We start from the raw sequence: 71,668 nt of genomic DNA, 5'->3' as shown, positions 1-71,668 counted from the left end.
ATTTTTACCACATGACGTTTCACATGGATAAAATATTTTATCTTGACAAAAAATAAATAAATTAATAATATTAATTAAAAGATAAAGACTAAAGTATTTTTATCCGAAAGAAAAATTATTTTTTTAAAAAGGAAATTATTTTTAAAAATAAAATAAAATTTATTTCACCCACTCCACCACCTCCCCCCTCCCCCCCCATACAATCCCCGTCATTTTATTTTTTAAAATTTATTTTATAATATTTTCAAAAAAAATCATATTTCATCCCCTCCCCCGCTCCTTCCTAATTTTTTTTAAAAAAATATTTTATATTTTATTTTATTATTATTCTTTTTGGGAGTGTGGGGAGAGGGGTAGTAATACTTTAATCTTTCATTTTAACTTCTAATAATTTATTTACTTTTTATCATGGTAAAATGTTTTGTCCATGTGGAATGTGATGTAATAAAAAAATTTAAGTGAAAGAGAGAGTGTAATACATATACTATGATGAGAGTGGAATAAAAGAGAAACTTGTGTTTCTCAAACTCATAAGTGATAGTTTAGGTATGAAACTCACACTCTCAATAATTTAAGTATGAAACTCAAAAAAATAAAATAATTTAGGTATATTTTTGACACTTATCTCATTTATTTTTATTATTTTGATTTAATAGGTTATGTATAGTAACAATAAAGAAAAAATATATTTTTTGTTGATAAGTAAATAAATTATAAGAAAACAAATTTAAAAAAAGTTAGAACTTGGTTATAGTTAGGGGCTATATTTCATTAATTCATTCTTTTAACTCATTTTGACCCGCAACTCATTTCAACCCAAATAATCTTTTATAGATTGATAATACGTTCTTTTATTAACTCGTCTTATTTTGACCGCTAATTCAGTCCAATCTGTCGTCATAGTTACGTTGGATATTATGATGATGAACTTAAATAGTGAATTAACTCTTTAATTCCTCGAGCATTTCCCAAGAGGATTATTAGTACTGTAATCTTCATGCTAAATTGTATTCCTTTCGTTTTTTTTTAATTATCAAATTTTGATTTAACAAACCAACTAAGAAAACAATGATCGATACAGTGAGTGTACCATTTTACCCTTATTAATTAATAGAGTTTTAAATATATTTATTCACTATATTTTTCAAAGACATTAACTCAATGTTAATAAAGTAAGGATATAATAGAAAGAAAAAAATTATTCTTTCTTGATTTGTTAAAATTGACAAATAAAAAATAAAATAAAATTAAAAAATATTTAACAGATATAAAAAATGGAGGGAGTATATTATATGTATTATATTCTCTCTAGTTATCAAATCTAGGTAAAGTAATTAGAAATTGACATCGAATCTTCGTTACTGCTCAACAGATTGAACCAACTGCCACATCAAAATAATACAGGACTACTTATTTTTATCAACATCAAAGACCTAAGTACTTATTTTTATCAACATCAAAGACCTTATTTTTATCAACATCTAAGACACATTGACTAGCATACAGGAGCTAGTATATGTCATGAATATTTCTAAGTACTGATATAAATTAATATATATTACTCCCTCCGTCCCATTTTATTTTCATGTTACATTTTTCAAAAGTCAATTTTATTAATTTTTAAAGTTAAATTATATTATTTTAACTCAATATTATAAAATAAAAAATTAGATATTCAAAAACTATACGAAAAGTACTATAAGTTAAATTTTTTTCATATCAATATGATAAAAAAATATATCTTAAAATGTTAGTCAAAGTTCATATAGTTTGACTCTCAAAAAGGAAACCATGACAACTAAAATGGGACGGAGGGAGTATCTCGTTGATATTATTTCAACTCATGAAAACACAAAAATAATATAACACTTTTGTTCTTCTTGCCAAATGGGTTGATGTTTAATTACATATTATATAGATAGATATATTGATGAATATGATATCTATATATGAAAGTGAAAAAATAACAATTAAAGTATATTGAGAAGTTGTATATATATCAGAAAATACAAAGAGCACAATATGCATGTTGCATTGTCGGATTTTTTTGGCTGTAGCTTTAGGTTCCATGAATGGCTACTTTAAAGTTTATAAACCATGATACTATTTATGATGATCTTTATGAATTACTTCTTCAAAGAGACCGTGACTAAATTCAGTGTATATGTCGAAAATGGATTGGATCAAAATCATATATGCAAAGTCGAATTTAGAATTTTATTAATTTATCATATACGATTAACCATTGGGCTTTACTACAAAAAAACAATAAAAAGTGAAAATGATTAAAATTATATTTGAATAAGAATTTCAAGATTTAGAAACCGTCTAGTTTATAATGGAACTCCGTTAATAGCAAAGCAAATAAGTATGAGATAATCGCATGTCAACCGTAAATTATGAATGAACATTACTGAAAGGTCCAACAGGGGCAAAATTACTCAATTTCAATTTGTTGTGTACGTGCATGCCCACAATTTGGATTCCTTTCCAATATAAAAAAAAAACGCATTGTTTACTTCAATAATCTAAATAAAATCGAATTCCCACAAGATTTTTTTCTTCTCTTTTTCCCTATTGGGGACATCCCCACCCTATAGGAATTTGCGAATAAAAAACTAAGCACCGAATATAAGAAGAAAAAAAAACATTTTCTTTATAATTTAATGGAGAAATTCTCCATTCATGATTTAAAGAGATGGAAAAAGAATAATTGTCGCACAAATGAAGAATAAATAGCATAATTGGGTGGAAATGTGCAACAATGTCAGCGTCGCCAGAGATTTTTAAAAATCCATACGTTATATCAAAAAAATATTGCTTTTGTTTGTTATGTAAATTATGTGGCAATAATCAACAAGTAGCAGATTCTGATTTAGCTTCTGCCCTATCCAGTCAAATATATTTGGTTCCAGTCGTGTGGAATTAGTCATTGATATTTGTAGCGTGGTAGTTTGTGTACGTTATCATATTTCTTAAAAATGCGATCATTTTCTGAACCAAACATGAACGCAAGATGCTTAGTACATTGAACTACTTTTTAAATCATTTTTCCTAAAAATAAGAAAACTTGAAACCAATCTCCACCCCACATATTTAATGCTATTTATAAGTACATATTATATATATTATTCTTTATATTGTTTCAAAATATTATGTAAAATGCGAACGTGTTCACGAAATTAAGTAAAAACAAAATTAAAAGAATAAGATGAATAGTTTATTGGTCAAGGAATTAATTTTTGGATCTCCATCTTTTAAGAGATACCTTTAAATCAAAATAAAGAGCATATAATCTTTTCTTGATAGGTCTGCAGAATCATAATGTATTGATATTAGCATGTTGTGTTTTTTTCTTTTTATAATTATATGATATTCAAGATTTACCGACTCAACTAATTCAGATTCATATATCGTATAAGATTATATTAAAGGAAGAAGCGCTCCCTACCAAGAGTTTCTCCTTTTCATAATTTGAATTTAAAATTTCTAATTAAATATTGACGAAGGATCTCATCCATCTTATTATAACCTTGGTGGTTCAGAATGTTGTAATACATCATATATGGATATCATATTTACAATGACTTATACAGTCGACCTATGGAGATTAGGGTGGGGATCCTTTTACAATTAGAGAAAATAAAAAAAATATGCTAGTTTAGCATATATATATATATCAAGAACCTCAAATGGAAATTCCTCCATCCCCCCTTATTTTGGGATGGGGGTGGGGGTAGGGGGTGGTTCTCTTATTTATCAACTTGTGTATAAATTTGCTTATTTTAGGAAGCTTCTAGGAATTAGATCAAACCGAATGAAGATAAAATGAATGAAGCCATTAAATGTTGATGTTGATATTAAAACATATATGGGATTCCTTATATCAATTTGGGACCCTTAATTCATTGAGAATGTCTAAAAACAAATTTGGTCATTTTCTTTGTTAACTCTAAGGACAGTTGACTCATTGACCAATTTGATATTTCTAAAGTGGTCTGATTTGATGAACTGAAAGTGTTGAGTTACTTCTTGGTTGATTCGTTGTGATTTTGACCCTTATTCTCAAAATTTTATGTGCTATAGCTTGAGAACAAGTCCTCGTTGCTAATTTCTCGATGGATGTTGTTTTCACTTGTCAAACTAATTTATACCTTTGGTAGTCACTAAATGTGCATTTGGAAGTTTTAACAAATGCTTTATATCAGATATTTAATCAACTCTCAACTCAACCTAAGTCCCTGTGACTTGTACTCGCTCCTCCCTATGTATTCAATATTCATCATAATTAAATCATTTTTACCTAAGCGTCTTCCTTTAAATAGCTTAATATTGAAAGCGCTCTTCTCTCTTTTTCTCCTTCATGAGGATATTGAATTTTACGAAACTCATTTAGATGGAGCTTCTCAAAAGCATAAAAATATGTTGTTGTTTTCAAATTCCAACTTTACTATATCGATAATTTGTCATAAGCCTTTTTTGTTTTTTATCTTCCTTATTTCCATCCATTAGTAAAACAATTAAATGTCGATGATGCAGCAATTATGTCATTGGAATTCTTGATATTATATTTTGATATTGTTATTGCTCAATTTTGCATCCATGTTAACACCCAACTGGGCTTTCGGCACCAAGTCAATTGGACTATTCAGTGACTATGGATCTTATTGACAAAGCTTAAAATAGATTGTCCCAATACCTATTTATCTGTTCCAACTTTGTATTGGTCCAGCACTTCTCATTTACTCACTGTTTATGGGCTCCTTGTACATTTACAACTAAAGATGTATCCAAAAAATTGGGTTATATCAAGCTCCTTTTGGAGTACAAGTAACATTTATGTTAAAGGCAGCCTCTTTTCGTATGAGCTAATCATGGTCTAGGGCTTTAAAGATGACCTGCAATGCTGCTTCTTTTTTTTTGACTTCAATTAATTACTCAATCATTTGTACACAAGCTACAAATTAAACAAAATTAGAATTTGCATTTGTTGGGTTCATTGTTGGCTATAAATATTTGATTTCTCCTCAGATATTCAATACAATCTTTTTTAAGTTTTCTATTCTATTTTTAAAAACTCAACTGTGATTTACAGTAACAACTGAATTTGAAATTCAGCAGAATTTGAGGTACCATTTTTTCTAAGAACATACTGTGCTCAATTTTCATTCTTTCATCTTGTTTTTACTATTATTATTTCTTTACTGGTGCTTATTGTTCATGTATTATTGAATACAAATTTAAGCAAACCTACCAGATTACAATGAACAATCTGTAAGTTTTTGCTCTTGGCGCTTAACTAGTGTAACTAATGAACAATCTTTAGCTTGTGTAGCAACCAAGTTGGAATAGAAGGCTTAGTTAGTATACGTGCTCGAGTCTCGACCATAGAGATTCACAAAACAAATTTATTGAACAACAATCTTTTTTAGTCTTCTAGGTACAACAATTTCATATGTTTTGCTTAAACTTGTTCTTTTTCTTTGAATAGAAAAAAAAGTCAAATCCATTTGCTCACTTTGATAAGAAAAATCTTTAACACAAGAATCCATGACTTTCTCTCTCAGTAAATGTTGAGAATTTCAAGAATGGATCTATTGCAGAGGGGACAACAACCTCGGTTTAACCAAAGCTCTCTTGAACACACCCTACAATATGTGTGTCCACATGGTATGAATGCTGCCCCTTTTTTCCTTCCCATGCACACGCAACACACCGTATCATTCCCCACCCCTAATTCCTCCTTCTCATCCCACCCGTTCGTTTCCTCTAACAATCGCATCAACGACATCCTATAAGGCGTACCCGGCCCATCTTCATTGGATCTCAACGGGCTTGTATTTGGGCCTGGACTTGAATTCCCTTGATCATCTGTATCTTGACCCGATCTGAAGTTACGCTCCGCCAGTAACGCCGCCGCTAAGTTCATCCCGGAACCCGTCGGAATATGACCCAAGCACAACAAATTAGCTGACTCTGTTTCCTGCTGTGAATCGCGGCCTACTTCCGCCGCCTCCGGCGGGGGTTGTAGCGATTCCTCGCCGCCGTCGTCGTCGTCCATCACACTTAACGAAGCTGGTCTGAGACACAAGGTGGTCCCACAACATGCAATGGATCCAGTGAATCCTAGCCGTTCAGTTAAACTCTTTCTTCGTCTTACGACGCGATCATTACCGTCCATTCTCTCTCTAAGCAATTCCGCCATTGTTCTTGCTTCTATCCCTCTCTTTCTCCTAATTTCCTGCAATCCAAAACCCAATATTTGGCCTATTTCACTCATTTTTCCAGAAAATAAAAACACCCCAAAAATTGAATAGAAAAAAAAACACGTATAAACTTGTACAAAACTCTCACTAGCTAGCTAAAGATGATGAACAAAAAAGGATGCATGAACACACAAATATAATGCACTTATATATAAGCAGAGGTGTATTTTGGGGCGGGTTTTATGAGTCCAACTGAATTTATTGTGTTTTGCTCAAACTATGTACACGTATACCAAAGATCAAACATTATAAGCTCTCTAAATTGACTATTTGCTTATTACAAGTAGCTAGTATATAGGTGAAAGAGGAGGAGGCAGGAATTAGATGAAGGTGGTAGAATAAATGAAATGAAATCACGTGATGAGTAAGATGAAGAATTGTGAAAGCAATAAGGGCACCAACGTACCACATGAATGTATGCAACATCACCTTTGTTATTGATGAGTACAATTCATGTCACAAGTGATGAAATTGACTTATCAAAAACTGTAGTAGCTAGCTCGATCGGCTCCTATTAAAGAAGAAAGCAGTCAGTCGCCTTGTGGGTATTAATAAAGTCATTAATGAAATTTAGGCATCAATATATAGTAGTAGTACATATATAATACATTGTATACATATATTAAATTAAGGTTTTTAATTATTCGTTTGCGAAAGAAGCTTTTGAAGAAACAAACAAATGAAACGACAATTAAGAAGGAGAAGAACACTTAGAAAAAAGGAATCATTTGGGAGTGGTGGGGCTTAATGTAGATCAACTTCATTTCTTGGTGGTTTAGATTAGATTATCTTATTCTACATTAAAAAAATTTACGTCTTCTTGTATTGTTTTGGAATCGTCGCCGGCCATAACTAAGTCAACATCTCTATATTGATAATTGAATAGGGTTTTCCAAGTGGCATTGCGCTAGGTTTTACGATTATTTTTGGGGATCTTAATGTTTAAGTTTACTTGTCTACTATTTCAAAAATAAATTTTTAATTTTATTTATCGCTTTTCAATATCATAAAAAAGAACATATTTTTTTTCCATTCTTAACCTTAACATTAATTGCTTTATTCTTCAATTCATTTTCAAACCTAATGGTACTAAACATTAATTAATAGGGATGGTGTGATAACACAACAATAACTCAACTATTTAAAATAAGTAAGTATTTTTTTGGTTAAATAAGCAAGTATTTTTGGCTTCTCAAAAAGTTTGATCAATTCGGTTATTATCTAGCAAGTGTATATTCAATGTGCATATACATTGTATACTAGCTAAAATTAATTTTTTTTTAAAAAGGTAGTGATTAAAATTATTTTTATTTATGATTTTTGTTGGACTATTGTGTAATAAATAAAAATCCATTTATTAGTGCAATGATATAATCTCTAGTTTTAGGGTTGTTTAACCACACAAAAGATAGATAAGCAGAAGTTGCACTAATTAAAATGAAATGGATACACGGAAATCCTGGAATTTTTGTGTTAATAAATTATATATGCAGTAAAATTAATTTATCCATAAATTTTTTGTACTTGATGCCATAGCTCTCAGCTTAATTTTCAATGAGTACAAGTACTTTGAATTGCTCCGTAACATATTGTTGGTCAATCTGACAAACCTAATACGGATTAGGTAATATTTTTAGAGGATTAAAATAATCTATGAGAATAATTGAAGTTCTTAAGGACACAACAAACCTAACCAGAATTGGAATTATAATAAATAAACTTTATTTTTTCCTAATTTCTCTGTCACTCTGAACTTTAGGTAATGCAGTTCCTATCGTCACACCTCGTTATAATTACAATCGTTCGGTATAACAATATTTTATTATAATAATCTAACTTTCTCAAAATTATTTTTTTCATGTTATTTAATTTTTTATTTTTCTATAATAACATTTTAGTTATAACAACAATAAAATTCATTATAGCGGTACGCACTTTTATAAAATTACTTATTTATAACAGTCATATTCAAATATCGTGTAATAATATTCTGTAAGAAATATATTATGTATAAAAAATATATTAAAATATTTTATGATAATCATGAGTAATGTCTTGCATGTATGAAATTTCAAGTTTGAATATTTTTTTAAAAAATATATATATTTAAATGGTATTTATCAATTATGTTCATAACTTCACGTAAAAAGATTGTTGATGTTTGTCTTTTTTGCATTCATACTCTTTCTATTTTTTTATTAAACTGTTAACAAATGCATTTTTTTCTTCTTGCGATACAAAAGCTTCAACTGATTTTTTTGCGTACTTTTGTTTATAACTCTTAAATTAGATCTAAATGTCAAAAGAAAGTATACATATATAACAACACTTTGTTATAGCAATTAGCAAGCATGATTTTTTCAAATAAATGTTGTCACTATAACAACGTGTGACTAAATTTAAAGAGTCAAAGGTTTATCGCGATTCTTCCTATGCTTTTCTAATATTTTTAAATGCTTGTTTCAAAAAATTAAAAATTATATATATATATATATATATATATATATATATATATAAATTTAACTTCCCTCTCCTCCTTCTCATCCTCCAACTCATACCAAAAATTAGATAATTTGACCCTGAAGCAGGAGCAGAGCTACAACCTAGTAAGATGGTCAGGCGAACACCCTTCACCGGAAAATTAGAATAAAATATTTTTTATTACGTGGATACATAAGTAAATGAACACTCTTAGAACAACAAAGGTTGCTAGTCTGATGGTAATCGTGCTCACTTAAGTCTTTCAATATTTAAAAATAAAAATTAAAGCTTACTTTCCACTATTATCCTTTAGATTATTTTTAAACTAATTTTTTTTTAGAAAATGTAAATAGTTCAACAATTTTCTTCAACTTTAAAATATTCACTAAAAATCACTATAATTCACTCAATATGAACTAGAGGAAGTGTATTCAACTAGTAGCTAAAATTGTTTTTTTTGACTTTTTTCCGTTAGTTTTGATTTATACCATTGATAGTTTTATAATTTATGTTTTCGTATGATTTTTTTTTTGAAACAAAGTTTTCATATAATTTAGTTAAATGATATGTAATTTAATTTTAAATTTGGATGCACCCATGCATCAGTAAAAAAAAAAAATTGTGCACCCACTTTGCGAGAAAAAATATTATTTTCTCTTTTAAAGTTTGAACACTCTTGACAAAAAATTTGGCTACGCTACTGCATTGAAGCTCCTAATTGTCTCACATAAAGTGGGGGATGGAGATTATCCTATCAATTTTGTTTGGCTTGACATTAAGATAATGGTATATTGTGATTCCTTTTCCTTGTGACAGTCAATAAATAATAATATCCGAGTGGTAATTTCTTTGTATAATAATAAAATTCAACCCCAGTTGATAAAAATCATAGTTCTTGTTAGGGGTGTTCATAGTTCGGTTTGGGTCGGTTATTGATTAAAACCATAACTAAACCAATTTAATCGGTTATTAAATGTCTAAAACCATAACCAAACCAAGTAAAATAATAACCACGGGTTTGGTTATTGTCGGTTTGGTTCGGTTATTCAGTTTATAACTAGCCGAGACAATTCAAATATTCTCTCTCTACATTCTTCAAATTCTTACGAAACTTTTTTTTCCTCACGGCCCACAGAGGTTCGAAACAGAAAAGGAAACAACTTAAACATTTAAAAGAAAAAAGAAAAAAACTTAAAATCAATTTAAAATTTGAAAAATTTCTTACAATCCTTCTCAAAATTTGACAATCTTGTACTTAGGGTTGAGGAGTTGAGGCTGCTCTTGAGCATTCACTGTTAGTCTATAACTGTGAGTCTATGACTTTGTGAGAAACCAACGTGAGAGGAACAGAAATGTAAAAGGAAAACAGATACTAGGGTTTTAAAGTTTTAACTTTTACCTTATGTTGCTGTCTGTTGCTTAAGTGCTTAATGCTTGTTAGGAATTTAGAATTTAGAAATGGGCTTGAGAGTTGGGCTAATGGGCTTGGATTGTTGGACTTGGACTGCTGTTTAGTGTTTATTAGAATTTATAATTGGGCTTGAGAGTTGGGCTTGGATTGTTGGGCCTTAAAAATAAGTAGATTAATATTAAATTAATAATTAAAAGGTATAAAATATCTTTAATTATTTATGAAAAACTAATATTATACATATAAATAATTATAAATTTTATGTATATAATTATCGGTTTGGTTCGGTTGTTTATTCGGTTATTTTTTCCTATAACCATAACCAAACCAAATATTATCGGTTATTCAAATTTAAAACCAAACCAAACCAAATCTCAGACAGGTTATCTGTTTACACACGGAGAGACTGCTATATCATGGCGATCTACAAAATAGTCAATTGTTGCTACTTCTTCAAATCATGCTGAAATAATAGTAATTCATGAAGCAGGTAGAGAATATGTATGGTTGAGATCAATGATACAGTTCATCAAAGAAAGATGTGGCCTGAAAAGTGGTGTCAAAGTACCCACAGTTATATTCGAAGATAATACCGCGTGCATAGCTCAATTGAAAGGTGGCTTCCAACAAGTTCGTTCAAGTGATAATCTTGCAGATTTATTCACAAAGGCATTACCAACCTCAACTTTTGAAAAACTAAGATATAAGGTTGGAATGCGTCGTCTCCAAAATATCAAATGAAGTTTTCATCAGGGGAGTAAAATACGCGTTGCACTTTTTTTCCCTTAACCAAGGTTTTGTCCCACTGGATTTTCCTGGTAAGGTTTTTAATGAGGCAACATTCAATACGTATTATCAGATATGTGTATTTTTTTTTCCTTCGCTAGTTTTTTTTTCACTGGGTTTTATTAGGAAGATTTTTAACAAGACACAATATCTATGGATATTCCGAATAACTATGTATCTTATTTCTTGTAAAGTGTTTTTATAGCGGCACATTACATATGGACATCCAAGGGGGAGTGTTAAGTGGAATGTAAGTGGAATGTCCACAAAATTATTTAAATAAAGTGGGGCCCACTGAAAGTGGGCAGCCCACTAATTTTCTCCTATATATATATGCCATATTGGCATGAAGAATATAAGGTAATAAGAAAAAGAAAACAAAACAAATACAGATTACATTTCCTTCTCGTTCTCTTTTTCTTCATCTGTTTTCCTTCATTTTCTCTTACTTTCTCCACTTTATTTTGTTAAAAATATAATATTTCATAACAAAAATCATCTTTTATGACTTTTGATTTATAAGTGAACAACCAATTATACAAAGAGGCCGTAAGAAGCCTATATCGAAGGCATGAAAATAGGGATAAAAGTCGGCCCATCAATGGCCCTTTAGGTGCCTCACTGTCACAACTGACCATCAGCTCTAAGCCCATTCCAATTGTACAGTGGACACCATAGTGGAGTCTTTTAAATGTCTTTAATTTATTTTAAAGACATTGGAACCTCTTTTAACATACTCACTCAGTCTCATATTACTTGTCATGTATATTAAAAATAGTTATCTCAAAATAGTTATTAATTTAAATAATCAAGACAGAATTAATTATATTTTTTTAATTTTATCCTTAGGATTAATTATTATAGAATTAAAAGACACATAAATAGATAAAGATCAAAGAATTAATAAGAGATATATTAGTCAAATAACACTTCTGAATAATGTTTTCTTTGTTATGTCGAAAAATGGGCGTGGTTTAAAATTAATTTTATCTTTATAAGAAAAAATCAATTTTAGTAAAAAGAGTCGCCACTTAATTTTTTAAAGAAATTAAGAAAACTTAATTTAAAAGACCTTAACAGATTTAAGTCTTAAAAATTCAGAGAAAAAGGTACGAGGTTCATATTACTATTTTAAGAAGGTTTTAGCACTTAAAATAGCCGCTAACATGCGGTTGTCCAACGATTTGAAAATTATTTGACTAACTTTGGGAAAATGTATTTTAACAATAATTAAAGTATTAAACAATTTTGAGAAAAATATAAATTTTAAAATATTTAAGATAGTTTATAAGAATGTTTGACTTAGTAAAATGATTAAATAAAGGAAAAATGATGAAAACAAAAATGGTATCTCTTTAGGGGATTTAATTAAGTTAAATTAAACAATTAATATTAGAACTAACACAGGATAAATAAATATTATCAATTAATTAAATAATAGCAAAAGGCAAACGAAATAATAAATAAACTACCCCAAATAATATACAAACAAAAGTATTTAAAATAGTGTAGAAATATTTATGTACTCATGTTCTTCGGATCAGCGCCGGGTTATTAATCGGAAGACAAAAATATAGTATTTTGTCGTTTTTTGCTCGGGTCGATCTCCATCATTTCCGAAGGGCCTATCTACCCCTACCCCTCTTAGATTTATTTGTTAATTCAATCCTAAAGTGATCTAAAAGAAATATTAAAAACTAGCGTCCCAACTTAATATCCAAGAGGCATTGGACGTACTATTAGGACAGGTGTTAGACTAAAGAAAATATAAGTTTCTTAATTAGACACATCGTCAAACAAAAACAAATAAGACGTCACTTAGCACATACAATCTCAAATAAGCCTCTATATTAATTAACTAGCATGCTTCAAAACACAGATAAATAGTGAGGGTTAAAGCAAGTATTAAGCGTGTGTGTGAACGCCAAGCCAAAAGGTCATAGAAACAAAGTTTAATTAATTAAACATATAAGAGCAATCTTAATTATAGCCTAGTTGGGATAAGAGAAAGACATTGTTGACCATTTTAATTTATTAATTAAAGATCTTAATGAAATTATAGAAACAAGATTTATACTTTATTACATGCTGAAAATTTATAAAATATACTGTAGGCATGATTCATAAATGAAATGATATGCTGAAAATTTATTAAGGTATATATGAATTTAATATAAAATAGTATGACAAGATAATTACTAAATCCTACAGATATGATTTCCACTCATGAACTTAAAAGGTTGGAAATTATTAAATAAATACTATATTCATGATTTCTATGTAACATAATATGCATAAAATTAATTAAAATTGCAGGCGTGGTGTCAAAAATATAATAATGTAATAAATATATATTATAATCCTATAGACGTGATTTTTAACTATAACATTATGGAAAGAAACACTCATAAAGGCCCATAGACATGATATCGACTTAATTTGCATGCTAAAAATAAATTGACAAGGGTCTATAATATTTAAGCATTTGACATAATGAGAAATATTTATAGAATCCTATAGGCACGATTTCTAAATAGAATAATTGGATCAAGACTTGTTAGATTTTGTAGGCATGGTTTTCTACATTAAAATAACATCATAAAAACATTCATTATTACCGGATAACATGCTAAAAATATTAAATGGAGTCTTTGAATATGATATCAAATATTTGACTTGCTTGGGTTTATATAGTTTCTATAGGCATGATAAAAGTAATATTTTATCGTTAAAATGGACATGTAGCTATGCAAGTTTACATGATGAAAATTAATCAATAGACACCTACAGATATGATATCTAAAAAGACAAGTTATAATACAAATTTAATTCTTGAATAAGCATTTTATAACATTATGACAATTTAAAAGTGACAAAGACAAATGCAATTTATTAAATCTACAATACGAAGGGGTTCCAAGAAGTCAAAATTAGATACATACAAACATATTGAAATGACTACGGATATTTAAAAACCCAAATTTAAATACTTTGACACGCATGTTGATGGTTAATTAATTAGCCTAACATGCTTAAGATGAGATAGATAAACAACTATTTTATCAACAAATCTAACAAGTAGATACGGATAGTAAAACATGTAGCACATAAACCCTCCCCCTCTTAAATAGTTCCCCCAAGTAATTTCATTATGTAATATATACAAATTATTACATTTTTAGACAAAAGTAAATAAATAAATAAAAATAATATGAATAGACAAAGATGTAAAATGTAGTAGCTTCTCCGACCCAAGCAAATTCTTCTCGTCTCAAACTTGGAAGTTCCAATCCTGCTAAACTATGAAGAAGATACAAAGTAGTATACGAATAACAAGGACACATCGTAATGATAATTATATCTCAACAAGACAAACAAACAAGGTAAAACAATAAACCAAACATATAAAGAAAGTTGTAACTAACCTAGGTACTTTGGTTAGAGGAATAAGTAAATAGGAATCTGAAAACCCAATGTTAAATACTAGAAGTGATGTTAAAGTATGCAAGAAACTCACTCCTTTTTTTTTCGTTTGAGATTTTTCTATCAAATAAAAATATTTTCTTTCTTTCTTAGCTTTCTCCTTACTCCGGTCTGTCTTCTGTGTGTGTAATCTCTGTCTTTATATAGATGGGTAAAAGACCATCCCCCTCAAGAGAGACAACTGGCCAAATCCCTTTAATTTAAAATTTTCCACTAAGTTAGACAAAAACAAACCACTTTTCAAGATTTGTCTCTAAAATCTTTTAAAAGATGCTTTAAAAAAGTTAAAAAGGACTAACCTCTTTTTTTAAAAGATGCTTTAAAAAAGTTAAAAAGAATAACTTTATTTAAAGTAGTGGGTACTACTTTATCTCAAATCATGAAGGGACAAAACTAATTATGATAAAATACAAAAAATGATCATAGCTAGGGCTGTACAGGATTAACCGATAAACCGCACCAAACCGACAAACCGAACCAAACCGGAAAAAAAAACCCGACTAGTGGTTTGGTTTGACTTGGTTTGGTGTTTGAAAAAAAAATCCGACCATTATAGGGTTGGTTTGGTTTTAACTAAAAAAAGTCAAACCGAACCCAAACCGACCCGATTATAGATATACTACTTTTAAATTATGTTATACATAAAAATATTTATTAAAATGTAATTTATAAATATTTTTTAAAATTTTTTCATAATTTTTGTTTTCTTTCTTACATTTAGATTTGGACTTGAGTAGCTCATCTAAATAATATACAAAAAAACTTATCTTATAAAGTTATATTATAAAGTTAAAACTTCAAACAGTGTTGTGCCTCCATCTTATATGTTGATATTTTGTAATAGAACTCTTTTTAAGAAGCACTGCTCTGTGTTTTTTATTAGATACTATGAGAAACCCAAAAAAATCCGAAAAAACCCAAAAAACCCGAGAAAACCCAAAAAACCCAAAAATTTTTTGAATCTTGGGTTTGTCAAATCATTTGAAGTAAACAATCAATCCAATATTTGTTTTGAAAACAAAAATCTGTAAATAGAGTCTAACATGAAATACAAAATATAATCAAACCAACATATATACAACAATCATATGAAACTTAGATTTGCAAGAAACATAACATATATATCTACATACAAATATAATGAAGTAAAATTTAAATGCAACCATACCAACATATATACAACAATAATATGAAATTTAGATTTGCAAGAAACATAATATATATATAAATCTATATACGTATATAATGAAATAGAAGTAAAATGAAATCATACCAAGACGGATCTATGAAGATCCGTTTTCGATTTATCGTCTCGTTCGTTTAGCAACGACCCTCGAAGAGATCGTCGTTACTGGTTAGAGGCTGCCGCTGTACGCCGTCGTCGGAGGAGCTGCTGGTTCGCAGCTTACCATTGATGGTTGCTGCTGTCCGCCATCGCTGGTGGCGTCAATGGTTTGCTGCTGCTGTCCGCCATCGTTGGTGGTGTCGCTGCAGCTGGTGGTCGCTGGAGCTTGCTGTCACTGGTTGGAGTTGCTGTTGTTCGCGTGCTGTAGCTACTGGACAGCATCGTCAGCTGCTTGGAGATCGCTGTCGCAGCTGCTGTTTGTCATCAATGGCTGCTGCGAGTGAGGGAGACGGTGGGGCTGCTCGTGTTGTTGAAGGTTGCTGCTGTTTGCAGCTGTGCGTCGTCGACGTTTTTGTTCGACGACGAAGATAGGAAGAGAGAAGGAGAGAAAATAGAGAGAGAAAGAGGGACAGCGTGAGAGAGAGGGACAGCGTGAGACATGAGGGAGAGGCGGTGGCTATGTCTTCTTCTCCTCTTTGGAGAAGATGACCAAAAAGAGGCAAAACCAAAAGAAAAGAAAAAAAAAATTGGTTTAGGTTAGGGTTTGGGTGTTTTGATAGTGTAGTTATAATCCTAGCCGTTCATTAATTGAGATGAGCGGTTTGGATTAAATCTCGATATTTGATAAAGATGAGATGGATGGTTGTGATTTAAGATTTAAAAATGGTTATATAGTATAAATTAAAATTAAAATAGATTGAATAAAATGACTATGTTTTAAATCAAATGGAGAAAAATTGAATAAATTGCTAATTAATTAATAATCATAATATATAGATTGAATAAGTAAAAACATAAATTTATTCAAGTAGCCGTATTTATATATAAAGCAGCTACTTATGTATACGCTACGCAGATGTGTATATATATATATATATATATATATATATATATATATATATATGACGCTCGTATGTATATAATACATACTAAAATATAGTTAACTAAATATATAATAAATTTAATTAAGTAATAAATTTATATGCACATGTATACAAGACGTATTAAAATAGATATATAATATATGCATGTTAATATGAATACGTAAATTATAAAATAAACTTAGCTAAGAAATATTTTTTTATGTAAACAAAATATACACATATATACTAAACAGATACGTAAGAATATTTAAATGTATTAAAATAATAAGAATAATAGTAGTAATATTAATAAATAGCAAAATATTATAAATTATGAATATCAAAATATACGATCTATTTATTAAACTAAATGTAAACTTATTTAATTAATAAAGAAATAATTTTGAAAAATGCCTATTTTTTTTAGATAGCAATTCGAAAAGTAGTTATGGATGGTCAAAATTGGGTGTCAACATTCTTAAGAATTATCATGACAACTCAAATAGGACGGAGAGAGTATTTTCGATCTAGCAAGTTATAAATGGAAATTCTCACGGCCAACTTTGTTATTTCACATGTGTTGCAGGGTTCTTTCTAGTTGGAGGCAAAAATATTTATTATCTGCATCCAGCGGTGTTTGTGATAATTAATAAATATAAGATATGTGTTTTATTATCAGCTTAATCATATTATTAAGTGATTCATATATTCTCACTTATATGGCAGTAATTTTTAAGATTAAATTATTTGATTTGATAAAAATATTAAATGCGGTAATTTTTAACACGATGAAATTAAATTTACGCCTTCTTTTTTTAAGAGGGGCTTGAACTTGTAATGTTGTGTGATAAAATGATCGTTTCAGCTAGTGCACTCAAATGAGTTTTGATTTTGAGTGTGCATAATTAAATATATTACATTTTCTTAGTGTCTATTTGATTTAATTTATTTTATAAGCTAAAAAAAAGTTGAGGCAATTTTTTTTTGGCTTATAAGCTGTTTTAAATAAGTTAAGCCGAACAAATTCAATTATTTTTTTAAATTTATTTTAAACACAAAATGACTTTAAGTTAGTCAGACTATTTATATACATATATATATATATATATATATATAAATATTGGGTGGATGCGTACCCTCGCGATTTCATGTAGGTCGCCTCTGAGTAAAACATGCAGGAGAGAAGAAGTTTGATTTTTCCATCGGTCAATCATAATTTAAAGTTATTTAGAATAAATAGTAATTTGTTGTAAAATAAGACTAAATTAATAATTTAATAATGAAAGAGGGAGTAAATAGGAGAACAGAAGAGGAAACAAAGCAGGAAAATTGCAGTGTATCTATATTTTTGTGCGTCTGTGTGTGTACATTTTGTTGCCAAAGTTGGCAATATATAGGCAGAAATGGTGAGCAAATTGCCAAGAAAAGGTGGGCAATTTTCCCAAGTGGACATCCACATCCACTGCTGTAAGTGGACATCCATATATACTTGCATAATACTCTTCCTTGGATGTCCACGTAAAAAAAAACTTTACAAGAAATAATATACATAGCTATTGTAAATATCCATAAATATTGTGTCTACATATCTGGTAATACGCATTGATTGCTGTCTCATTAAAAACCTTACCAGGAAAACCCAGTGGGACTAAACCTTGGTTAAGGAAAAAAGAGTGCAGCGCGTATTTTACTCCCCCTGATGAAAGCTTCATTTGATATTTTGGAGACGACGCATTCCAACTTTATATCTTAATTTCTCAAAAGTTGATGTTGGTAATGCCTTTATAAATAAATCTGCAAGATTATCACTTGAACGAACTTGTTGTACATCAATATCACCATTCTTCTGAAGATCATGTGTGAAGAATAATTTTGGTGAAATATGTTTCGTTCTGTCTCCTTTTATGAAGCCACCTTTCAATTGAGCTATGCACGCGGCATTGTCTTCGAATATAATTGTGGGTATTTTAACATTATTTTTCAGGCCACATCTTTCTTTGATGAATTATATCATCGATCTCTACCACACACATTTTCTACTTGCTTCATGAATTACTATTATTTAAGCATGATTTGAAGAAGTAGCAACAATTGACTATTTTATAGATCGCCATGATATAGCAGTCTTTCCGTGTGTAAACAGATAACCTGTCTGAGATCGAGTTTTATGTGGGTCTGATAAATAACCTGCATCTGCATAACCAATAAGGTCTGCGCAACCTTTGTTAGTATAAAACAAACCCATATCAATAGTACCCTTCAGGTATCGCAAAATATGTTTGATATCGTTCCAATGCCTTCGCGTTGGGGATGAACTATACCTTGCTAGCAAATTAACAGAAAATGTTATATCAGGTATAGTTGCGTTAGCAAGATACATAAGTGCGCCAATAGCACTGGATATGGTACTTCAGGACCAAGAATTTCTTCATCCTCTTCTGGAGGTCGAAATTGATTTTTTTCCACTTCAAGTGATCGAACAACCATTGAAGTACTTAATGGATGTGCTTTGTCCATGTAAAATCTTTTTAAGATTTTTTTCATGTAGGCAGATTGATGAACAAAAACTCCGTCAGCTAAATGTTTAATTTGCAAACCTAGACAAAGTTTTGTCTTTCCAAGGTCTTTCATTTCAAATTCTTTCTTTAGATATTCAATTGCCTTTTGTACCTCTTCAGGGGTTCCAATGAGATTTATGTCATCAACATAAACGGCGAGTATAACAAACTCTGATTCCGTTTTCTTAATAAAAACACATGGATAAATAACATCATTAATATAGCCTTTATTTATTAAGTACTCACTTAGGCGATTATACCACATGCGCCCTGATTGTTTCAGACCATATAATGATTTTTGCAATTTTATTAAGTATACTTCCCGAGACTTTTTACATGCTTGAGGCAATTTTAATCCTTCTGGGATTTTTATGTAAATTTCATTATCAAGTGAACCATAAAGGTAAGCTGTAACTACATCCATTAGATGTATATTAAGATTTTTATGTACAGCTAGACTAATGAGATATCGAAATGTTATTCCATCCATAACGGGTGAATATGTTTCTTCATAGTTGACTTTGGGTCTTTGAGAGAATCCTTGTGCAACAAGACATGCCTTGTATCTTACAATTTCATTTTTCTCATTTCGTTTTCGCACAAAAACCCATTTGTAACCAATTGGTTTTACACCTTTGGGGGTTTGGACTACTGGTCCAAAAACCTCACGTTTAGCAAGTGAGTCTATTTCTGATTGAATTGCCTTTTGCCATTCTGGCCAATCACATCTACGTCGACATTCTTCGACGGATTTAGGCTCAAGACTTTCACTATCTTGCATGAGGTCAATTGCAACATTATATGCAAAAACATTATCCACCGTAATTTTCGATCGATCTAGATTTATCCCATCACCGGTAGAACTTATTGAAAGTTCTTCATTCACTTGAGTCTCGGGTTCACTGATTTCTTCAGGAATATCAGGAATACTCAAATCTTGACCTTCTTCAGGAGGTTCTTGTGTAGTATCATCTTTATTATTTCTTACGCTTCTCTTTCTAGGATTTTTATCCTTTGAACCAAATGGTCTACCACGCTTCATGCGTGTTTGAGATTCAGAAGCTATGATACTAGTAGATGGTCCTTTAGTGACATCAATCTGGATAGGCATATTCACTGCAGGGATATGTGATTTAGTTATCCGTTTCAAATCAGTAAATCCATCTGGCATTTGATTTGCTATTTTTTGTAAGTGGGTGATCTTCTGGACCTGCTGCTCACATGTGCGGGTACGTGGATCAAAATGTGATAGTGATAAAATTTTCCACACAATTTCTTTTTCTTTTTCGGGTTCCTTTTTCTCTCCCCCTAATGGCGGGAAAAATGTTTCATCAAACCGACAATCTGCAAATTGAGTAGTGAATAAGTCTCTAGTCAACGGTTCAAGGTATCGAATTATTGAGGGTGAGTCAAACCCAACATATATGCCCAACCTACATTGAGGACCCATTTTTGTACGTTGTGGTAGTGCTACAGGCACATATACCGCACAACCAAAAATTCTTAAATGGGCTATATTTGGTTCATGACCAAATACTAATTGTGACGGAGAGTATTTATTATAATATGTCGGTCTTAGACGTACAAATGCTGCTGCATGTAAGATAGCATGACCCCAAACAGTAATTGGCAATTTTATTTTCATTAGTAGAGGTCTTGCTATTAATTGTAGGCGCTTAATAAATGACTCTGCAAGGCCATTTTGAGTATGAACATGAGCAACAGAATGTTCAATTTTTATCTCAATTGATAAGCAATAATCATTAAATGCTTGGAATGTAAATTCTCCAGCATTATCAAGGCGAATGGCCTTAATTGGATAATCTGGGAATTGCGCTCTCAATCTTATTATTTGTGCTAACAACTTCGCAAACGCCAGGTTGCGAGATGATAACAGGCACACATGAGACCATCTAGATGATGCATCTATTAGGACCATAAAATATCTAAACAATCCACTAGGTGGATGAATAGGCCCACATATATCTCCATGTATACGCTCTAAAAAACTAGGAGATTCGATGTCAACCTTTAGGGTCGATGGTCTAGCAATTAATTTGCCTTGATAACAAGCAGTACATAAAAATTCATCATTTGTAAGAATTTTCTGGTTCTTTAACGGATGTCCAGTTGAATTTTCAAGAATTCGTCTCATCATTATTGATCCAGGATGACCTATTCGATCATGCCATAGCACAAATAGTTTTGGATTAGTAATCTTTTGGTTTATGATCATATTTGCTTCAATTGCACTAATTTTTGCATAATATAGGCTAGATGACAGATTTGGTAATTTTTCTAAAATATATTTCTGGCCTGAGACACTCTTGGTTATACCAAAATATTCAATATTCATTTCATTTAATGTCTCAACATGATATCCATTTCTGCGGATATCTTTAAAACTTAACAAGTTTCCTGGGAATTTAGAAGAAAATAGTGCATCTTCTATAATAAATTGTGTCCCCTTAGGCAGAATTATAGTAGCTCTTCCGGAGCCTTCTATCATTTTTGAATTACCAAAAATTGTAGTAACATTAGCTTTTCTTCTAAGTAAATTGAAAAAATATTTCTCGTCTTTAAATATAGCATGGGTTGTTCCACTATCAATTACACAAATATCCTCGTGATTTATCATCGATCCAAGCTAGATTTGAGGCATTTCCATATTTTCTTCAATAAAAAATAAAATATGTATTAACACATGGTATATTACACAAATTTTTATTTATTTACATTGATTAGAAAAATACAAACATCATATTTAATACAGATAAAAAAAATATTTATATATTATTAGTCTTGTCAATATTCATATTTTCGTCTGGAAAATTAAAGAAATCAGCTACATCCAGATGCATAGGCTCAATATTATCTTCAGAGATAAAATTTGTCTCTAGATTATTTTTTGCCCTTTTTAATGATGCCTGATATAGCTGAACCAGACGTTTTGACGACCGGCAAATTCGCGATCAGTGCCCCACACCTCCACATCTATGACATATTATTTCTGAATTATTCTTTGGTAAAGCTTCTGGCTTTTTACTCTGCCTTTTATATTGCTGGTTATTTCTCGGTGCCAGCCAAGCATCATGATTAAAAAAATTTCTTTGACTACGACCACGACCACGATTGGGACCATGGCCTCTTTGTCGTTGGTTAGAATTTGCCTGATTCACTTCAGGGAGTGGCAAAGAACCAACTGGCCAACTATCATGATTTTTCATTAATAGTTCATTATGTCTTTCAGCAATAAGAAGGTGAGAAAGTAATTCAGAATATTTTTTAAATTCTTTTTCGCGATATTGCTACTGCAGGAGCATATTCGCGGGTGGAAATGTGGAGTATGTCTTTTCAAGTTTATCTTGCTCAGTGATCTCTTCTCCGCATAAATTTAACTGAGCTATAATTCTAAATAAAGCAGAATTATATTCAGTTATATTTTTGAAATTTATTAATCTCAGATTTAGCCAATCATGACGAGCTTGTGGAAACATGACCAACTTCAGGTGGTCATATCTTTCTTTTAAATTTTTCCACAATTTAAGGGGGTCTTTTAATGTAAAATATTGTAATTTTAGCCCTCGTCAAGATGGTGACGGAGAAATATCATGGCTTTAGCACGGTCTTGATTGGATGCCATATTGTCATCTTTAATGGTGTCTGCCAGATCCATTGATTCTAAATGAATTTCGGCATCAAGTGCCCATGATGAGTAGCCTTTTCCAGAGATATCAAGAGCAGTAAATTCAATTTTGGAAATATTTGCCATTTTATAAAAATAAAATTAAATAAAACTCTTACCACTTTTGTTACCTTGAAAAATTAGCCGGAGCCTCGTGCTGATAACGTGTTGTAAAATAAGACTAAATTAACAATTTAATAATGAAAGAGAGAGTAAATAGGAGAACAAAAGAGGAAACAAAGCAGAGAAATTGCAGTGTATCTATATTTTTGTGCGTCTGTGTGTGTACATTTTGTTGCCAAAGTTGGCAATATATAGGCAGAAATGGTGAGCAAATTGCCAAGAAAAGGTGGGCAATTTGCCCAAGTGGACATCCACATCCACTGCTGTAAGTGGACATCCATATATACTTGCATAATATAATCCACATTTTAAAGTTCTTTTAGGAAAAACACGGTATTTAGGATAGTTCGGTGTATTAAAGTTCTCGCTATATTCAGGGTTTGAGGAAGAGTTCGACCACAAGGGTCTATTATACGCAGCCTTAATTTGCATTTCTGCCACAGATTATTTTTCAAGACTTAAATCCATGACCTCTTAATCACATAACAACATCTTTATCAATTAATCAAATCTCATCATTGTACTATTACTAATATTTTTGGACTCTATTCTAGCTAAAATATCCTGTGCAATTCATTTCCTCCGCCACTTAAAATGAGCAACTTTTGGTATAAAAGACAAGTCGAGACGAAAGAAATGTGAAAGGATAAAAAGAAAATTAGAAAATTCTAGAAACGGGAGAGTTACGTGTCTAGCTATCGTTCCCTCCTCCATATATCTCGAAACCCCAAACTACCCCTACTTCATAACTTATTATTATTATTATTATTAAGTAACAAGAAATAATTTTGCTACAACCGAAATATGCACTTAACTGATAAGACAGTAAATACATAAAATATGTCGAAAATTTATAACTCAATCATGATTGTCTATTCATAAAATTACACTGATATGTTATTATTATTGAATCATAGTTGAGCAAAATATAAATATAATTTAAATAAGATACTTTAAAATTCATACTAAGAATTTATAATCAATTAAAGATAAATGAAAAAAATCAATGTCAAATCATAATATGTAAATAAGATGTTTAACGTATAATGAAGTAATTGTCTATATTGTTCTTTACAATGATTTTTAACATGTTTAAAGAAAGTTCTTTTTGAAATTGAACTAAGCTTTTAAATTTTATTAACGAAAAAAAATATTTATCATAAAATCTGATCCAAATTAGATTTACAAGGAAATAAATAGCCTTTCGGAACGTTATGCAAATGTTTTACTTAGTCTCATATAATGTTAAGTTATGTAATACATCTTTGTCAGCTTGACTAGAGTATTTTTCCTTGAATCTTTGATTATTATAAATTTTTATAATTAATTTAGTGTATATATGTATTGCATCAATATAAAAAAATTACATAGAGAATGAGGAATACATACTGCAATTGAAGTTATAAGAATATATCATATTATTTAAATGGCAAAAATATTTGAGGGAAGAAATCATTTTTTTCTCAATTTCAAACTTCAACAATTAGAGAAAAGTAGTAGTAGTACTACTACTACTAATAATAATACATTCAAAGAGTTTTCTAAAAAGTGAAGATATATATATTTTTAAAGCAGACTAAAAAAGATAGTAAAACAAATAAATTAAAAAAGAAGGAATAATAAATAAATTAGAATTTCATCAATAAGAGAATATTTTTATTACTCAATTAGTTTGGATATGCAAACTGTCGGGTTTTATTGTGAGAAGTTAACTAGTTGGAGGGTAGAATTGTCATTTTACCAGAAATTAGTTAGTGTAACTAACAAGTTGTTAAAGTTGTTAGTGTAACTGATTTGAGTTAACTAGTATAACAAAGTGTATATATATACACACTAATTGTAATTAAAAGAATTGAGTTGAAGAAATAAAAATATCTCCTTTCTCTCACTTTACTCTTTCTTCTTTCATTTCTCTGCTTCTTCTCTATTCTTTTTACTGTTCATCTTCATCTTCTTTCTTCAATCTGTACAGCTCACATTTATCTTGAGTCTATGTGAAGATTCATAAATTTAGTTATAAAAATCAATCAACAATAATTAACTACGTGAATTTAGTTATGAAGATCAATCAATAAATTACTAACTCAATGAATTTAGTTATAGAGATTAATCAACAATTAATCAACTACACCATCCCAATCTTTTTTCCTTTTATCATATATTTTAAGATTTATTTTTTTAATAAACGAAAAAGAAAACCTATCAACATTAATTAAAATACTTGACCAATTAAGAAATGTCACATGATATTTTAAAAGATTCCGTGAGTTCATTTGTTAGTTTGAGATAGAAGGAGAGTATTTGTGAATAATTTTTTAATAGGTTAAGGATATTTCGGTTCTTTTTCGTTATTTTAAAAATTATTACAAAAAAACAAAACAAAAAAACAGAAGGGTGGAAAATAAATAGAGTAGTAATTAAGGAGGGTATGTATGTCTTTTTACAACAGCTACCCAAGGCCGACGCTCGTATAAAATACATCATACAGTACACATTCGATCGAGCTTCCGCTGTTTTCTTCATTTCATATTTTACAAAATAGCATTCCGTTATCTATTTACTCTAAAAAATGGCTTCCATCTCTTTTCTCAATCAAATTCCTTGCAAAACTCTCCAAATTACATCCCAATATTCAAAACCCACCTCCAAAATCTCAACTTTACCCATCACCTCAACAAATTTCCCGTTTAAAACAGAACAACACAGATTAATTTCAGTCAAAGAATTCACAAATCCAAAACCAAAATTCACGGCGCAAGCCTCAAATTACGACAAGGAAGATGAGTGGGGTCCAGAAGTGGAGCAAATAAGGTCGGGTGGAGTCGCGGTTGTGGAGGAAGAACCACCAAAACGTCCGAGTGAAATTGAGTTGCTGAAGAAGCAATTGGCGGATTCTTTTTATGGAACCAATAGGGGTTTGACTGCTAGCAGTGAAAATAGGGCAGAGATCGTTGAACTCATCACTCAGCTTGAGTCGAAGAACCCTAATCCGGCACCTACTGAAGCCTTGTCTCTTCTCAACGGCAAATGGATTCTTGCGTAAGTTCTAGATTTTTTTGGATTAATTAAGTAGTATGAATTGACTCACATGACCAATTGCTTCACTAGCTTGCAATTTTATTTTTTTGGTATTTACATGTTTGATAATTTCTACATATTTCCTGAATTATTACTTGATTTGTTGTGCTTTAAGCAATCGGATTCTTTTATTAATTTAAAAGTATCGTAGTTTGTTTATGGGTTTAAGGAATTAAACAGTCAGCGTATTAAAAGGGAAGATAAAGGAAACCTTCGGTACTTTGAAAACTGGAAGTATTGCTTATACATCTTAGTGATATCCTTATTTGCCTCGTTTGATAGAAGGTTCATTAAAAATTCAAGTATATGGGTGCTAACTACCACGGCTAAATAAACAAATTAAAGAAATTTTAATCAATGACTGCGACCACATTTGTTGCCATGTACATACGTCAAATATAGGTACACGGTCCACTCTTAATTTTAGAATGTTTTTGTGCTGCAGAAAAGTTGAAGGAGATTATATATTTTAGTTTGATGTGGAGATAAACCTTCTTTGAGCATCACCTAATCATTGTTGCATTTTACCTAATCATTATTGTGGTGAACGTTTAACAATAATTGCTTCCTTGTTGCATTTTACCTAATCATTATCTTTTGATGAAGACAAGGACATTGTTTAGTTCACGAAGAATGTTAAACGTTCTTGCTTCAGTGTATATGTGATAACTCGCGCTTGTTGGCATGAACACTTGGATTTTTGTACTGGAACACTGCAGGTACACATCTTTTTCTGGTTTGTTCCCCTTGTTGTCAAGGGGCAATCTGCCTCTGGTTCGAGTTGAGGAGATTTCCCAGATCATCGATTCTGAGACTTTCAGTGTCCAAAACTCTGTTGTCTTTGCTGGACCCTTAGCTACAACTTCCATTAGTACCAATGCAAAATTCGAAGTCAGAAGTCCTAAACGTGTCCAGGTAGTTATCTTCTTTGACATTTTTCTAGTCTTGTCATCGTTCGTCGTACTTGATCATCATTTTAGTCTCATGTTATACTGTGTTTGTGGTTCAGATTAAATTTGAAGAAGGCATAATTGGAACACCTCAGTTGACAGATTCTATTGTGTTACCCGAGAATGTTGAATTCTTGGGACAAAAGATTGATCTAAGCCCCTTCAAAGGCTTGATTACTTCAGTCCAGGACACAGCTTCCTCAGTGGCAAAGTCCATTTCAAGTCAACCACCAATTAAGTTTCCTATTTCCAACAGCAAAGCACAATCATGGCTGCTGACAACATACTTGGATGGTGAACTTAGGATTTCCAGAGGAGATGCTGGCAGTATTTTTGTGTTGATCAAGGAAGGCAGTCCCCTCTTGAAGCCTTAAAGAGACATGTTTTTGGAGTTGTGTATGATTATAATATACGAGAGCAAATAATAGAAAGGTAAAAAAAGATATGTAAACTAAAAATAATTTCTCCTTAAATCAAACTCTATAAATGGCTTGACCTCATGATTTGTACCTATGGTGTATTCAATATTGGAAAAATTATAGCCTGAAAGAAGTTAACATAAGAATCACTTTACATCATTTCAGTTCAATCTTGTCATGAACTTGAACCATTTGTTTTTCGATCATTTTTTTGCTGGAGAGATGCTATACAACAAGAAATCAATGCATGGAATAATTGTATGGTTACAAACAACATGAATTCAATTATCACACGATGGAGAAAGCTTGACGACAATATAAATTGTAAAATTGAATCGAGATAAATCGAATTTTACTAAATCTAGTTCAATTTGGATTTCCACGTAAGTTGAAGAGTATTAAAATTTCCTAAATCGATGAAATGCCAGTGGTAACAAAATAACTTTAAAAAGGAAGAGAAAAAAATGGAATACAATCACAAAATAATGGAATATGCTTTTTCACCTCCACCTAAAAAGGGATTGTAAATAAAAAAATAATTAATAGTTTGGTAAATCCCCTAACAAAATGACATACTTGCTTTTTTGACGAATATACTAAAGTACCCTTCTAACAAAATGAATATACGACAATACCCCTGTCTTACTCATTCGGCGGAGTTTCCAAGGACAATTTTGCCCTTTCGCCAATCAAAATGGACAGGGCAACAATAAAATAGGGAGCTCCGGAAGATCTGATATTTGCCCCTCAACTTCTTCACTGCTACTCCTCACTAACCCCCAAAACAACTCTCTTTTTCCGGCGATTTCAATGGCCGCCGCCACTATTTCTTTGCTTAACAACGGATATTTAGCTTCTTCCGTCAACTCCCCGGATACCGGACGATATGCTTCCGTTTACAGTGAAGTTCAAAACAGTCGTTTAGATCACCCTCTTCCTCTTCCTTCTGTTCTCGGAAGCTCTTTCAAAGTCGTTGATGGCCCTCCTTCATCTGCCGCCGGTCACCCAGGTATTTCTTCTGCATTCTTACTAACTGTTTTATTTTTTTTCATTTTTTCTTTAATAGATCATTCCTTTTTAACTTGAATAAATCAAGTACTGTACCGTTCTGCATTCCTGTTTAACTGTATGTTCTAAGATTGGAATTTCTTTCCGTAATAGATCAAGTTAGTTCTGCATTCTTTGCAACTGTATAACGTTGTTTTTTACGGAAGCAGATCAAGTTATTGTTTACTCTTTCACAGCAATGCTCTAATTGTAATAGATCAAGTTACATGTATATTCATGTGTTACAATGCTTATTCCATAATAGACCAAGTGACCATGGTGATTTTCGTGATCTGGTATTCATGTTTGATTGATAAGTTATTCAACTGAAAGTTTGTGAGTTTATCTTCACTTGTTTACTCTTGCACAGCAATACTTTAATTGTAATAGATCAAGTTACATGTATATTCATGTGTTACAATGCTTATTCCATAATAGACCAAGTCACCATGGTGATTTTCGTGATCTGGTATTCATGTTTGATTGATAAGTTATTCAACTGAAAGTTTGTGAGTTTATCTTCACTAGGGTCATTTTTCTGCCGTCGTTATAACTTGGTATTCTGATTCTGGTGTTGTATTGATTTTTTACACAATAGGTCAAATTGTATACAATTTTGCACCAACTTTTTCTGTATATTATTATATAACAATGTTTTTTACTACGATAAATCATGTTATTCAACTGTTCTGTATTGTTCTTAATTGCTTATTTCTGGGCTAATATGCTCTTTCCATAATAGGTGAAGTTACTATGGTGTTTTACAGGATCATTAGTCTTTGTGTTCAGTTCATCAGCTATTGTACTGGATGTTTGTGTCTTTATCTTTACTTATCTTGCGAGAAAATGGAAAGTGTGTTGTTTTCGTAAAAGAACAGTCTCCACACATTTGGCACTGTATATTTTGGAGTTGCAATGTTTTGGTGCCATAGATCAAGTTACTATACCATTCTGTATGATCTCTTGACTAAATGTTTGATTCATCAATTATCACACTTGAAAGCTTGCACCTTCATCTGAATAAAGCATATACTGGATTGTTGTGTTTTTTTTTTAGAGATGAAAAATGCATAATTTAATATTATTAGGATAAATGGACCCAAATAGAATAGAATGGATACAAAGGATTCGTATAGCCAACCCTAACTAGATTGGGACTAAGGTGGAATTGTAGTTGATTTATTTTTTTTGGAGAGAGAGAGATCAAGAATTTAGCTTCATCTAGGACCCTTGTGCAGTGTTTTTGGGAGTTGAACTCATAGTTTCAACTTTCAAGGTTATTAAGGACCCAACCCATGTGGGCATCTGAGTGTCATTTCAGTATTTCAAATTCTGTCCTTTAGTAAAAGGAAAATAATAGTTTTGACCAACAGTGTTTGCACATACTGAATTTCAGAACTGCTGAAATATTTGTTTGAGGACTATATCAAGTGAAGTGGAATGATTTCATTCACGGATTTTCCATTGCATGTCCAAACATTACTTCAACTTCCAAATACTCCCTTTTCAACTTCAACGAAATGTTTTACAAACGCCAACTGAGGAGGAGCAAATCTTGAAAAAGTTTGATTTAAGAAGTTCACAAATTATAATGCTAGAAGTTTACTGTTGCAAGTCTTTCTGCATCCTTTCTCTAAATAAACTTCATAGAGCCTTCTTTGGGAGCATGCTGTTGTTTATGACGTGTATGATAAATTTGAGGATGATTTGGTGGTTGCAGAGGAGATTGCAAAGCTTTTTCCTTCCTTATATGGACAACCATCTGTATCATTGGTGCCGGATGATTCTGGGGATGTTGCGATGAATCAGATCTTGAAAATTGGAGTGGTGTTATCTGGAGGCCAAGCCCCCGGAGGGCATAATGTTATTTCCGGAATTTTTGGTCAGTTCATCGTTGAGAAATTTATGTCAGTTCAATTATTGCAGATTTTTCTCTTTCTTCTTTTAATTACATTTTGTGTATTTGGATGGTAGATTACTTGCAGACTCATTGCAAGGGAAGCACAATGTATGGATTCAGGGGTGGACCAGCTGGGATCATGAAGGGCAAGTATGTGGTGTTGACCCCAGAGTATATTTACCCATACAGAAATCAGGTATGTTGCCTAGCAACTTTTTTCTGTTAACAAAATATTTTAGAACTTCAATCTGTCTCCAAATCAACGTCTGTAACATTATTTAAGAGTTCATATTCTTTCTTCTAGGGTGGATTTGATATGATCTGCAGTGGTAGGGATAAGATTGAGACTCCAGAGCAGGTACTCACCAGATTCTATAATTATATGAACCTTCTATGATATTTACACATGAAAGAGTATTTTCGTTGATGACCAATTCCATTGTTTCATTATTTCAGTTTAAACAAGCTGAAGAAACAGCAAAGAAGCTCGACTTAGATGGGCTTGTCGTAATTGGTGGAGATGACTCCAATACAAATGCTTGTCTTCTCGCTGAGAACTTCAGGTAACATACTGTGCCCAAAAATAAATTAAGAAATAAAAGATTAGCTGTTGAAATGATCGTTTTTTGATGTTGTAATCAGTGGTATTGCTGGGGTTAAATAAGTTGCTGTGTTTTTCAGAAGTAAAAATTTGAAAACTCGGGTTATTGGATGCCCTAAAACGATAGACGGTGACTTGAAATCCAAAGAGGTTCCCACAAGTTTTGGCTTTGATACCGCATGCAAGGTAACTCTTTCTGATTAGCACTTTTTTCTTTCTCTATAAAGATTGGAGATCTTTCCATCTGTATAAAAGAAAAGTCTAACAAAGTACAGAAAGTGAAGCTGCATGAATGCAATCTGGTCTTCTGGATAATGATGTTAACATTCCAGGCTTAACATCAGCTACTCTTAGCTATCCTGTCCCATAGACTAATCTATGAGTGTTAGACCCTTAAACACAAGATAACTGAAAACTTGCTGTTGGACATGTACCTGGATTATAACTTGCTTCTGGTGATTGATATGATCATTATCCTCAATTTGTTATATATCTGATTCTGGTTGGCGAACAGACGATCAGTTTCTCTTTGAAGAGCAGTTTTTCTCATTGCATAACATGCTCAATGCTAGAAATGTTGAAAAATTTCAGCACTTTGTTGGCAAATGCTACCATCTTTGAATTTGTTTAAGTCATAATATTTCCATACAGTCTGATTTCCTCATTTTTCTGCTGGAAGTTTTAAAATTGATAATGCATGATCGTGTAGTCATATTTTATCCTGTGAAGGTTCATGTAATACTAACATTTTAATCTACAGATATATGCAGAAATGATTGGGAATGTCATGATAGATGCTCGATCAACCGGAAAATACTACCATTGTAAGTTCACTAGCCTTATCATATGGTAGGATCAACTCCATCATAGCACTCCTTATCACATGTCTCCATTCCAGGACAGGATTTTTGTGTAACGTAAATTACTCATTAAGAACTGAAAAGATACTATACTTTCTCCTACCAACATCATAATTGTATTAGAAATCAATCTTTCCAAGCTACATGCTTCCCTAAGAAATTGGATCAGGCTATGGATTGGTCCCCCAGGGCTTAGTTGAAGTGGTAAAAGTTGATGGACTTGTGATTTAAGGCACAGGTTCGAGCCCAAACCAAAGCTGGTATTTAAGTGGAGAAGAGAAGAGGGGCAGGCCCATTACCCAGAGTTTCCAAGGCTGCCTTGGTCCTAAGGGTTGGCTCTAGATGAATTTCTCAGTCAATTTTTTAAATAAATTGGCTGTGGGTTGGATCAATTCTTTCATAAAGAGATCTGCCCTCTTATCTATAAGTGTGCTAATCATGCCATCAATCTCTGGCAAAGTTTTTCTTTGTCGTGAATGTAGTGCATGTTCATATTGTTCCTGGTCGTGATGATGAATTTTCACTTGATTTTTCTATATCCATTTGCTCTTTTTGTCTTTCCTTTTGGTTCCAGTAAGCAGTTATGACTTTGACATTATTAAACTGTCGGTTGACATTTTTGCAGCTCTTAGCTTCTTGTACTGGTTACCCCATACAGGAAATAGCATGTTTCTTGAACCTAAATATATTTGAAAGAACTTACTTCAGATATTTGGATTTTGATCGCTCTTTCCATATGCTATTTGTCTCCACTGGTTTTGAACAGTTTTATACTGTCCGTTTAGTTTGAAAAAATAACTGGTATTATATACAAATGTAACCTATATATTGAAAGGCAAAGAGAAATGGCGAGTCTCCATGATATTTATGCAGCAATTCTGTTACCTGAACTGAGGTTTTCTTTTTGCTCTGCAGTAGAAACTGAATTTTACTAGTTTCTTATGTATTCCACTCCTAAGTGTTACCTTATGTTCCTCTCTTTTTTTGTAGCATCTAATGTTTCATTAACTGCAGTATCTACCAGCTTGAGTTTCATCTTGGTAGGAACATTTAAAGGGTGTCTGCTCTCACGTAAAGGAATTGCCTGATCTAAATGATTGAATTCATCTTCTGTTCATTTGATGTTTGTATTTGAACTTATTTTCCCATCTGCTCATAAATTTCAAAAAAAAAAAAGGCTTAACGTTATTTTTACTATGTGTTAACCATCACTGCTCTTGTATATTTAGTATCTGTAAATTCTAATATGTTGGTGGACTTCATGAGATATAATTGTGTTGAGGCATAAAAATATTGCAGTTCAAATGTCACAAAGAAGGTCCCCCATTCTACTCCATTGTGGTCTTCTTTGAGTAATTATTATCTGCTCATTTATCTCCTCTATTTTCTTTGCGTACATCTGAAATATCATAACCTTGTCTGTTAACTCGTTACAGTTGTGCGACTCATGGGACGTGCTGCTTCACACATTACTCTAGAGTGTGCTTTGCAAACTCATCCAAACGTTACTTTGATTGGAGAAGAGGTATCTTCTTAATTTAATACTCTGCTTCCACACCAAAAATCTTTTGAGAAAATATATACCTTTGTTTCTAGTAAAATAAGAAAATTACATGATTGCTTATCTTGAATAAAAAGGGCATCATTTTATAGAAAATGTTGCTCTACGCTGTAGATTTAATTCTCTTTGTGTGATTTGTAAAGGTTTACACGTTGTGCTTTCAAATACGTTCTCGATCCAAGATTGTGCAATTATTAAAGTTCATTGGAAAGAAAAGATTTGTTTTTTTTTTTGGTGGGGTGGGGTGGGGGTTGATTTGTAGTCTACTCTTGTTACTTTAATGCATACAAGAAGGGGTCAAAATTTAAAATGAAAGGAGGAAAGGAACCAAAATTATTTAAGGTGTACATGAAGGCAATTAATACTGTGTAATTGCTTTGGCATACGTCATTGAGAAAGTGAAGAATCTTTGATCACTAATCTGTAGTTATACGATGCTTATATCACATTCCATTGGTTTAACAAACTTCCAAACCAACTATATCTCAAAGTTGTCATATTTTGGCAGGTATTTGCAAAGAAACTGACTCTTAAAAATGTTACGGACTACATTGCTGAGGTGGTCTGCAAGCGTGCAGAGTCAGGTTACAATTATGGAGTTATTCTCATACCCGAAGGACTTATAGATTTCATTCCTGAGGTAAAACAGCATATAAGCTAACCTAATGTCGTCAATTAAAGTTCTGCTCTAAAAAAAATTTTGGTCAAACTATTCTTTTTCCTTATACTGGTAAACCTTTTGGAAACTGGTTGTCTATGTTCTGACTTTCTAGTGGTCTTTTGCAGGTTCAGCAACTCATTGCAGAACTAAATGAAATATTGGCACATGATGTCGTGGATGAAGCGGGTGTTTGGAAAAAGAAACTTACTCCGCAGTGCCTTGAGCTCTTTGAGCTGTTTCCCTTAGCAATTCAGGAACAACTGCTGCTTGAGAGAGATCCACATGGAAATGTCCAGGTAAATATTGATCATTGTTAAAGTCATTCTGCTCTGTGCTACACAATTTGATAACAAGTGGTATTTCTGCAGGTTGCCAAAATTGAAACCGAGAAAATGCTTATTCAAATGGTTGAAACTGAGTTGGATCAGAGGAAGCAGAAGGGTGCATATAATGCTCAATTTAAAGGACAGTCCCACTTTTTCGGGTACTCTTTTAGCCCAATCTTTCATTGCTTAACTTTCTGTTTGTGTCATACCATGAGCTTCTTATTATTCAAAATGAGGTCTTAGTACTGACCATTGGTACCACTTCCCAGTTATGAAGGAAGGTGTGGCTTGCCGTCCAACTTTGATTCTACATACTGTTACGCATTGGGGTATGGTGCAGGATCACTGCTTCAAAGTGGGAAGACAGGGTTGATATCATCGGTATGTGCTTCTGCTACTATAAAATTGTTTAGTTCCAAATTGTTATATTAGATGCATTATTATTATAACTTCCTAATCAGTCACCATTTTGACCTATGCGACTCATTTTTGAATATCCTATAATTCACACATCAGCTATTGTATTGAGGTCACTCTTGATTTTCCTTGTGTATCAGGTCGGTAATTTGGCTGCTCCAGTTGAAGAATGGACCGTAGGTGGAACAGCACTCACTGCATTGATGGACGTAGAGAGGAGACATGGTACAACAACTTGTTCTTCCCTTCATCAATTTTCTACACAATATACAAGTCCTTGCTGCATCATTTCATTTCCTTCATATTCTAAATGTTGAAAATGCATTCAATTCTACAGGCAAGTTCAAGCCTGTGATCAAAAAGGCTATGGTTGAGCTTGAAGGTTAGAACTCTCGGATATAATATAACTTGTATTATTTTCCTTGTGGCTCCATTTGTTTCCTTCATTCTCTGGGAAACTGATTATCATATATTTAGTTACAATGCTTAAGTTATCAAAACTTACTGAGCACAACCACACCCCATTCATGTGCAACCAAGTAGAAAACTAATTTGGAATGTATATTCAGGTGCTCCATTCAAGAAGTTTGCTTCAAAGAGGGAAGAATGGGCTCTTAAAAACCGATACATTAACCCAGGTACGTTGAGTTTGATCTTAGTTTATGAAGCATTAGTTAGTGATTATTATTGATAACTCTGCTTGTCACCTTATACGACCCGCGTTTAGGATAAAATGGAGCATTCTATCTCACCATCTCTAGTGGTTTTGTGATTACAGGTCCCATTCAATTTGTTGGTCCAGTGGCTAATAAAGTAAACCACACTTTACTTCTGGAGTTGGGAGTAGATGCTTAGGAGAGGAGGTATGAATTGTTGTGAAATACATTTGTTGTACTTTGATTTTTTTGGAGGGAGAACGGAAGCACTTAGCGCCTATGTGTTAAGTTTTTATCGGCTAATTGTGAAACTCAAATCTTCCTTTATCGTATGCTTGGTTACAGATATATCAATTTAGTGTGGCATTTGAATTATGTAACCTCTCCTTTTAGTTTCTTTTTCTTCTATAAAGATAAATGAGAAAAAAGTATAAGAAGAGCCTTGGCATATTGTGTTTCTTGTTTGTCAATGGATTTTCCTTTGACGAATCCGGCACCCTTTTGTCAATTTGTTCTTTGAGTACAGTATTTGAAATATTTTAGAAATAAAGGAGTTGCTATAATTTGGGTAAATATTAAATAGTACTTTTATATAACAAGTAGCACCCAAGAGTGTGACTTAGTGGTCAATAAAGAGGTTGAGATTGTAAGCATACTTTAAGGTGTGACCTAATGGTCAATAAAGAGGTTGAGATTGTAAGCATACTTTAAGGTTGTGAGTTTTAGTCACCAAAAGAGCAAAAAGGTATGAGCTTCGTGGTTCAGAATGATGAGGTTCCAGCCTCTTAGTTTCAAATCCCAGCCTTTTCTGTTCTTTTATCTAATTTAACTTGAGCTCATTAACCTAAATTCGTTCTTACTAATTATTTTAATACTCCCTTGGTTTCTTTTTAAAATTTGAAAATGTTTTTAATTGAAAATTTGCATTTCTCCTAAAAAGATTTATAGTTATACAAATATGTGGACATGTTTACAATATAAGTTTTACATTCACACAAATATTATAGTATATCAAGATCAAATTATTTCCTTTTCAAATTTGATAACTAGACAAATTATATAACATAAATTCAAACGGGATAAAAGATTACATGGATTTCATTTTGAAATTAACTTTGGTATATTTCTCAGTATTAAATTTGGATAGTTTTGGCCATGAGAAATGGTTTTGTAGGCCACTTATATTTAGTTTTGATTTAATTTCATGTCCTTTTCAGATTGGATTTTCATTTTTACACTTCAGAGGTCGTTTGGCGTGAGGGATAAAAATAAATAGTTTTAAAATAAAATAATAATCTCAAGATAAAATTTTGTTATCTTGTTTAGTTGTCAAGTTTTAATAGCTTATTCCTTTATTTATACTATAGTAATAAATAAACTATTTCATACACATAATAAAATAAATTATTATAAAATAATTAATTTTGAAATAACTTATTTTCAAACAAACGAAAAAGCGCTGTGAGAGACATTTTCTTCTATTATTTTGTAAGCAGTGAAGAGATGTGGTAAATAGTTGTTTGTAGGTACTCTAGTAGACATAAGTGGTTACAAGACTCCAAAAAGGGATGCAACCTTTTTAACCTTTCACCAGAATCCATGCTAAAAGGCTCATACTTTACATCAGAATTTCCACGTGCTCTACACATTTCTGGTCTCTCACTTTTCCGTTAATTTCTCCTTTACTTCCTCACTTTTCGACTTACAATTACGATATGCAAAAATTAAATCAAAAAAAAATATTATTATTGAATTATTAGACTAATAGTTATTTAATAATTTTATAAAAAATAATTATTAGGTTATTGGTTCAATATTGGTTTTTAAATATTAGGTCATTGGATAAATCGATAATCCATTAACACTATAATAATATATTATTTTAATTTTCACTCATATATAAATATCAAAGTATAAAACAAATGATATTAATATATGGTACGTTCAAATTACACCTCTCTAAACAAGTATAAAGCGATCGTTGATCAAATATAAAACCTAACAAAGGTTAGGGTCAATCCACCAACAATATGATTTAGACTTTAGATTAATCATTTATTATTTGTTTTAGTAATCAATTTATTTCCGTAAAGAAAAGGGAGATTTTTATAAAACTAATTAACATATCAAATAACAAGCATCAACGAACAAAAGTACGATTTAATGTGGTTTAAATCATTATGAAGTGGAATTAGGGTTTTATGTGTTCCTCGCGAATCCTTAACTAAATAGACTTTTTTTATTACTAATCCTTTCCTGGTGTGTTACATGTAGAATTGGTAAGTTAATTTCACATAAATTCTTGATTCGGCAAATAAATGAATTTCACTATGCAACTTGATTCGTCTTCGAGTGTATGCTATACTAACCCTTACCAATGATCCCAGATTTAGCTATCCCTTGATCCGTTCAAGCTAATTAGATGAGGATGATTAGCTTCAAATCTCGTTGTTTAATCCATTTTTCCATCTGTTACCTCATTGATCCGGCAAATAAGGATAAGACGAGTTCTAATGTTGGCCACTGTTAAAAAGCAATCAAAACAAAGAGAAAAACAATGCATGCATGCACACTATTCAAGAATTACTTTTTATTAAGTTCTACGTCGTTAATTCTTCATGGTTCTCATAACTCTAATTGTGAAATTAGCTACTCATAACTATGTGATCACAATCAATAATATTTCGGTTAAAAGAAATCATGAACTTACAATAATAATTGATAACAAAAATAGAAATTCAAGACTAAAAACCCAAAAGTAGTTCAAGCTCTATTCTCAAACCCCAAAAACGTACATCCAATAAAATAAATCTAAGAAGTGTGTTTATAGACAACTAATCCTAAATAAATAAGAATTTGAAAAAAATAGGAAATTTTAAGTCGATTTGGATCTACGAATCATTTCTATAGATCGTAATGTCTTTGACGATTCATAGACCCATCTCGTAATCAATCACATAGCACTAAGGAACTCTTCTACTTCACGACCACGTTCTACGGCTCGTAACTCTGAGGACGACTCGTCAACTAGAGCTGTAGACACAGCCCTTACTTCATCATCAGTAACTGCTACAAGTGTGTTTTACGACTCGTAGGAATATGAACGAGCCATAGAACTGACTCGTCTTCTTCACTTTGCCCTCAGTCTTTCACTTCTACTTGACGATCCGTAATGCTGAAAACGAGTCGTGTACTTCACTCGTAATCTTCAGTTTAACCTTTATTTTTCTTTTTTATTTTTGACGATTGATATCTACGACCCGTAGAAACGGGTCGTAGGATGAGCTCGTAAACACCAAAAATCCTCAAAACTCAGTGCTTTGCTTTCTCAATTCATTCTCCAACTTAGTTTCCTACAAAATAAACACAAATAACATCAAATATGCTAACAGTTACTTAAAAGACATGCACATTCTTAAGTTTAAAGCATTAAAAGTACCGTAAATCCATGGTACATCAATATAATCACTATATCAGATTATCAGTACCATATACTATTTACAGTTTACACTACTTCACAATTCATATTGTATTTATCTTTTAGGCGTAATAATTACTTTAGGTTCACAATGTCAAAATCTAAAGAACTAAGAATGATGGTTGCTACGGTTTGCAATGACAACAGCAAGGGTTAAGTGATCACTAGGGTAGTGAATTGTGAGTATTCACAACAAGAACGTTTGATTTGCTTGTTTCGTTATATGCATATATCGCGTCAAATTGTTGGAGAAGTTATATATTTGTTTTGAAAAATTTTCTTATTGGTTAAACCGAAACTGAACCGTTAAAGACCAATAACCGATAACAAATATCTTATTGGTCTGGTTATCGTTTTAGCGTATTTAAAAATCAAAAATCAATAAATCAAACCGATAATACTTAAAATCGAACCAAACCGACCGATACACACCCCTACTTACAATATACTCTATTTCAATAAAATATTATTTATAATCTATCCAATTAAAATAATTTTGAACAATATGCAATTGTTTATATCAAAATTTAACATAAGTGACTTGTAATACTGTTAATACAGACATTGCTGATTAAAGATTTCAAATTGGTAAGAAGTTATTTCTTGCTATAACTAATAATGAGATTTTCATCTTGAGTGTGCAGAAACATTAGAAGAAATATTATGATTTTGTCAAACTATTGGATACAGCATATATCAAATGATTGTAAATTGTAATTTGGTACTGGTATTAATATTTTAAAAAAATAAAATTAGATTCTTCGATTAATATTCGATCTTCTAGATGTTCTTTTTCTTAATCTATAACCCAAAGAAAAAAAGTTATCAACATGACACTACGATATAATAACTTTTAGCTGCAATAAATATGTGCAATAACAAAGAGTGCTAAAACCTTTATCGACATTAGTTAGTTGTCATTTGATCTAATGTCTCTATAGGTTTTAGGCACATTTACAAAAAATGTTCATTGCCTCTAAAAAATATATTTAATGATAATTAAACTATTATCATTAATTTATCACTGTTGAAGATTTTTTTTTGGTGTAGTGTGAGTTGTAGTGAATGACTAAGATAGTATCACATTTATTCAAAGATCTTGAATTCGAACCCAAGCATGAAAGAAATGTTGGCCCTGTTATATGGGCACCGAATACTTGGAAAACCAAATAAAAAAGGCAAAATGAAGGAAGATTGATACCAACTCGAAGACTTTAAATGAAACGTTCAAGTTGTTTATGCTTGTGATTTTAGGTCTTCTCAACTCACTTCTTATAACTATTATCTAGTCGCTAAGCATAATATATATAAATAAAACATCTTCTCCTAATCCAGGTAAATTAATTATGTGACGTTATTATTTGAAGAAATCATATTTTGAATGGAGCAAAAGCTGTGAGGGTGAATGTTTGTTTTTACATATTTTTAATTGTGGTGTTTTTCTTATGTACTTTCAGAATATGTTGACTTTATTTGAAATAAATGAACTTATGTAATTGATATCTACGTTCACAAAAATAATTCTAGTCACTTTGACTTTCATGCTTTTTAGTAAATTTTGAAACACTAAATTTAATTATTATATTTAAAGAATAAAATAATAAAATTATTATTTTATTTATTATTCCGTAGAGAATATGTCAAAGTAATACTAGATAAATAAAAATAATCCGAGAGAGTAATTACTAAACATTTGAGTACGTACTTACATTTTTAATAATTGGTAGGTATGAATCACAATCTTAACAGCTTAAGAAAGATATGGTTCTCCTCCAACAAACAAAAAGAAATGAGAAGACAATTTCGTTGTTAATTAGGACAACTTGGGACAGCAAACTAACTTATTCCATGGCTTAAACTTTTCTGGGACTAAAAGCTTTTTAATAATACACAAAATGAGTAGAGTCAGATTCAAAATTTGAAGTTGATGAGTTTCTATACTGATATCAATTCTCGAGTTAATATATTAATCCCCCTCCCCCCATTTTTCTAACTTTCCCTACCCCTATGTAATACAAAAATATTTATTCATGTAATATTAATATATATTATTTATTTATTTGACAACCATTGTAATTATTTTGATCAAGCGATCAATATGTCAAAAGCCTGATTATTTAATAGATTGAGAACTTTACTTCATGTGTTCTATTCTATGAGACATTTTTTTTTCATTAATCGATTTTATCAAGAATGGAGTATATTTTATTTTTAGAATAAATTAGTTTTAAATTTGCTGTTTATTTGTAATGATATGTTTTTATAGTTACATTTTAACATTGAATAGATTAGACCTGGAGGAAGGCTGCACCTACAAAACTAGGATGTATGGCAGCTGATTTTGGGTCCAATAATTCTTGCAGGTTTTTTGGATGTGACACTCACTATTAATTTTGTAACAATTAATATATTGTTTCTGGTAGAGGGTTGTAATCAGTAATTGCCCAAGTCTTTACTGCTATGCAAAAATCTGAAGAAAGGAAAAAAAATATTAATTTAAATTTGAAATAGTGTTTGTATATGCATTTTATTTAAGTTTTTAAAAAAAAATCGTAAGTGAAAATTTCAAAACTAATCTAAGCTAGTTAGTTTTTGAGAATTTAAAAATATTCAAAAGATCATATTTTTATAATTTAATTAAATAAATATTTGAAGATAATTTTTAAAAATTATGATCAAACACTAACTTGGTATCATTCTGATTTCTACATTTGAAAGGGGCTTTTAATTTAGTTGTTGAGTTGATATGTAACCCAAATTGACTCGAGAGAAATTTTGTCAAATTTTTTTTTTAAAAAAGAATTGATATGTTATATATAACCATAATAAGGAAAAAAAATTTATTAAGTTCTATAATATTGTAAAAGAACAGATAAATAATTAAAACTTAGTAAAAATTGAATTGAATTCAATCTTGAGTCGTTCTTTAACCCATTACTAAACCTGTTTTGACCCAAACAAATTTGGATTTAATTAAATGTTGACCCATTAATTTTCTATAACCCATTCAAATTTAACCCAACCCCCCATTACTACCCTTACTAGCAATAAACATATGACTCAAAAAGTTACTACTCTATAGAGTGGCTTACCTAAATGATAGCTAAAATTAAATTGTTTTTCTTTATGAACTTGTTACTCTCCATGTTTTTAGGTGCACAACAAGATTCAAAGACAGAGCTAAGTAAATTTCATCGGTTATTATTCAGTTTTGTGTTTATAACATAAAAAATATTTTTATTTTGTTACGTAAAAGTTACTTTAGATGCAAATTTATTTTAGTTTGCATGTTCGAATTCTTAATTTGACATTCTAGTATTCTTTACTCTGTTTAATTATTTGATTAAAATTGTTAAACCCATAAAATTGACCTTTGTACGTCTTTGAAAACTTTTACCCAAAAATCATGCAATATTTTGTTTTTGATCCTGTACTTTATGTATAAATGTACTTAAAACATTCCTCTATCAAACCTTAGGCCGAATTACCGGATTTGAAATTTGAGAATAATTAATTCATATTGTTTTTATCCTTCTCCATTTAAATCTCATTAAGTCGAATTATATACCTATAACATAGGTCACAAACCATTTAATCTTTGCTACTTGAACTACACCTCATTGGTGAAGTTGGTCTACAACGATATATTCAAGGAAAGAAAAGAAAATACAAGCAAACTCAGATTTTAATTTAATAATCGAAGTCGTACCCATTTTTGCCAAGTATGTACTAAGAATAAGTTATGTGAATATGAAAATTATACTTTAATATTTTCTCTATTTTTTAAATTAAAAAAACAAATAAATACTAGTTGGAAATTTGGGATGTGTACGACCTATATATTGAATTATTTGCATCTTTTTTTTTTTTTTTTTTATTCTGAAAAAATGGCAGGAATTGCCTCACATAAATCCCATCCCCATCTGATGTCTCGTGCGGCATATAATTTATTCACATTGTATAACTTTTTCAAGATTCATCAATTATTCCAAAATTTAATAATTATAAACATACAAGTATATATAATTTTTTTAAAGAAATTTGATGAGCTTATAGGAGCCTCAACTACCTGCATGATGAGGCCACCATATGGTATCAAGTCAATAATACAAAAGCGTAACATTCACATTTAATTTGAATCATTTTTTGTCCAATCTGTAACTTATTTATTTTTTAATAAGTTCATTTCCCTTATTGGTACACTTTTAGTTTTAAATATATATTTTACTTTTTAATTAAATGTATCAACATATGAATAATTTACCTACATTATACATTGTTGCAATAATTTATTTTCCATTACACAAAATCAGAATCGGACTTTTCGTGATATTTCCCCACTAAAACCGACTTTTCATGTACATAATAGTACTTTCTTCCAGTATTACTAATGTAATATATCAAATTGAATTAATTTTTTTTAGATACTTTTAAATGTTGTCACATAAAATTGATCCAATGAGTCATATTCTTCTTTGTCTATTTTTCTCTCTCTTCAAAATATACATCCATTTATATTTTGAGTTATCTCTACAGTACCCTCCCATGTTTTTATAATTTTTTTCTTAAATCATCTATAAATTAAATTATTTTATTTAGCACAGTATGCATAAATATCTAATAATATAATGGTGTGATCAATTTTTTAATTAATCATGTTAATTGGACGTTACATTATGTTGCATCACACATCAAATACCAAACGAAGTGATAATTCACTTAACAAAAGGAAATTAAAAATAATTGGAGATGGACCTTCGTTATTTCTTGACTTAACAACAAATATCCAACAAAGAGATGACAAATTTTTAAGAGCGAAATTTCTTCTAATTATTTGGATGAGTCCGTATCAATCAATTAATTCAATTGTGTTAGTTATAACACTTACTTGGAAATAGATATTTCCTTCTATTTATTTTGACCATTCTTTTCTTTTGTAACCGTAGAAATTTGATTTCGAGTTATTTTAATTTAATAAAAACACTATCTCATAAAATAAAAAATTATTTAAAACTATGTAAAGAAATTACCCTTCAAAATTATGTAGAATTTTTCTATTAAAAATAAAGAAGTATTTCTCACTCCGTTACGATCTTCACTCCCCCCATCTCATTTTAGTTATCGTGTTGTGCTTTTCGAAAATCAATTTGACTAAATTTTAAAGTTAAATTATACTACTTTAACTCAATATTATAAAGTAAAAAATTGAATATTTAAAAACTATACGAAAATGACTATAAGTTATAGTTTTTTTCATATCAATATGATTAAAAAATATATCTTAAAATATTAATCAAAATTAATATAGTTTGACTCTAAAAAGAAATTATGACAATTAAAATGGAACGAACAGAATATAAGATAAGAAATTTAAAAGTAACATAAAGGAAAAAGAAAAAAAAGGGATAAATACAGAAACTTGAGGGAAAAGAATTACTTGCTACCATGAGTGTGATGGGTTAGAGGTTTAAAGCAAAGCAACAAAATATATTAATATAAAGAAAAAAAAAGAAAAAAAAAACAATAATGGTGGCACGTGGCAGTTGTTATCAAGCAAGGGGCTGTTTGTGGGTTAGGGCCCCCAAAACAATAAATAGAATTTTAATAGATAAAAATGATATGGTATATTTTTTTGGCGTTTGCACATGTGAATCCAATTATTTTTGCCCACAAAAACAAACAACATTAACTAAACATATCGCTGTTTAGATTAATTGGTCCCTACTCACACTTGAAGATTTTAATTCCACATATACATAAAGCTGTCATATTTTGGACATTTTTATTTAGCATTTTCTGCACTTATACACTAATTTCTCCCCCATTTTTTTTATATATTTTTTTGTCACAGTAAGTCACACATGCGATGTAAATCGCACTAGGCAAGTCCTATGCGACAGACTCGATTTAGAATACATTAAGGGGGATTGATCCCGGATCATCTGTGTGGATGGATGATCACCCTCCAAACCAATTATGTCATTCTGATGGACTCCCCATTTTATTTTTTACTTACATATTAGTAGAAGAAATGAGAGAACTTTTGGTATCTCAATTATTTATAAATTCTCATGTGAGTTTTTTTTTTATTTGACAAAGTACGTGTAATTTTTAATTAATTCAATGTGTGTTTTTGGGTCTTTTTTAGTAGGAAATATATAATATATTTATTCTATTTTAAAATTATATTACTATTGAAAAGTATTAAATAACAATACAAGTCTAATATAAAATATGAATAGTTAAGTGTTGGAAAGATTGATAATCAACGGTAATTTTGTGAATATTCATTAGCAAATATATCAAAAGTGTATATTTCAATTAACTGATGGTCAAACAGTCTTAGTAAGATATTACAAGGACTAATCAAAATCTATCGATAACTAAAAAATCAAAAATTATTTATTAACCCTTGAGAGAATTTAAATTGTGTGTTGTTACTTTATAACTTTTTTTTATGTTATTATTATAGTTTAACCTACGATAGCAGGTTATGTATTATCATCACTAAATTATTAATTAGCAAATATTTATCTATAATTACTTTAAAATGATCTGATTGTATGGATATTATTTATAACTAATATGCATAGACTAATTGATACTAGTAAATAGGAAGAAATGAACAACAATTTCTTTGGGAGAACGTGAGGCCCATCTTCTCGAGGGGTTTGGTGGTAAGTAATAGTACTTTTTATTAATTGGCTTGAAACAGAATCTTACTCCATGTTATTCCTTCAATCTTATTTTAGAGGTCGTACTTTGTAGCTATTAAAGATTATTATATTTAATTAAAGTAAGAGACTCCAAAAGGTTCAGATGAAGTTAATTTTTTTTACAACTTTGAATACTTTGTCTTAATTAGGACATCTACAAAAAAACATATTTGAAGTTCTATAAGACTCAAAAATGTACAACGAATAATTAGATATATGCTGCTTTCTCGTCTCTCTCTCCCTTTTTTATTTGCATGTAAGAGAATAAACTAGTGTTCTTATAATCACCTTTATTTAAGAGAGTTTTACTCTCATTCTAAATACAAATTTAATTTAATTAAATTTTAATGTGAGTATGGATTATGAAGAAAAAAAAAACTTGCATTCCCAAAGTCGCAATGCAATGAACATGTGAGATGGGAAATTATTGTACTTTAAAAAAGCACAATAATGAATCTAGATTGTCAACGCTATCACATTTTCCATCTAAGTAACAATTTCCCCCTTTTTATTTTCTCTCTTCTTAATTTTAAAAGTAAACTAAAAGAGGAATCTTTTTATCTATCGATAATAAATACAAATATTTTAAGTTAATTACTACTACTCGTTCCGTTCACTTTTCCTTATTTATTTTAAACTTTAAATGTATTTAAAAAATAATGATTAGTATGTATAATAATATTCATATTAATTTATGTCTCGGAGAATAAGTAATTAATATTGTGGATAAAATATAAAAAACAAAAAACTTTTGATAACGAGATATAATCAGTAAAAATGATAATATTTTTTTAATATAATAGATAAATAAAAGTAAACTGAAGGATAGTAAGTATAAAAAGTGCACTATAATAATAAAAAACTCTCTAATGTATATTGATCATACAACTTCATCCATACTTACTTATACATAATCCTAAAAACAAATGTTCGTTTTAGAAAAAATATGAGATAATTTATATTTATTATAACTATAGTTATTGTCAAATGCATTTTTATGCATTGAATTTATTATATTGAAAAAATGATACAATAAATTTAATTTTGTTTTATTACTCATTAAGTGATGTGTCAGGTCTACTAAATAAATAAAGATAGATGGAGATATTGTATCATATACTCGTATTTTGTTTTGGACTTGAGATAATAGTGGTCTAAATTAATCTTAGAATATTTGATATTTTAAATATATTTTGCATCATCTAGACGTAAAATAACTTGAATTTTTCTGTTAAAAGAGGTTAGAGTGGAATGAGTGAAAAAAAGAAAGTTGAACAGGTAAAAAGCATGAGGATATGATTAATTCCCTTTTATGAAACAATGACATGACATCAATCAATTCACTTTATAGCTATGGATTTCGGTTCATTCATATTCTTTCCTAATTTCTTCAACATTCTAATAATAAAGAATCACATACATTATTGCAACTTTGAATTTCCTCTCTGCAATTTGGAATATACTCGCCCTACTCATCATTCAAATAGTAATTCGGTGAATATACGTTCATAATTTGAGTGTCGAAATAAATTTTACTGACAAGCTTAAAGAGTTATCGATATATTCATGTTTTATAGTTATAACAACATAAAAATCTTAAAATCACCACTATAATGTTTCAACACGATTAGTTATTAAGGTTTGATCAAAATGGTTTGACCTCTTTTATACCTTTCCCGGGTTTCATGTGTTCCCTAAACGGTTTGAATTGAAATTATTAGCAAACAGTCTACCATATGTATATATTTTGATTACATATTTTATCAATAATATATGAGAAAAAAATAATTAAGGATACTTGTAAAATGATGTATAGACTTGATGGTTTTACCCTTCATAATTTACTTGCATTAAAACTTTCTACCTTGAAACTCACAGATAGTACAAAATATTCACTGTATTTGGTAAAACTTAATACAAAGGCAGCAAAAAAGGGAGTACCAGGTCACTTTTCCAATTTTGATAAATTCTTACGTATGTTTCCACTAGCTATTGAGATTCAATGTAACGGTTTAATATATTGGCAGCATGTGAAGCCATTGAAAATACATAAACGTAGTTGTATAATTTTAAGAGAATATGACGAAATCATATTATAAAATACACATAATATAGCATAACATGAAAATCGATTTGAAATAAAACTGAATTGTTATAATAAATGATAAGTTTTATAAAGCGATGTAATTAACTGTATCTCAATTAAAATCTCAAATTGTTCAATTATAAGCGCTAGAATTATAGGACTTAGAAGTTAATTATTCCTCTTGGCTTCCTCTCCGGCGATGTTCATGTAAATCATGTACTAATATGTAAATAATGTAGTAGCACCCCTTAAAATTATATTATGTTGACCATGCTAATGTGACAATCTCCTAGGCCATCGTGCCCTAAACATAAAATTGACTTTGTACAAGGTCAAACTTTCATTTTCTTTTCACCTGCCTTCCCATTCCTTCTCTCTAGTTGTCCTACATCCAAGACTTTGACCAAAATATATGGTTAGTAGTGAAAATGAAAATTGAAGATCCACTAATTAAGTTAATCAATTTAAGATCTTAACTTATATATACAATCACTGTATACAGATTATACAATCATACATGATTTAGTAATAGTCATGCGTGCCTTATTTCCTAACTTGTTAATCTAATATATGTATATATAAATAGCATACGGTAAATATAATATAACATTATTACCAAAAATACTACTCTATAACAGATTTCATATATACATTATATGAATTAGATGTAATCTCTCTCTTATTTTAAAATCATAAGGAGATCTTTTAGGAAATGATTTACTGTATTTGAATTGCAGTCAATTTGATTAGATTAAACTTTAGGAATTTAAGAAATTTAAAGGAAATAAATAATTGTATTTTTAGGTGATAGAGGAAAATAATTTTATGGCCTATTATATGATCATTCATTTATGTATGGGTTATGTAAAAAATATAAATTATAGTAATAAAGAATTGCAAGGTACGATCATTATTCTATATACCACTTCTAAGAACAATCTCTGTCAAGATTCTCATAAACCTAGGTAAAACTTTGTCATTTTTCTAAGGTAAAGTGATAAGATTTTCTACCTCTTTATTAACTTCTTGAGTGACTTCATCCAACTTCCACCTCTACCACCCACGAGTCCTAATCCTAAATAATGAACGGACAAAATAAATTAAAATAAAATAGATAAAATTATCCATAGCTCATTTACTAATGCGACATATAAGTATAAATAACGAATTAAACTTAATGATTATTATAATTAATTTATATACCTCACTAATATGATATGCAATATGAGAAAAATTTCAACATACTAATTCAATGCGTTATATGAAAAATATATTAATATATCAAATTAATACACTGCATGAGTTTCTTCAATCATAATAATTGTTAATAATTGTTAAAGTTAATTTATTATATAATGCATTAAATAAGTGAACTATTTGTAGTTCTTTATCAAATTTATTCTTGTACATCATTTTGATGAGTCCATCATCCAACTTTCAGCCTAATCACCCTACTACCCACACCCCAACCCCACATGCAAAAACTCAACCAACCTTATTTACAAATTTCATCTCTCCCTCTTTATTACTCATTTATTTATTCTTTCTTTATCTTCCTCTCTTTTTCTTTCCTCGTAAGAAACAGAAAGGAAAAAAAAGCTCAAAAGCATATAAAGAAAGAGTCTTTTTTTGTTCTCTCTGGAAGAAAGTAGAGAATGGAAGAGCCTGAAAGACTTACTTCATGCAACGGTGGAAGAAGGAAAATTAGCTCCGACTCTATCCATTCACCCGAATTTGAGTTTTGGATGGTCCGAAACCCATCAAACCCTCAGCCCAATCAGCTCTCTGCCGATGAGCTCTTCTCCGATGGCGTCCTTCTCCCTTTAGACCTTCTTCAAAATGACCCAAATGCTTTTTCGAATAAAGCTGAGCCTGAACCGTCCGGGTCGGGCCGACGCGAAACTGAATCTGGGGTCGAGCCTTCTGCTGCTATAGTCAACTCGTCGGCAGGTGGAGGTTCTTTCACGTCGTCGAAGCGTTGGAAAGATATTTTCAAGAAAACAGAGAAGAAAGAGTCAGGGGGGAGTAGTAATGAGAATTGTAGAGAGAAGAAAAAGGAGAAGGAGAAGGAGAAGAGGAAAGAGAAGAAACTTGTTGGGGGAAGCAATGGGGTGAGTGGGGCTGAGCTGAATATTAATATTTGGCCATTTTCGAGGAGTAGATCCGCCGGAAACGGAGGAAGTAGGCCTCGGGTTACGGGTGGATCCGGATTAGCGACCCGAAAGGTAAGTAGTGCTCCGTGTTCCCGGAGCAACTCCGCCGGTGAATCCAAGTCACGGAAATGGCCCAGTAGTCCCAGCCGTGGTGGGGTTCATTTGGGCCGGAGCAGCCCAGTTTGGCAGGTACGACGGAACGTAAACCCAGGATCCGGAAGCCGGAGCTCCGATAACCTCGTGAAAACTACTGAAAAAGCACTCAAAAAAGAAGACCCCCAGAAAGAAAGCAGCACCAAAAAGGTAGTTAAAAAAGGCGGCGTTGAAGTTCGCCGGAAACTGTCGTCAACAGCGGCCGGCGGTGGACCTAAAACTAGAGTCTTAAACTTGAATGTTCCTATGTGCATTGGCTACAGGAATCAGTTAGGTTGCAGAAGTGATGAAAATAGTGCCATTAATATTGCCGCCGCCGCCACCGCCACCGAAGTTGGTGGTGATCAGAGTGGTAGCAGCACGGTGACCGGTGAAGGAGTACGCGGCAGTAACTTATTTAATATCAAAAGCCTATTTACAAAGAAAGTCTATTAATTTAGTAGTGGCAAATCCAAAGTAATTACACACATTTTGAATATGTTAGTGTATCTATCGTTATCCTTCTCTATATTCTCCTATGTAACTTTTTCATTATTCTCAGAAACTTTTTGGTAATGTAAAGTCCTAACTTTTGACGTTTGCAACTCTGCATTTGTGTAGTATTTGGACCTCAGTTTGGTCAACTTACTGCACTCTTGCTATTGAAGTTGAAGTGCTTGTATAATTTTGCCTACTTAGTAGTATTTATTTGTTCTGTTAAACTCTATATTGTCAATTTTTTGACAGTTCAATTGTGTTAATTTACTATGTTACATTAATTCTTCATCCTTATCGGTTGTGTTATAGCCAATAGGTGTGGGTATGTAATATCTAAAAAGGAGATGCTACTAATTGTATTGGTGTAATTTTTTTCAGTTAAATATAAAGGAGTAGTTACTGTTTATGAACTTATGTCACACAGCAGAGGGGGGGCTTACCGTTGAGGCGAAATCTGTGCATCGGATATTTGGGTGAATTTAAGGCACAAAATCAGACAAGGTGATAAGGTTTCGAACAAATTTTAACAACCATAAATTATGGCTAAAAGAAAGAGGGACGTTACACAATGCTTTTCACTTACCGGTTAAAGGACCCATGGGCGTTGGACATTACTTTCATTCCCTCTTTCGTTACGTTACATCCATAAATTATTTTTACAGGTGCTTTTGTTCGTATATTGTCAATTTTTATCGACTGTCTTCACATAATTTTTTGGTTTATTCTTATCTTTCTACCTTTTCATTTCAATCTCAATTATACCTTCCATCTGAAACTAGTTGTATTATGTTCGACGAAATATCTGCTTCGATTCTGTCCTAGTGGGCCTTATCCAAATTCCATTTATTCTTCTTTTTATTTCATTTCATTTGTTTCCTGGCGGAACAGTTGATCGATTCATCTTTGGAATAACTTTTTATCTCCAACACAGATTTCAACTGGGTAGTCATAATTTATTATTAATGATTTTTGAATTCAATACACTGCATTTATGACATCTTAGTATTATTGAACTATACCGTTGGAGACCTACGAAATGAGATAAATAAGTAGGTACATGAGAAAGGTACAATACTGTATTAATTTTGTCTCCACGAACATACAACAAACATTGTGAGAGTTGAAAGTGCCAAAGCCCAACTAGATACTCTGGGCTATTAAACGTCTATAGAGTTCATTTTATATGGGCTGGTGTATGTATTTCAGCTCATGGGCCACTCCTTGTCAAATCTTAAAACATTTTATCATAAGAAAAACTGATTTGATATAAAAAGGGTCATCTACAGTATGTTAGTTTAGTTATGTATCTCATTTGTTACTTACTAAATAAAAGAAAAAAAAAGAGCAGATAAAAAGAAATTGAAATGAGGTCAAAATTCTAGCTAGTCGTATCTATTAACATCTTGACGGTTGTTGCTTTGTTGGGTGTCCTTTCCCTTTCAATTTCGCCAAAGTCTACTCATACGTACCAAAAAGATAAGATGTAATTGAATTATCTACGAAAGATGCCTTTGGTTGCCGACGGCAAGTGGTATAAGCAAAGTCGCGCGACAATCTTGTTTATGAAAAATGTTTTTTTTTTCGAAAATAAGTGATTTTTTTTTTATATTTTAAAAAATTATTATTTAATTTTTTTGAGAAAATATATTTTTTCATACAAAACATTCCCGAAGTTATAAATGGATCTAAGTTTTATGTACAAATCGTTCTAGCAATAAAAGTAAGAAAAAAATACATTGTTTGATAAATATTTCTACCATATCTACTAGTAATTTTTTTTATAATTTAAAACAACTCGTTTTCTCTGTCTCCCCTCTTTCTATTTTCTCGCTCTATCCCTTTTCTCATCCCCCCACCCTCCCCGGCCCCTTTATTCCTTGCTCTCCTTCCTCTCTTCCCTCTTTCTGCTTAGTGATGACATATATTAGAGCATGTTTTGACATAAATATATATATATATATTTATGCATATATACTAAATATTTTATAGCACATACACTGATGAAATTGGTATTGAATACATGAGATGAAATGATATCAGATACATTGAATGAAATTGATTACATTGAATGAAATTGATTTTGAATATATATACACACACAAAGATTGTGAAACTCAGGAGAGAATCTGCATAACTCAATATATGCAAATCATATACTTATACTTAATTTGATTCTGTATTTATTTTATCAAATACATATATTCAACATAATATTTTTCTCACAATATAATTTTTTTTTAAAAATGTTTCTAATTAGCACCAATAATAATTTGATTTATGGTATTTACTCAAAAAATAATTCAGACGGGTTAACACCGTCCCAAAATAAAGTAGAGTAATAAAGAAAAAATGCACGTCCCAATAGTGATTGAAATTGGCATCCCCCAAAAGGACAAAATAAAAAAGCCCTAGAATAGGTGATTAGTATAATCATTGAATCGAATCGTATTTCCCCTCATTCTCGAAGTTGCAGCAACTGAGTAGAATCAATGTCCTCACGCGATAGCAAGAAACCCTCTAGGCAAACCTCCGGAAGCCGTGCCGGTGGAATTCGTACACTTTCCGATCTGAATCGTCCATCCGGTCACGATTCCGACAGCGATTCCGATGGTCCACAAGAATACTATACCGGTGGTGAAAAAAGGTAACAATTTCTCAAACCCTAGCTCCTCTCGCCATCATTCTCTATTTAGTTGCCCTTTTCTCAATTGATTAATAAGCTGTTGACTTTTACACATTTATTGTCATTTCCATAGATCAATCAACTAACTTTGACTAAATCGAAAACTTAGCTATGAATCTTCTATATCCATTTCGCTTTATGAAGGGAAGTTATCATAGTTAGATTAATTACGTTTAGTTACTTCTCCATAGTTTGCGTTGAATTGGACATATATTAGACTGTTTCATGTTTGCAAGTTTTGATTAGGAATGATGTGTTAGAATTTGCTAAAGCTGATGTGTTCTATGTGAATTAATTTTTTGCTATGTTACTCTCAACAAAAGGAAGTGCCTTGTACCATGTTTCTGTTGTAGTTTGTGAGTTTGTTTTTGTTAGCGAGTACCGTATGGGATAAAAAGGTTGGATGTGTAGTTGCAGATAGTCTGATTCTTTTGTTGCTAGTGCTGAGCTGGTGGATTTAGAGAACTATAGTCTATTGTTGTTTATATTTTCGGAATGATTATCTTGATAATGTTTTTAAGTGTTTCCTAGGTAATACAGAGGTGAAAGTAGGGTAGGATGGGGTTTTTGTGTGGTTTGGGGTGGGGTGGGGGGATATATCTTCAGGCTCAAATGGAACAAATTGGATATTGATGATTCTTATCCCTGATGTCAACTAGCTTGAGATTTAGGTGTTGTTGTAGTTGTCGTTGTAGTGGCTAAAAGGAGTACTTGATCTGTTGGGGTGCAAAGAAATGATTATAGAAAAAGAAGATGGTGGCGAAAGGTAGGGGTAAGGTCTCCATACACCCACCATCCCCAGACCCCACTTATGGGATTTCACTGGGTAAATGACAAGTATATAATTTAGACATTCATAAAAGCCTTTCCAAAAATGCATGTCAATTTGTTGGTTACTTTACCTATATTTTGTGGTTGTATGCTGTTTCACCATTCAGCTTGAATGTTGTTCTTATCTCAAAAGCTTAGGTAAATTTTGAGCTAGTCAGATGTATTATTGCTGAATGTGTCGCTTCTCGTGATTCTAACAATTAGTTCATTTTAGTTGTCCAATCTATGAATTATCTACTATCCTTTTAGCTCTTTTCTGCACATGGATGATTTGATATATAGAGCTTTAAAGGAGAGATAGAGAGGCTAGCATGCCTATTATCTATAACTGTATCACTAATATAGCTATGATTATTCTTGTAGTGGAATGCTTGTTCAAGATCCTTCAAAGCATAATGACGTGGACTCCATCTTTGACCGAGCTAGGCAAGTGGGTGCCACACAAGGTCCTTTGGAAAATATCGTCCCTAGTTCAAGCTCAACAAGCTTTACTGGATCTGCGAGAACACTTGCAGGGGAGACGGTGCCAACATCAGCTCCTCAACTGCCTGAGTCCATCGTGCACAATATTGTCTTTTGGAGAAATGGTTTCACTGTAAATGATGGTCCTTTGAGAAGGCTGGATGATCCTGAAAATGCATCTTTTCTGGAGGTAACTATCGTGAGCACTGAAATTAAAATTCGTGAAAAGGAATAAACGTCATGGGTCGCTCAATCCTGCTAGATAGTCAGTAGTCAGTCTATATTTCAGATTTGCAAACTCACCTCCTACTAATGTTAATTGTCCCTTTATATCATCACAATTTCTATTATCCTCCTATTATCAGGAGACTAGGGGCATGACATCTGCAGATGGCTTTTGTAATCTAAGGTCTCCATTGGGAGTAAATGCCCTGAGTTAGCCCTAGCTAGTTTTTTCGTTTAAGGATCATGCTCTTAAGCTCCCATGTTTTGTTGGTCATTTGTATTTGATAATAAAGACTTTCTATTTTGGATGACTTTGGGTTTTTAATTGTATTGGTTCTTCATTTCAGAGTATCACAAAGTCCGAATGTCCAAGAGAGTTGGCTCCTGCAGATACCAGGTCCCAGGTGCATTGCAACCTCATAAGGAGGGATGAGAACTGTCCTGTGAGTATTGCGTGTTCAGTCCACCATTTTTCTCATTTTTCATCTCCTTTGATGCACCAAATATGAAAAGGGAACATTACAAGGAAGAGGAACAAGCTAACGAGTGCACATATACTGGCATTGGCCATAGTACCTTCGGTTCTTAGTGGATCTGTACTCTGTTATATATGATTAGGGAAAGAACACAGGAACAAACCTAGTTGGATATTCTTCTGTTTCTCTCCCTTATCCCTAGATGCGCAGCACTTTTCGTCATCTGAACAGAAGTTTGGAAACCTGTGACTGAATCTCTTCACTGGTATTGACTTCATTACATAATGTCACTAAACGTGTGCAACACACTTGCAGGAACCAGAGAAACGCCAAGTTTCGTTTCAAGGAGTGGGAAGAACACTTGGAAGCAGCCCAACTCCAGCAACTTCTGAGCCATCTGCTTCTGCTCCCACAAGCACAGTCCCAGCAGCTTCTACCAGCGTTCTAGATGAATCTTTGCCATCGACCTCGCTTCAAATTAGATTGGCAGATGGAAGTCGCATGGTTGCACACTTCAATTTCCACCAAACTGTTGGTGACATCCGTGCCTTCATTGATGCTTCAAGGCCAAGTGACACCAGGGCATATCAACTACAAACTGTTGGATTTCCTCCTAAAATGCTCAGTGACCCAACCCAAACAATTGAGCAAGCAGGACTGGCAAATTCAGTGGTTATACAAAAATTTTGATGAGCTGCCAAAACTCCTGTCTTTTCGTTTTATTATTTCCGTACTGCTGTCAGGAGTTTTCTGTCTATTTACTACTGGATATTATTTTTAATCTTTGTGAATCTAAAGCTGTACCAAGATAGCAGCGGGTGCTGTTTAAAATCCAAGTTTCCTTAAACGCAATGTTGTGCGGGTCTGTTTACCAATTATGTGTCATATGGTATTTTCTTCATCTCCTGTAAGAACAGGGAACAGCTGCTGTGTGGAAATGAAGTAGAATGGTTTGGATGATTTGAGCATTTAAGACTTGAAGATATCACAGAATATGATTTACCGTTGACCTACAGCTAGTATGTTAGGTAAAAAAACACTTGACAAACACTAGTTTGAAAGGGATAGAAAACTTGGAAAGTATTCTATGAGTATTTAAATCTTTTCAAAATTATATTAGAATAGCTTTTAATGTATGGATTCCACTTCCTGAAACTGAATTTTCAATACATCAAAGCTAGACATATTACATTTAAGTTTTATCTAGTTATATATTGTGTTCGCCAATGCTGCATCCTAAAATTAAGCAAGTGCTGGTGTATAGTATATGGAATAATACCACCCGGAGTGTATAAACTCAGAAGATGACATATCAATAAATTTACACTAGTTTTGCGATTCAAATTCCAAAAGACCGTCATCATCTGCTAATACTAGTACATACAAGAACTACTTATAAAAGGACACAACAGACAGCAGCTAATCTATGCAAAGAACCGGTGTTAGTTCCAGTTCATTGCACTATACAAAATCCTGATGAGCATCCTAAACATGATAAAACCTAGCTTCATCCATCTTTACCAGAGCTCCGCCTACCTCTTCTGGCGCTTTGCCTCAACCTGGAAAATAATCAGAGAATTATTAACCATTTCTGGCAATGAGAGAGAAAGAGAGAGCAACTATAAACAGGAAAGATGAAGCATGTTACAAAGACTTTCGAATGTTCAAAGTATTTAACAAGTTTGCCTAATACTTTCAAAGATTAAAAAGAATACCCATGACTATATGACAAGGAAAGGACATCAGAGAAAATGAGGGTCCTGCCTTGAAGGGGAACTTTGACATAGATGTTGAGTAGAATTGAATAATAAACAACCAAAATGAGGGTCAAATCAGAATAAAATTGCAGCATAATCAAAGGGAAGCTGTTGCTCAACAACAGAGTTCTAATGGCAGCATAGGTAAAGGTTTCTACACACAGCAAGTGTTAAATCCAAGGTAATGGTACAAATGGGGAAGTAGGGGTCAAAATATTAAAACCACTCGCATACATGGCCACTAGTTGATTGTTCAAGAACGGCAGGTTGAAGGAGAAATGACCAACATAACCTCACATCTTTGTGTCCTAAAGAATATTGGTAACAGCAAAAAGCTAAGGTTTGCTAAGGCTTTAAAGAGCTGTTTGGTTCACATACAAGTTACGAGGGAATTATAATTCAAGAATCTTTATGCAGGGAATAATAATAAAAGGATCATTATTTGGTGATAACAATATAGGAATTGTTTTGCAACAAATAATAATACAACAAATGTTAACTAGGGATTCCTTACTTTGAGAGCAATTTGATTGAATACTTTCATCCCCTTAATCCTAATATATGTTTATATTATAATTGTGGTGTCCGGGCCAGCACACCTTAACTAATTCAAGGGGGTAACTGCTATCTCCACCAGCACAGATGTTGGGTAATTCAGTCCACCAAACTTGGACAATGGAAAGAAATCACTTAGTATTTCGCCTCCGCTAAAATTTGAACCTAAGACCTCATGGTCTCAACCCGCTTATTGACCACTAGGCCACACCTTTGGGTGTTTCTTATACATGTATTCTTATTCCATATTCTATCCAGCATGAAATAACATATTGATTATTGCATAAATTAATGCTTGTATAATTTAATTCACAATACTAACCAAACACTATACTAGTTATGCAGGGATTAATTTTTCCAAGGGCCAACCAAACGCTAAGTTACGTGGAGGTTGTTTTTAAAATTTCTCCAGCCAAGCAATGTATTATAGTATGCTGAGATTATTTCTCTTTATATATCCCTCCAACCAAATGATCCCTAGGTTCACATCATAATCAAAAACATGCTATAGTTAAAAAGAAAGTAGCAGATGAAGGAAACTATATAAAGTATGAGTATTACTTTACTTCTGTAAGCTGAATGCATCTACCAGATGCTTGATTAATGAAATTCACTTTACCTGATCACATAAGAAAAGAAAATATATACACAAACAAGAAATATAAAAAGGAATTGAAAAAACTGAGTGGATTACAAAAAGTAAATCATGTTCACATCATTTCCTTTCTTTTATTTTTTGACAAATCAAAAAAATCCATCTCATTCATGATATACCAAGTTAGCATAGAAAAACACACAATGTTGGTATATAACGCAGTCAGTCATCAATCAAATCCGAGTACTAGCCGTTTTAAATTTCTGATTGAGATGTGCAGATGCGGTGTCATGTTTTAACACTTAAATTCAATGACTAGTTTTCATAATCACTAAAGTGGAGAAGTACGAACTCCACCTTTTCAAATGTTTAAACCAATAACAACTAAAGCAAGCCAACAACATACTACCTTGCCATTAGACAGAGGGAATGCAGCATTAGTATTAAGAGACTTCTTCACTTCAGATGAGCAATCGGAACAAACAAAGTCAGCCAATTGTTTAGTTTGTTCAGTAGTCATGCCCACACAGGCCGGATGATACCTACAAAGATCAAGGGAACAAATCGTAAGAAATCACAGCATGCAATGATTTTAAAACTGGAACCAGATCCTAGCTGTATGTTGCTCAGACTCCCCAAAAATGTTGTCGCACTCATCGACATCTCTGAAGAGTCCAAGCAACATAGTCCTGGCTGGTTTTTTGGGTCAACCAATCAGATCGGTCATGAAGGTACAGTCTCATCTTCAGATCAGTGGTTCTAACAGATTATAAAGAATCTGGAACTTATAAAGCAACTTGGACAGCTCCCAGATAAAATTAACTTAACCCCCAGATTGTGGCAAGATGATTGAGATGTGGAAGTCTTTTATGTATGCTCAGCATGGCAACCAATTCAAAACCTATAGATATGCCTACTGCATCCTTCAGGCTGGAAACTAAGGAAATAGCATCAATTCGAACTAAGATAATTTTTTATTCTTCTTTTCCAATAAGTTGCTAGGGGTGGAATATCCCCCCACTTTTTTTTAATCAAGAATTGCTAGGTCCCTTCACTTAATATCTAGTGCTTTACACACAAAAAAACCATAGAGCAAAGACCAGCCGCGACATTCACCATACAGATTTACTCTTCATATATTACAATTTACACATAACGCACTAAAGAAAAATAAGCAAGAAAAACAAAATACAATAGAGCTTAACAAAGAAGAAATGTCCACATAAAAAATAGTTGAAAAATAGTAAAATAAGTAAGCAACAGAACTCTGTAAGAAGGCAGAGCAGGGTTAGCCCAACTGTTGACAGGTTCTTTCAGCAGTCATACACAGGCAACAAGAAAGAAGATCTCAACTCATTTATGTTCCCTCTCCTGTTTATTTACTTATTATATATAATAAGGTTTTCCAGTCTTCAGAGGAGGAAATTAATGCAAGTAATTCATTACTAGTACTCTTAATCAGAAAGATGAAATGTTGTGTATACCAGTCCTTGCACTCCTCACATTGTACCATTAAATCATCTGGGTTATATGGCATCTCACATTTGCAATACCTTCAGAGCAAAAAAAAATAAAGAAATGAGCAGGAAGAACATTACTCAGGTTCAATCAGCAACCAAATGAAATCTCATACACTTACACTGCAACACGATCTGGAACAAAAGCTCCAGTAGTCGCTTTGTACTCAAACCGACAGTAGTAATCCTCCGGACCAACATTCTCAAGCTTAGTATAGTTCTTGAATGAATGAACAATGCACTTCCCTTCTATAGTGTGGGCACTTTGAATATCACAGTGGTCTGACAAGAACAGCTCCTTTGATCCATGAAACTGTCTCCGTCCTCCCAATGACTCCTCTGGCCGGTAATACCATCTAACATGCACGTTTATATTGTTGTGGTTATCCGCTTCAATTTTCTCTACACGTGCTACATATGGAGCTGTATCATTTTCTGATGGCCGCATCAACACACAGTCCCCAACTTCACAAGTCATAGCAATCAAAAACTAAATTCAGTTATGCAATTCACAAATCACAACTACATGATAATGATCATCTTTCATTTCTAAAATCCCAAACAATGACAGCATAATTAAGCAGCTTATGGACATCTCAAGTACTACAGCCTACAAGGCACTACAAAATGAGCACGCTCATTCAAGTGGTCCTGCAGCTAGATATGAGTGCAGAGGCAAGCATGCATAAAGCAGCTGGATACTTCTGCAAACGTACACAGGAAAAAAAATAACAAGCATCTTTATTACCACCCAATCCCCCAACAATCTCGCCTCTCGAATGGCCATGAAAGGATGCTGAATGCTCTCTAAATGAATATAATGCATCCCATGTGTATGCATAAACACAGTTCTCTGTCTGTCTGCGCATTTGTTCAAAGCACATCAGATCCTCTTTTCTTTTCCATATCACGGCCTTTTTTTCCTTTTCAATGGTGCAAAACAGACATCAAAACCAAGAATCCATCTAATTCAAGTGTAATTGCTCATATGAATGTGTATATGCAGGCGCCGTGTAGGCAAACAGACTCCATAAGAGAATATGTGACTAATATCCGAAGCTAAACCATTTAAAAGGAAAAACAGATATAGCAGTTGAATGCACATTGTATAAAGGAAGGAAATTTAGAAGTATCAACATAGGAACCTAAATTAGGGTCATAGCTGAATCCTTACAGTACCAACACAAAAATCCCAACTGCAAACCCATAACAAGAAACAATCTTTCTTCTAAGCCACTATCCATAGTTCACCAGAAACAAATGCAGCCACAATTTTAAACTGTACACTGTGGCACCCATCTAGCAGGTGGGCAACTTTAATTTGGGGATGGGTCTAATTCCATAAAAAAATTAGATTTTGGGCCTAACTGACCCCCTCCAAAGCTTTAATTTGGGGATGGGTCTAATATCATATAAAATTAGACTTTGGAACTAATTCAAACTCAAAAGCTATCAATGTGGGACTTTTTCATAATTCAACACCCACCTCTCGCCCGCCATCTAATGGGTGGGTAAATTTAATTTGGAGGCCCAACATCAAGTGACCATCTTGTGCGTCTTGATACCATGTAAAATTAGATCTTGGGCCTAACTTACACCCCAAATGCTAGCTCAGCATGAGGATTGACCAAGCACCACATATCTCATTAACCACCAATGTGGGAGTTATAGCATTCTTCAACATAAACACTCAACAACTCATAACCAGTGAACTCTACATGCACGTTTCAAAAATTTCTTCTTCAAAACAACCTACAGCAAACACTTAGTCTCCCAAGAAAATAATAAGAGAACAAACAACTGGTTGAGACGTAGAAAGAAAAAAAAATCCTAAACCCCCACGTTCAAATCACAGGTACAAGCTCCAAATCGAGCCCACCTGCACCACCTTGCCAGAAACCTATACTTGTAGACTGTAGTAGCTCACCACATTCAGTAAGGGTACAACTGAACTGACCCGAACATCACAGTTTTTGAAGAAGAAAAAAAACCTTAAAGGGTCAATGCAGATGTAATTTATACAGGAAACAGTGAAAAGGGTGAGTGAAAATGTAAATGTAGATACCTCTGACAACTTTGTTGGTGCCTCTAATGGTGTAAGCGAGCATGTCTCGTTTTCCAGGTCGGATCTTTGGCATGGGAAATGAGAAGGAGAGTTTGGTTTTGCAGTGTGGTCCAAAAAGGGGGATTTTTTAGATAAACTTTAGCTAGTAAGATTGTGCATTCAAAAGGGAAGAAGAAAATGTAGGTCCATTCTCATGGATGCTTCTCGATGCTTCTTGGCATTGATTTGATTTCTCTCAAAATGAAGGGTTCTTTATAAACCCTAGAATTTTTTATTCTTTTTTCTTTTTTTAGGGAGCGGATGCGGCGAGATAAAGCTAGCTGAAGATGCATAGAATGCTTCGTTACGGAGAAGTTGATTCGCTACTTAAAAAAGTATTTTCGAACTAACGCCACGTCTTCTACGGGGCTTATGCAAACGTTAGAGCTCATTTGATTGGACAAATTTATCATCGTTAAATTCGAAGACAGATTTTAATAAATTTAAGTTCGTCATATTCGAAGAGAGGTAAAATTAGTAAAGCTAGTAATATATTAACTAATTAGTATATAAGAATAGTAATAGAGCTTAGTTCATGTTGATTTTTTGCTTATTGTGTAAAATCTTTTGAAATAATAATCAAACATTTGCTTTAAAACTCTAGTATAATTTATATTTGTATTGTTCTTATAGAAGATGCAAAATGCAACAAAACAATTTATTGTGTATGTTGAAACTCATACTAGGATTTTATGCAACCAAGCAATATTTTATTTATGTGGAAACTTATACAAGATTATTTACTTTATACATTAAGTCTTTCATTTCATTTTATATATTTTAGTTTGATTGAATGAACCGTAAGAATATAAAGAGGATTTTAAAATTTTTAAACCTAAATTAGGAGATGTTTTACAATATATTAAAATATTTTTAAAAATTTATGTTCCTAAATATGTCACATGAGATATTAAAATTAAAGAGTTATTAAATATAAAAAATTAGTGACACTATTCTTCTAGATCAACTAGAAAAGCAAAATAAATAAATTGAAAAAAATGAAGTAAGATTAATAAATTTCTTCTGGCGGATAATTCAATCCAAACAATGGTTGATAAATTGCTTTGTATTTTGTCAATCATAAAAGATAAAAGATGAAACATAAAGCTAGTTATGACACCATATTATTACTATATGATCAGACACTTTTCATGATAAAGACAGGTGTGAGACTAAATTATGATCGGCCTAAAGTCAACCACGACAGAAAGAGGTTATTGAAATCCATAGGCTTCCTATATGGGCTTCTTTTTCAAATGTGGGTCGGGATTTTCTTGGTTCATCACACTTCTATTGGATTGGGTCATTCATACAAATGCTCCAATTATAGGGTGTTGTCCTCGAATATGATAATATTTAGGAAAAATTATTTAATTGAGTGCTTTTTAAAAATTAATTATTGATTTTAGCGATATTTTTTATTTATTATAATTTATAGTATGATAAATTTACACTTGTATTAAAAGTGAATTATGCATACAATATAAATGTATTATAAGTGTTTTAAAATATATATTATGTTTGTGTAGTAAGAAACTGACATAATGTATTATAAATCTATTAAAGTATGTAATAAATGTATTATCCATCTATAAAACTTGTATTATATATGTTTTATAAATAGTTCTCTGCAATATGTATTAAAATTGTATTATAAATGTATTATAAGTGTTCAGTGAAAAAAAATTATTGCTATAAATGGTAAATATTTTCTTAATATAGTATATTTATGTAAGTTTCCCTAATATTTAACTATAGCAATATGGATTTTGTTAGAATTTTTTTTTTTTTGACAAATTGAAACTTATAGTTTGCTCTTTATGATATGTATGAAATTTATATTTTAAATTTGAGTTTAGTTAGAGTTGATTTCGTAAATTGTGTGTTAGATAACTGAAATAAGAAGAATAATTTTATATTTAAGCAAAAAGCTCCAGACACACAAACAATTGAAATTTTAATCAATTTTTACATGTACTTCTGTCATGTATAAAATTATGTCTTATGAAATTACATTGGGTATGTTGTTATAATTGAAAATTTTACCAACTTTTACATGCATATCAATCATAGACAACCAAATGCAAGAATACATGAAAAATTCAAAGTTATATGTCCAAAAATACGACACGTTTCAGACGAAAACATACGTGTCAACACAAATTTTCAATTTCCAGCCGTGTAACGTCTAATATTGTTCCAAACAGTTAAAGTTGCTATTTTTTCAACTTCGACCATAAATTAAATTACAGCCCCATCTTGATATTTGTGCACTTCGCCCCATTATTTTGATCAAAATTCTTACTATTGTCTCAAGATTGGTCGTCAAATAATAGCTCAACTCGAATTGCAGCGATGGAAAAAAAAGGAGCATTATCAGGATTTCAAGTTCAAGGATAAACAGCTTGCTTGAATTTCCCTTACGTGCTATCTTACTGACGATATGAAAAGTCTCTACGTATTTAAACGTAGGCTATGTTCACAACATGAAACGAAGATTATTATAATTAAAAAAAGTTGAAAAAACTAAATACTCTTTTTACTTCAAAAATTTGAACCTTTTCAATTAAAGTTTTTCCAACCAACAATATTAGGTTGAAAAATGAACACTTTCATAGTATTTTTAAACTACAAATTATAGCAACTCTTTACCTGCCCCGTTGTGTGACTTCCATTCCTTCGGCGGTTCACAAGCTATAATAAGAGAGAAAAGGGCGGGTATCTAGCTAGTGGGAGTCATTTCATTTGTATTCCACGAGGTCCGTATCAACAAGGGGACAAGTGAATTATGGCTTTAGAGCGCATGCAACCCTCTACCATCTATAAGGACTGGAACTTAAAAAATAGACGTCGGATCAAAGATAAAAAATACGTACAAACTAATTATATCATAGAGGTAACCATCATATTAGAAATAGTTCTAGCAATTATAAGTACAAAATAGTCTAAATAAGAGTTGATCATGTCACAATAACTAGTACTACATGCATACAAGTAATATGCAAATTAAACATCCTTGATAATAATATTACACAATCATGAAATTTCACTTTGATTTTCTCAATTAAGTTGGATTTGGGGATCTCCAGAATATAAATTCAGAGGAGAGATGGTGTCATATCCATTGGGAAGTGATTAGCAAGAACATTATCCATATAGTAATGTGGATGGGCAGCATCCATCACAACAAACTGCATATCTTCTGATGGCTTCCAGTGCCTCTTTCTTTGGTTGATAAACCAATTGTTTATTTGCTTCTGGTCCAATCCTGTTGATTCAGCTAGTGCCAGCTTCTGGGATTCCTGTTAACAAATAGATCGCGCAACATAATTTGACTCAGATTTTCTATAAAAGAACTGAAATTAAGGGAAAATATATTTTAACCAGTTACAGCAGACTATTTACTGCATTTTTTGATAACCGAATTAGGAATAATAAAAGCAGTTACTTACCGATTGATGTTGGTCATGTTAACCTGACTGTAGAATAACACTATACATGTCAATCAGTGCAAGTTATACATCACAACCTCACTTGTCTACTCAGGCAAAAATATAAGGTCTTACCATAAAATAATCACTCCAGTAGAGCAGAATACATAGATATTAAAGTAACGACTGATTTATGTAATGAAAGTCATATTTTTGCTGTTCCAATTTACTTGATATAGTATCGACAGAGTTTATTGGGGAAAAATGAAGACCAAGGAAAACTTTGGTCTAAAATAAGCCATAGCATTGGTGTAACTATCATGTCATAACATTATGTTGTAAAAGCTTCTCATTAAGGGTGAAAAGGGAAAATTGTAACATTATTTGTTTCAAATTTAAAAGTGTCATTTTATTTTAGTGAACTACAAGGAAAGAATGTCACATAAGTTGAAACAAAGAGTAGAATAAAGGCCAAGAAGTGAAGTGTGTAATATATATGGATCAAGGGTAATACCGATGGATATGGCCATTTGTAATGTCTGGTCCACCAGTCTATTAATTGTTGTCTTGCCTCCTTAGGCAGCTTCCCTTTCTTCCTCTTCTTCATGAACTCCTGCTTGAGGCTTCCCAAGTAACCGCTGTACTTGCGCAGCAATTGACCTTTGAGTTCTCTATCCTCAGCCTGAGGGTCGATGAAACCGTTATTCACGTCAACCTCCTCATCAGATGATCCATTTCTATCCATTGCCTCACCAAGAGCTGCAACTTTAGGACGTTAATTAGCTTACGCATTCTCCGAGTAAAAAACTTAAAACCAGGAGCAACAATAGTTGAGAATATGAGTTGGTGCTTATGATAGTAAAATCACTAGATATAATTAAGATACGTTATAAGCTTAACAAATAATGCAGAACCTGGGGACAACACGTAAAACCAATGTAACACCACTTTCAGAACCCGTAGAGTTACTGGCATACTGCAAGTCTCAGGATAAAATCAAGAATTAGCAAAGTGCAATATAGTGCAAAGTGGTATTTTTCTAGTGTTATAGCGCAAAAGAAAGTTCGGTCATATCGATGCATGAATACTACAACATCAATTGATTGTATTTAACAAAGTATGACAAAATAGCAAACGCTAGGCTTACATATATCCTTTTGCTACATTCAATCAAATTCTCTATTTACCATTCTCAACAAAGCTTACTAACTCATAGTTACTATGAACTTGAGGACGATTACTATCATCAAACGATAAACTAGAGAGGGTATCCATGAAATACACTAAAAATAATTTTTAGCGGCAGTAAATTTAGGGCAATAGCTTAATTGCCGCTAAACATGTATTTTTAGAGGCAATTAGAACTCTTTGTATATGTCTCTAAAGCATATAGCGACACTAGATCCAATGACAATTAACCAATGTTGGTAAAGACTTTAGCACTCTTTGTGAATATGTATTATTATTGCCGCTAAAAGTTATTTTTTTTTGTAGTGATGTTACGAGTAAGTTCAAGAAAAATGCTAATTTCTTCAGTTTTCGCGTAATTGCAAGCACTTGAAAACTGCTCGCTTTTTGTAGACTCCTCAAGATTCAATTTCACACCTCAGCGGGTCCTTCAAGAACACATAAGCTACCAAACAAATATTGTCTTCTTTAGCCCATTAAAGACTCAATTAGAGTACCATAGACATTAACTTCACAAGTTTACTATGTTTGTCTACTGTGTGAATAAAGTCCAAGAAGAGAAATTTCCATAGAAATTTAGGCTGAATAATGAAGCACTTGTCACCTAGCATATAAATAAAAGTGCAATGAGATCAAACTAAGCAAGCAAGTGTTATTTGGCCAAGATGTTGTTGTTTTTTTTGGAAATTAATTCGATTAGACATTTGCTAGACTTGAAAAAAGGAAACCAACTCATAATACATGGAAGAAGATAAATTTTGAATAGATGATCTGATGGTAACGCACCGACTACACTAATCAAGAAATCTTAAGAAAAAAGCGAAAACTAGATTCTAGTTCTCATATAATAAAGAAAAAGAGTAAGTGAAGACGAGTAAAGTATAGTTTCATTGTCTGCATTTAAGGGTTATGTTAAATCCAATGTTTTATTTAAAAGTATTAACATATCAGAGAGGTTATATCACACTCCAAACAAAGCTCCAAACAAAATCAAGAGTATTTTATTGGGTCCCTCTAAAAACAAGGTGCATTTCTCAATCATTTGTCATGTATCTTTATACGCTTTTAGTGTCTAAAGAAGATATTAAGAGGGACCTCAAGAAATCATGTCAAAAGATTGGAAATAATTGTGTGATACGGCTAATCAATCAGCTGATGAAGGAATACCTCACAGCCCATAAATGAAATTAAGTTCAGAAGTGCAAACCATTAGATTAAAGTTCTTAATATACTAATTGATCATCGAGCTTATACACTGCAACATTAAAGCATTCATCGCTATACATAACGATATTTCAAGTATGTAAGTCTAATTTAACAAGTGATATAGTATAGATTAGTTAACATTTGTTTAGGCGTTACCAATCAATACTATTAACGAGAGAAACAAGCAATCACCTTTTTAACAACTTGATGGTCTAATATTTTGTGTCAATGTATGAAACTTAAACTCAATAAAGAAATGAAAATAGATCTGCACAACAGTACACCAATATAAGAACCGACTTCAAATGCAAGTTTATAGTGGAAAAAGACTGAAAAGAAAATAATGTAATAATCGGCTACTTACAACAACATAAACTGTGTAATCCACGAGTAGAATATGGGAAAGATGTTGTGCACCCAAACATTACCCCCTACCTTGTGAAGGTAGAGAGAATGTTTCCAAAAGACACCCAGCTCAAGTAAAGTAGACAATCTACTTCTTAGAGTGTGGAGTAAAATTAACTATAATAATTTATTTATTTTTGATTTGCACCAGATGTCCGAGTCTCTTAGAGACCCGAATATTCCCGGGGGTGCACAGGCCCTCGGCAAGGATTTTCCCGCAAGTACACCACGGTCAATTCAGGTTTTTACCCAGTCCGATGGTCCTCAGAAATTGTTTGCACCCAGTGGGTTTCGAACTAGAAACCTTAGAAAGGGAGCAAACCCAAAGGCTCAAGTCAATTTCCACCAGGCTAATCCCTGAGGGTTTAACTATAATAAAGTTTTGAAATCCAAACTTCATCAATCCAGATATATGACCTTGATTAAGAAAACTAGGGTTAGTTTGTTATTAAATCTGGAACTAGCTATGAATTAAGTTGTGATTGGCACATTATAGAACAAATAATAAATGTACATGAATAGTCATTTGAAATTGTGACTGGTTTGTTCTTTCAAAAAAAAAAAACTGGAAATTCCCCAGTGTCATTCCAAATAAAGAAACAAGACAAGTTGTTTTCTTCAGGATACACAAACATCAAGATTGAAATAATTAACAAGGGACAAATGTATGTTGCTGTATACACCAACTTGTACCATACACAGAAGATGAACATGTAGAAGAAGAGCGAAATTAGATACCTATTCATTGAGACAGAAACAAAACAAATTATGAGTCATTAATGTTGCATATCATATTTATAAGAAAAACAATAAAAAGAAAGTGATTAAAGAATGGAAAAATAATAATTTGCATATGGAATTGAGCTTATTTATAGTTAATTAAAGACTTATATCATTGGAAACATGCACATGCAAGAGGACATTTAATTAATGGAGAATAAACTCTAGTAAACAGTTAGGATCTGAAAAGAATAAATGTCACCCATTTTAAGAAAGCTAAAAAAAAGTAAAGGGTAATTTGATATATCACCAGATTCATGAGGTGCAAGAGTTAGAGATTTGAACTGGCACTCAATTCTTGAAAGAAAAAGCATGGCTTCCTTAAAGGGTTTTGAGAGTTCTTGTTCATATTTTGTCAGCATCTCACAATAAGCCTCCATGAACTGATCAAGTGCAGGATCTTCTCCGATAATTCCACCACCACTACTACTGCTACTGTTCCGGCCCATTGTTGCTGACGTGGCACATATTTCCTCTAGCCTTGCCACCACTTCCGGTGGAGCTCCTATCTGCACATATATATTATGTTAAGAAACTAGGTTTTTTTTTCCTCATCAAAAGGACTTTAAAAGATGTACAGGTACTGTCCCTTTCATATACATGATTTTGTTTTCAGGGTTTTTTTGGGGGGAAGATAGTTTTTTTCTAGCAGAGAGTCACTCTCAAGGTATAAAAATCAACAAAATTTCAAGCAAAAAATGATCTTTTTCACTTGCTCTTGATTTTTTAATGGGGCAAGTGGGGGAGAATTTTACCTTTTGACAATTGAGATAAGCAGACAAGAGACGAGGGTAGTGAGGATGAGCCATAATCTTTGACTTGATGGAAGAAGAGTTGTCGTCTTCATGAGGATTATTGTCCATGAAAGGAAGAAAAAGGATATTGTTGTTGCTTGTTTCTGCATTGTTGTTGTTAGTTAAAGAAGAAGTAGGAGGAGGCATCATCATCATCATTGGAGGAGCAGGAGCATTTCCATTTGTACTGTTGTTGTTGTTGTGATCTCCGTAGCCCATCATCATTAAACAAGATGTGTTAGTATTTCCAGTAGAACCACCCTCCATTATTTGATTCTTGACTCTTAATTTTGTTTTGGCCTATGAAACCATCGAGGCTAACTTACTCTGTTTAATAATAGTAAATCTCTCTCTTTTTGGGGAAGGTGTATAAGTGATCTCCCGAGTTTTATGCTTACTGATATCAGGCTTTTTCACAGCAAATCCTTAATGGAATACATAGTTAGCAATACTACTAGTTACTAGTCAGAAAAAGCAAACCCCTAAAATTCTTTTTTTTTTCTTTTCTCTCTCTAGCAAGAAGCAAAGAAGAGAGTTTCTTAGAAAAACATGAAGGTGTTAAAGGGTTGGCTTGTATTTGGGTGCAAAATTTTTACCTTCCCAATGAAAACTCATACCCCTTTTTTCTTGCACTGCCACTGAAACACTGCCGTTACTGTCAATATCCCTCTCCTCCCCGATACTAACTTTATTTTTTAATTTTCAGAATCATCAAATCGAGGTGCAGGTGTAGTTTCTTTTGTGTTTTTATGTGTTTCTTCTCTTTTTTTTCTTGCTTCTTCTTGGTTTTGGGGTTATTGGGAAAACAGGCAGACTGAATTATTTATGATTCCTATTTGTCCCTTCATTATTTATGATTCTTTTTGCTGCTTCTTTCAACCCCTAAATCAACTTTATCTAAGTACGTACAAATTATTATAGTAAATTAATAAAATTACTCCTACTTTAAAGGATAAAACGTTGCTATATAAAGTTTTCCACCAACAAAGGAGTAATTTTGATATTTAAACTAATGAGGGGAAAAAATAGGCACACAACAAAGGTGTGATATGAGTGCATATAGTAGTCGAAAATCATGAGATCCAAATCTTCACGAGATTAAGCTCTTGCTCGCCCATAGATTTTGAGCCTAAATTTTTTAAAATAATAACTTGTTCATTAAATTTGATCAGTCTTTAAAATTTACCTAATTTTTTAAGGAAATTTTACTTTCACTTTCAAATTTTTTTAAAAAAATTCCAAAGTAAAATACTTTTTCACAAAAAAATTCAAATTTTGAAGACTCATCTTTTTCAAATTCCAATTAAATTTATGGTTTGACACTAGCTAAGAGTGTTTATGTAAAGCTTACAAGGAGTCAAATAAAATTAGATATAATACATAAAAATGTCCCACTCAACTTGTATTTATGTTCTTCAATTTTTAGTGTGCTCTAGTAGACATTTAAATTTGTATATAATTGAATAAGTAGACACACACGATCTACATGGTGTCTTACGTGTCTATTTGTGCACATTCAAAATTGAAGAATATAGATGTTATCTGAAACCAAATTAAAATGCATATTTATGTATTATGCCATAAAAACATAAGCACTTTATAATTAATTACATGGTTGATAATCACCTAAAATACCCATAAATCCAAAATCAAACAAAATCATAAGTTGATCATCTTCAACATATGAACTTTTTATTTATTTATAAAAACGTTTTATTGGACAAAATATTTTTTAGCACTCAATTATACTTTTATCAACTATTTTCAATCAGCTATGTCAGTTCTCATATAAATGGAAGTCAAGCAAATACTTAATAAAATAATTGAAGTGCATGTAAAATGACTTTAATAGTGTTGTAGTAGTAATAAATAGATTTTTAATTTTTTTTCTTGAGAATAATATTTAAAATTTTGAACAAATAAAAAGGAAAAAATAATAATCTAACGAGTGTTTGGAATAATATATTAGGAGAAAGATTTACCCTATTGGGATAGGGAGCTATTAACTTTTTTGTCTTTTTCTTGTTCTAGCTGTACATGAAAATTGAAATAAGAGATGATATTTGATGTATTTCACACTTAAATGGCCAAATATATAATTTTGATTTCTGTTCTTGAC

The 71,668-nt window shown here is 31.9% G+C and overlaps 7 protein-coding genes across 10 annotated transcripts; 4 read left to right on the top strand and 3 right to left on the bottom strand.

Moving 5' to 3' along the window:
• Positions 1 to 5,439: 5,439 nt before the first annotated feature.
• On the bottom strand, positions 5,440 to 6,841 carry LOC129874073 (uncharacterized). The gene is made up of 2 exons (XM_055949299.1): positions 6,673 to 6,841; positions 5,440 to 6,241 (listed from the first exon to the last, which is right to left on the bottom strand). The coding sequence occupies exon 2, from the start codon at positions 6,203 to 6,205 to the stop codon at positions 5,564 to 5,566; it is 642 nt and encodes a 213-aa protein (XP_055805274.1). The 5' UTR covers positions 6,206 to 6,241; positions 6,673 to 6,841; the 3' UTR covers positions 5,440 to 5,563.
• An 18,653-nt stretch (positions 6,842 to 25,494) lies between these two features.
• Positions 25,495 to 27,607, top strand: LOC129873423 (light-induced protein, chloroplastic). Its single transcript, XM_055948518.1, has 3 exons — positions 25,495 to 26,040; positions 26,799 to 26,994; positions 27,089 to 27,607. The coding sequence occupies exons 1-3, from the start codon at positions 25,571 to 25,573 to the stop codon at positions 27,401 to 27,403; spliced, it is 981 nt and encodes a 326-aa protein (XP_055804493.1). The 5' UTR covers positions 25,495 to 25,570; the 3' UTR covers positions 27,404 to 27,607.
• A 559-nt stretch (positions 27,608 to 28,166) lies between these two features.
• On the top strand, positions 28,167 to 35,921 carry LOC129872380 (pyrophosphate--fructose 6-phosphate 1-phosphotransferase subunit beta). Its single transcript, XM_055947367.1, has 16 exons — positions 28,167 to 28,457; positions 30,216 to 30,377; positions 30,470 to 30,591; positions 30,700 to 30,753; positions 30,852 to 30,958; positions 31,077 to 31,182; positions 31,757 to 31,820; positions 33,293 to 33,381; positions 33,926 to 34,057; positions 34,204 to 34,374; positions 34,447 to 34,562; positions 34,674 to 34,785; positions 34,962 to 35,046; positions 35,159 to 35,203; positions 35,391 to 35,459; positions 35,600 to 35,921. Exons 1-16 carry the CDS (start codon positions 28,259 to 28,261, stop codon positions 35,674 to 35,676), a joined length of 1,710 nt encoding a protein of 569 aa, XP_055803342.1. The 5' UTR covers positions 28,167 to 28,258; the 3' UTR covers positions 35,677 to 35,921.
• Positions 35,922 to 49,284: 13,363 nt separating this feature from the next.
• Positions 49,285 to 50,834, top strand: LOC129874887 (uncharacterized). Its single transcript, XM_055950266.1, has one exon. The coding sequence runs from the start codon at positions 49,413 to 49,415 to the stop codon at positions 50,496 to 50,498; it is 1,086 nt and encodes a 361-aa protein (XP_055806241.1). The 5' UTR covers positions 49,285 to 49,412; the 3' UTR covers positions 50,499 to 50,834.
• Positions 50,835 to 52,881: 2,047 nt separating this feature from the next.
• LOC129873046 (plant UBX domain-containing protein 4-like) lies at positions 52,882 to 56,177 on the top strand. The gene is made up of 4 exons (XM_055948038.1): positions 52,882 to 53,184; positions 54,418 to 54,706; positions 55,089 to 55,184; positions 55,533 to 56,177. The coding sequence occupies exons 1-4, from the start codon at positions 53,030 to 53,032 to the stop codon at positions 55,905 to 55,907; spliced, it is 915 nt and encodes a 304-aa protein (XP_055804013.1). The 5' UTR covers positions 52,882 to 53,029; the 3' UTR covers positions 55,908 to 56,177.
• A 327-nt stretch (positions 56,178 to 56,504) lies between these two features.
• On the bottom strand, positions 56,505 to 61,967 carry LOC129873047 (chromatin remodeling protein EBS-like). Of its 3 annotated transcripts, none has more exons than XM_055948039.1 (5): positions 61,707 to 61,967; positions 59,764 to 60,106; positions 59,609 to 59,677; positions 58,534 to 58,666; positions 56,505 to 56,776 (listed from the first exon to the last, which is right to left on the bottom strand). In XM_055948039.1, exons 1-5 carry the CDS (start codon positions 61,777 to 61,779, stop codon positions 56,750 to 56,752), a joined length of 645 nt encoding a protein of 214 aa, XP_055804014.1. In that variant the 5' UTR covers positions 61,780 to 61,967; the 3' UTR covers positions 56,505 to 56,749. The 3 variants fall into 3 exon arrangements, with proteins under 3 accessions (XP_055804014.1, XP_055804015.1, XP_055804016.1); XM_055948040.1 differs by lacking the exon at positions 61,707 to 61,967 and adding an exon at positions 60,816 to 60,912; XM_055948041.1 differs by lacking the exon at positions 61,707 to 61,967 and adding an exon at positions 60,787 to 60,874.
• Positions 61,968 to 64,633: 2,666 nt separating this feature from the next.
• On the bottom strand, positions 64,634 to 70,139 carry LOC129874758 (homeobox protein knotted-1-like LET6). 2 transcript variants are annotated; one of them, XM_055950107.1, is made up of 4 exons: positions 69,511 to 70,139; positions 69,006 to 69,264; positions 65,691 to 65,935; positions 64,634 to 65,047 (listed from the first exon to the last, which is right to left on the bottom strand). In XM_055950107.1, exons 1-4 carry the CDS (start codon positions 69,814 to 69,816, stop codon positions 64,844 to 64,846), a joined length of 1,014 nt encoding a protein of 337 aa, XP_055806082.1. In that variant the 5' UTR covers positions 69,817 to 70,139; the 3' UTR covers positions 64,634 to 64,843. The 2 variants fall into 2 exon arrangements, with proteins under 2 accessions (XP_055806082.1, XP_055806081.1); XM_055950106.1 differs by having other exon boundaries at positions 64,635 to 65,047; positions 65,691 to 65,941.
• Positions 70,140 to 71,668: the final 1,529 nt, after the last annotated feature.

This window comes from Solanum dulcamara, chromosome 11, assembly GCF_947179165.1.
Source record: "Solanum dulcamara chromosome 11, daSolDulc1.2, whole genome shotgun sequence".
Classification (NCBI taxonomy): Eukaryota; Viridiplantae; Streptophyta; class Magnoliopsida; order Solanales; family Solanaceae; genus Solanum; species Solanum dulcamara.
The sequence above is the reverse complement of the archived record's forward strand: the minus strand, read 5'-3'. Positions and strand labels throughout refer to the sequence as shown.

Excerpts from the sequence above, each read along its gene's own strand:
- LOC129874887 (XM_055950266.1), top strand. The coding sequence starts at position 49,413 with ATGGAAGAGCCTGAAAGACTTACTTCATGCAACGGTGGAAGAAGGAAA.
- LOC129872380 (XM_055947367.1), top strand. The coding sequence starts at position 28,259 with ATGGCCGCCGCCACTATTTCTTTGCTTAACAACGGATATTTAGCTTCT. Across the intron at positions 30,959-31,076 it reads CTTCTCGCTGAGAACTTCAG|AAGTAAAAATTTGAAAACTC; the intron begins GTAACATACTGT and ends TGTGTTTTTCAG. Across the intron at positions 34,786-34,961 it reads AGACAGGGTTGATATCATCG|GTCGGTAATTTGGCTGCTCC; the intron begins GTATGTGCTTCT and ends CTTGTGTATCAG.
- LOC129873046 (XM_055948038.1), top strand. The coding sequence starts at position 53,030 with ATGTCCTCACGCGATAGCAAGAAACCCTCTAGGCAAACCTCCGGAAGC. Across the intron at positions 54,707-55,088 it reads AAAATGCATCTTTTCTGGAG|AGTATCACAAAGTCCGAATG; the intron begins GTAACTATCGTG and ends TCTTCATTTCAG. Across the intron at positions 55,185-55,532 it reads GGAGGGATGAGAACTGTCCT|GAACCAGAGAAACGCCAAGT; the intron begins GTGAGTATTGCG and ends ACACACTTGCAG.
- LOC129873423 (XM_055948518.1), top strand. The coding sequence starts at position 25,571 with ATGGCTTCCATCTCTTTTCTCAATCAAATTCCTTGCAAAACTCTCCAA. Across the intron at positions 26,041-26,798 it reads AACGGCAAATGGATTCTTGC|GTACACATCTTTTTCTGGTT; the intron begins GTAAGTTCTAGA and ends GGAACACTGCAG. Across the intron at positions 26,995-27,088 it reads GAAGTCCTAAACGTGTCCAG|ATTAAATTTGAAGAAGGCAT; the intron begins GTAGTTATCTTC and ends TTTGTGGTTCAG.
- LOC129874758 (XM_055950106.1), bottom strand. The coding sequence starts at position 69,816 with ATGGAGGGTGGTTCTACTGGAAATACTAACACATCTTGTTTAATGATG. Across the intron at positions 69,265-69,510 it reads CTTATCTCAATTGTCAAAAG|ATAGGAGCTCCACCGGAAGT; the intron begins GTAAAATTCTCC and ends ATATATGTGCAG. Across the intron at positions 65,942-69,005 it reads TCTTGCACCTCATGAATCTG|TTGCAGCTCTTGGTGAGGCA; the intron begins GTGATATATCAA and ends AACGTCCTAAAG.
- LOC129874073 (XM_055949299.1), bottom strand. The coding sequence starts at position 6,205 with ATGGCGGAATTGCTTAGAGAGAGAATGGACGGTAATGATCGCGTCGTA.
- LOC129873047 (XM_055948039.1), bottom strand. The coding sequence starts at position 61,779 with ATGCCAAAGATCCGACCTGGAAAACGAGACATGCTCGCTTACACCATT. Across the intron at positions 60,107-61,706 it reads CACCAACAAAGTTGTCAGAG|TTGGGGACTGTGTGTTGATG; the intron begins GTATCTACATTT and ends TGACTTGTGAAG. Across the intron at positions 56,777-58,533 it reads TCCCTCTGTCTAATGGCAAG|GTTGAGGCAAAGCGCCAGAA; the intron begins GTAGTATGTTGT and ends ATTATTTTCCAG.